Source organism: Nicotiana tabacum, chromosome 11 (assembly GCF_000715075.1).
Source record: "Nicotiana tabacum cultivar K326 chromosome 11, ASM71507v2, whole genome shotgun sequence".
In the NCBI taxonomy this organism is placed as follows: Eukaryota; Viridiplantae; Streptophyta; class Magnoliopsida; order Solanales; family Solanaceae; genus Nicotiana; species Nicotiana tabacum.
This window is the reverse complement of record NC_134090.1, coordinates 33,805,731-33,877,819: the sequence shown is the minus strand read 5'-3', so window position 1 is coordinate 33,877,819 and position 72,089 is coordinate 33,805,731. Positions and strand designations below refer to the sequence as shown.

The 72,089-nt window shown below is 38.7% G+C and overlaps 1 protein-coding gene across 4 annotated transcripts; it reads right to left on the bottom strand.

Moving 5' to 3' along the window:
• Window positions 1-31,874: 31,874 nt before the first annotated feature.
• On the bottom strand, window positions 31,875-43,180 carry LOC107801368 (F-box protein At3g54460). Of its 4 annotated transcripts, XR_012696487.1 has the most exons (10): window positions 42,535-43,180; window positions 38,066-40,660; window positions 37,762-37,975; window positions 37,377-37,655; window positions 37,230-37,289; window positions 36,991-37,121; window positions 36,467-36,581; window positions 35,428-35,672; window positions 34,218-34,366; window positions 31,875-32,384 (listed from the first exon to the last, which is right to left on the bottom strand). XR_012696487.1 is itself a non-coding variant. In XM_075224962.1 (9 exons), exons 1-8 carry the CDS (start codon window positions 43,017-43,019, stop codon window positions 34,220-34,222), a joined length of 4,026 nt encoding a protein of 1,341 aa, XP_075081063.1. In that variant the 5' UTR covers window positions 43,020-43,180; the 3' UTR covers window positions 31,875-32,384; window positions 34,218-34,219. The 4 variants fall into 4 exon arrangements, 2 of the variants coding, with proteins under 2 accessions (XP_075081063.1, XP_075081064.1); XR_012696488.1 differs by lacking the exon at window positions 35,428-35,672 and having other exon boundaries at window positions 37,230-37,285; XM_075224962.1 differs by lacking the exon at window positions 35,428-35,672.
• Window positions 43,181-72,089: the final 28,909 nt, after the last annotated feature.

The window sequence follows — 72,089 nt, the reverse complement described above, 5'->3', positions numbered from 1 at the left end:
TTCTCCGATTGGGATGAATAATCTTTATTTCTCACTATCCAAATATCAATCCTTTGCAAACTCTTTGAGCCGGCTCCCATTCTTTGACTACCTTCTTTGGAATCTGAAAGTGTTATTGAAAAAATTGAAAAAATGAAATGAAGAATGAAAAAAATGAAAAAAAAAAGAAGAAAAAGAAAGATACAAAAAAAAGGGGAAGAAAAGACAAAAAGAAAATGGAATGAAAAATGAAAAAAAAAAGAGAAGAAAAGGAAAGGAAAAAGAAAGAAAAAACAAAACAAAACAGAAAGAAAAGAAAAACAAAAGAAAATCAAAAAATAAAGTTCCCTGAACTACGTTCGACTTGATTCCGAAAGGATACGTAGGCAGCCTCTCTCTGGGTTTCAGTCACACCAAAACAAAAATCCACATTTCCCCAAAAGTGAAATTGGGGCAGAATTTATAATGGTTCGGCGATGGTTCGCCTGAAAGGTTCCAAAGTTGTAATTCAATCCAAATTCTTTTTACCCCAAGTCTCGTTCAAGCCTTTCTAATCAATCGTTAAAGATGTTCAAAATTGGAGAATATGGTTACTTGAATCTGATACAATCAAATGAGAGAAATAAAATAAGAGAGTCTTATCGGTGAAAACCCACACGGGCACCATATGGCGATAGTAAGCAGAGAAATTGAAACGGGAAAGTCTTGTTAGTGAAAACTCGCAAAGAGCACTATAAGACAACGGTGAGAAATGAAATGAGAGAGGTCAGTTGGTGAAAACCCGCAAAGGGCGCCACTGATCAAAAAAGGGATCCCTTACAACCATTGGCACTGATAGAGTACTGGCAAGGTTTCTCGGTTTTGAGGCAAAAGTTGTGATGAATTCTGAGAGTCAGATGGTTTACACAGATCAGGCATCCAGTCCAAAAGGCATATCATGTTCATTTAAGTCCGCATGTACTCCAGATAAGTCCTTCTTTCCTTTCCCCGAAAGGGACACTTCTTGTTTTAAACTCATTCTCTATTCCATTGTTTGCTTTCTTTGAATCCCTTTCGGTCCAACTCTGTTCCGAAACTAAGACAAAGAAAGGATGGTAAGACTGATTTATAGGGTTCTCATTTGATACAAGCTAATATGCAAAAAGGCACCAGCCTCGTTAGGGGCATCAAGTCGACCTTGACTGGCCATGGTGAATGATGTTTTGAAATTGAAAACTCTTGGAAGGAGAAAATTAAATTGAATTGCCTATAAAGGAAAATGAAGTTGAAAAGGTCAAGTCCCACGTGACTAACCGTCTTGGCAAAGGTTTAAAAAGCCAAGGTACCCCAAATGCTCTGAAATTGAAGATTGGAAGAAAGAAGCCAGAAATGAAAGGCCTATAAAGGCAAAATAAAGTTGGAAAAGGTTAAGTCCCACGCGACTAGACGTTGCGACAAAGTTTGAGGAGCAAAAAGTTCCCCAATGCTCCGAAGTTAAAAAAAATCAAAAGGGGAAGGCCTACGAAGGCGAAATAAAGTCGATAAGGTTGAGTTCCACCGACCAACCATCATGGAAAAGTCTGGAAAAATCAGAGGTTCTCTAGGGCCTGAAATGAAATCGGTCCTCAAGGAACAAGCAGTTGCAGTTGAGATCTTCATCAAAGAAGTCGGGCTGAGATCAAGTGATTGAAACAATCAAGGCCACAAAACCAACCACCGTTTCAAACTAACAATTGTTCTTTATTTGAAAACAGGAAATAGGTGCAATCTAAAGCAACCTTGCAAGAAGCAAGTGCAATGAAAAAAAAAAACTGCGCAAGGGCTAGAAACAGCCTTGCAACAACAACCCAAAAAGGGAAGTCTCCTCCAAATTCTTTCCTGCATTTTTATTCATTTTTTCTTAGATAAAAAAAATGCTAAAAGTAAAATGAAAAGAAAGAAGAAGAAAATTCAAGACCATGGTAGCATAGGGTCTCCAATCTCTAGCTTCGATTTTCCCAACATAGGGTTCAATTCCCTAGTCGATGCCAGCATAACCTGGTGATCTTTCCAACATAGGGTCCCACCCCCTAGTTGATCACGGCATAACCCGGGGACTTTTCTGGAATAACCCGATGACTTTCCCGGCATAACCCAAGGACCCTTCCAGCATAACCCAATGACTTTCCCCCCATAACCCTAGGCTTTTCCGGCATAATCCGATGACTTCCCCGGCATAATCCGAGGACCTTTTAGGCATAACCCGATGACTTCCCCGGCATAACCCGATGACTTCCCCGGCATAACCCGAGGACCTTTCCAGCATAACTCGATGACTTTTCCGGCATAACTCGAGGACTTTTCCGACATAACCCGGGGACTTTTCCGGCATAACCCGAGGACTTTTTCGACATAACTCGATGATTTTTTCTAGCATAACCTGGTAATCTTTTCCAACATAGGGTCTCACTCCCTAGCTGATGCCAACATAACCTGGTAATCCTTTCCAATATAGGGTCTCACTCCCTAGCTGATGCCAGCATAACCTGGTAATCTTTTCCAACATAGGGTCCCACTCCTTAGCTGATGCCAGCATAACTTGGTAATCTTTTCTAACATAGGGTCACATTCCTTAGTTGATGCTAGCATAACCTGATAATCTTTCCAACTTAGGGCCTCCAATCCCCATTTGATTTCATTTTAGATATAGGGTCTCCACTCCCTAATCTCTTTTTCTCAAGGATACACAATCCTGATTTTATTGCTTTCAATAATGAAGTAATATAGAGCTTTGGTTACAAATAACTCACGAAATTTTCCTAGTGAAAACTGGGGCAGAAAAATTTCTTTCATTTGTTTGTTTTGGTGTCTAAGCAGGTTATACCTCGAGACACAGGGTATGAGACAACCAAAAGAAGAAGTCTTAATCTAGAATAAAAGAAAAGAAGAAAAGAAAAAGAAGTGAACTCAAAATGCAGAAGCGGAGAAAAGATGTGGACTACTTAAGACATGATTGAAGTCACAAAGCTTTGCATGTCCCGCTTTGATCTGAAAAGCTGAAGAAAAATGAACTAGCGGTTGCAGCTAACGAGCATCAAGATTCAGATCAGAGTCTGCAGGAAAATCAGCCAAGACTCAAGATCAAGCTTCAGAGGTTTATAGATAGGAATCTTGTAACTCGTAGTTGATAGGCTTAGTTAGTTTAGCTTTTCATTTTTTCATTTTGTTGTAATAAGGAGCTCAACAACCAGAAATACCAGCAACAGCAATGAAATCACAGCTTTTCGGTAGTCCCAGCTACCAAAATTTTCAGAACTACACTAATCTGATTCCTTTATAGTCAAGGCTATGTAGGTAACCTCCGAAGCAAGGTTCAGTCAGGCTTTTTCAAAAAATGCTTCCCATGGAGTTTCAAACGGGCAAAAATTGCTCGTATTTGCTCACTTTATCTTTGCCCGAAAACTCTTCATATTTTAGAGCAAAGAGGGGCAGCTATGAGCACCTAATTTTTGCCCTACATGAAAATAACTCCTAAAATATACCAAAAATAATTTTTAAGGGATTTAGAAGTTTTTCTTTATTTAGTTGCATTTCATGCATTTTTAATATTTTAAAATCATAAAAAATTATCATATTCTAATTTCATGCCATCTTAGGTTCAATTTACATTTAGGAATTAATTACATTGAGTTAATTGCATTATTAAGAAAAATAATTACAAAAATGGTCATTTTTACATATTTAGCTTTTAGTCTTTAAAAATTAGTGTTTTTATTTAGTTTTAAGTTTATTAGTTGTTTTAATAGATAAATAATATTAATTTTTACAAATTAGATTGATTTAGGATTAATTTAGGATTTTATTAGATTTTAAAATCAAAGAAGAAAGAAGAAAATATGAAAGGAAAAGGGGCTTGTTTTTGAATTAAAATCGGACTGGGCTAGCTTCAATTGGCCCAATACCATAACAATACCCACATGGTCCAAACTCTATCCTCATTAAAACGTAACCCTTCTCTCATTTTCTGACCTAACCATCAGATCCCACACACATGAAAGACCCTCCCCAAAAAATAGAGAGCAACGGCGCCTCTCTCTCTCTCTCTCAAAGCAACGAGACCAGATCCCCTCCCCATTTTTCAACCCTAGCGCCACCACCTTAACCCTTCCCTCTCCATTTCTCACTTCACACACAAAAGAATCGGACAGAGTCCCCCTAAAGACGAACCCTAAAATTCGCCTTTCATTCCTCCCTAAACTCCAAGAGACCCCTCTCCTTCTTTCTCGCTCATCGCTGTATTTTCGAAGAAGAATAGGAGATATTTTCAAAAAAAGGGGGCAAAGAAAGAAACAAGTAAAAAAGAAAGCAATTCGAAAAGGGATCAGTAGGAAGTACAAATAGTTTCTATACCGTTTATGGGTTTGAAAAGCCGAATTAATCTACAAATTGCCGTTGCCGGCGACTGTTCGTAGCTTAGCTCCATTGTTACTGTTTTTCAGCCTCTATTTGGCTTTTCCTTATTGCTTGGCTTGCTTAAGAAGTAAACTCAAAAGAACCCCTTTGTATTTAGTTATATTTAGTGATGAATGAATCTCTGTTTCTTATTTGAAGTCATGTTTTGAACTTCTTTTTTGTGCAATTAGACGAAAACTGAAGTTTCTTTAACCTATATATTTTTATGATCGGTTGCTTCGAGATATAATTTAACAGTTGGTTTAGTGTCTTTCTATCTCTCCTTTTAGTCTCATGAGCATGTTTTGATTCCTGGTTGAGAATGTTCTGTATGGTCCTGTGATAGTGTGTATGTGTAGTATGCTTAATTTTGTAAATATTGTTAGTGCTTCTTGATCTTGCGGATGTTGTGACGAAGGTTTGGCACCAACTGTAAGCAACGAAGTTCGTCATGTATTTTGCTCTGTATCAAAGCTTACCTTGTGATGTTATCTTGTTTACTGTCTTGTCTTAGAAATGTTATTCATAGGCTTGTGGTATCGATAATTTCTTTGGTGTCCGGTATCATCAACTTATAGTTGGTCGTTACTGATGGTGAAACAAGAAACAAGAATCTGTCATCATTTTCTTTAAGCATGAGGAAAAAAAGAAGAACACAAATGACGTTAGAATACAGCAATTTTAACACACTTTCATGAGCTACATATGCATATGACATTCAATATTTGAAAGATCGTGTAATTCCTTTTTCATTTCGTCTTTCTTAAATTTTCTGAATAGTTTTTTTTTCAATTTATTATACACTTTATAGAACCTTTTACATGATCTTTAAGAATATAATTTTTTTTTGAAATATTTAAGTACATAAATCATGGCCTTACAATAATCAGTAGCTTGCTTTACACGCGATTGTTAATAAATTATCGTGGCTATGGGTACGGTTCCCGTGACATAGTTATGAGACATAATTCCCAAATTCGGGTGTGCATTTCATGTGACCCGATCATAACAACTTCGAATAATAATAAAATAAATATGTCGCAAATCGCGGGCGCATTTCATGTAGCGTGGTTTGCAATGTGTTCCAAAACGGCAAGTGTACAACAATCGTGACTTGTTCCAGAAATAACTCCATAAATATTAAAAGCGGTTATAACGTTAAAAATGCACAATAGGTTTAAAATATGTAATTAATCAGATAATTAGGCCAATTATTAATAGTTAAAGCGACCGTGCTAGAACCACAGAATCCGGAAATGCCTAACACCTTCTTCCGGGTTAACAGAATTCCTTACCTAGTTTTTCTGGTTTCGCAGACTTTTAAATAAAGTCAAATTTTTCCTCGATTTGGGATTTAAAATAAATCGATGACATTGGACACCAAATAAACTATTCCAAGTGGTGACTCTGAATTAAATAAAATAATCCTATTTCGATTTATGTCACTTTAATTAGAAAAACTCTCTTATACTCCCTTTCGGGTAAAAAAGAGGTGTGACATACTGTAGAATGGTTGATGGATCAATGCTCTGGTCATCTTTCATGTTTTCTTAAAATAAATCGTTAATTTTGTTTGATATTCAGAAACTATCCGTGGTCAATTTTTATCATATTATTTTAGATATTCATATCATCCACCCTATGCATATATTAATCTCCTTAACAATCCATTTTGTTTATAATGAATTTCTATTTTACGTTCTTGCGAGTGAAAGAAATAAATATTTCTTTGAAAGACATTCCGTATGAATTATAACTCCAATATTATCTGCAGTAGTTTATAGACATATATGGGGCTTTTCTCTTAATTTTATCTTACTGGATTACCTAAATTTTATTCAGTAAATAAAAAAGGATTCATTATCTAATTCAATCCTTCGTATCTACAAATGAGATTATAATTCTAATACTTATTTTTATATATATAAATATTAATTATAGGTGTATGTGAAGAAGACGAAGAATTTGTGCATGATGTGTTGGGTTTTTTAGGTAGAGTGTGAACAGAAAATGAAGAAAAATATATGTTTGAGAAATGAGTCCTTTTTACAAGAGAACTTTGTCCCTCGCTAGAAAGGAATAGAAAAATGGGTGTTCCTCAAGCAAACTTATACCAGTATCGTCATTGAGTCAATTCCCTATTTTTTCAATTTAGCCTTTTCTTTCATTAACAATAACACTCCTAATAGTTTGATCATTTATATATTAAAGTTTTGAAAGTATCTTTTAATATTTAAAAAATATATATAATGTTAACCAACAAAAAAAATTATTTTACGATTGTTAATTGCATATACTGATTACTTATTCATTTTAAATGATTATCATATTTGGTTGAAGTTTGAAAAAGTAGTATTTTGTGTTAAAATTGAAGTCGGAATTATTTGACTTGAATTTCACCTAGAGAAAAAGTTAGAACTTTTGTGAGGGAAACATTACATCCTCCTTAGAGATACTCAAACAAAACTTTTAGGTTCTTTTTTATTTATTTATAATTAGAATTAAAATAATAGACAAAATTGTAAATTAAATATTTAGTTGCAAATAATGTGTGTCCAAATGCCCATATAACTAAGAAAAAAAATCTTAAAGTATGCATATGATAAAAATTCAGTATATTGCAATACAAACTTTATAATAATGATATGAGATAAACGTATAACGCGCGTTCAGAGAGACTAGTGTGTGTATATATATGTGTGTGTGTGAGACAAAGTAAGGAATGAAGATTATTCATTTAAAGAGATAGGCCTAGCGATTAAGGTTCTGAATATTCAAACTGGTCGATATTTGAAAGCTAAACATGTTGACTATATAATTCTTTTGTTTTGCTGGCTACATCACGTTATTTTCATTGTTTTATCTACAAGTTTTTGTGTTTACTAGTACTTGTATTTCCTCAGGGAGGGGAAGATCAGAACTTAACTTCATTAATGGACTAAAAGAATATGAATTCAAATTAAAAATAGAAATTGCTACTTTGTTTGATAAATTTATCACTTGAAGGGAAAGACCCAAGAAACATCAACATTCAATAGATCTTTTTTCAGCACGATAAAATGAAGCAAAAGGTATGCTGAGAAAGTATTTAGGAAAAATGAATTTGATTATAACAAAAGTACTTGGAGGGTGAGAGAGAGATGAAATGGCAATTCTCATGCAAAAGGAAACAAGATTGAACAATGAGAAAGCGATTAGTACTTCTCAGTTACATATGGAAAAAAATATATTAAGTGTGACTAATTTTAACAGACCAAATCATACCTGAGAGCTAACACGCATAGAGCTATTGTAGTATCAAATCAAAGTAACAAGAATAAGAATAGCAGAGTAGAAGAGAATATTTGTAGAGTAGAGTTATGTCTTAGTTTTGTTGGAAGTTGTGAGGGAATGGACAAACAAAAGTAATTAAAAAATAACCATTATCGTGGAGCTTTATCTAAAAACTCTATAACAGTGACTATTTTCCAATAGGGTGAAGAATATTGCGGGTGTATCCCTGAATGAGGTTGGTTTTAGCTGAATTTTTTCGTAATTAGTGGTATTTAATAAATAGACTCTACCTCTTTGCCCCTTCAGCTCCTTTCTCCATCTCTTCTTTGTCACGCCTAAAACTTGGGAGGCGTGGCCGGCACCCGATGCAATACTCGGCCCGAGCGTATCACTCTGTAACTTAAGCTCTAGAGGGGCAACTCTCAACTTAGGCCGATGAGGCCATATTCTGAATCATTTAAAAATATCGTCTCTCTCATTTGAGGGGTAAACATACCCAAAAGCTCATATGCATATATATATATATATATGTGTGTGTGTGTGTGTGTGTGTGCACGCGCGCGCGCGCGCGCAGGCTGATGAGGCTGCGATGAATATCTATTGATATACAACCTATACAAGACTCGTCTAAAAGCCTCTAGAGATAGCTGAACTGTATCATGGTCGGGACAGGGCCTCGACCTACCCATCAAACCTATATATATAAAATGAACTCCAAGGTCTAGACCTGGTAACTCCGGGGAAGTAGAGCTTACCAACCAAGCTGATGTTTGGCTATATCTACTAGGAAGGTCTATCCAGCTGTCTATCAGGACCTACAGACATGATATGCAGCATCATCGGCAAAAGGGACGTCATTACGAAATAGTGTACTGAGTATGTAAGGCAACAGAATAACTGAAAGCTGAAACTGAACTGAAAGAATAATAACTGGGAGTCAAAGATAATCTGAAGATATGCTTACATGCTGATATTGACTCAACTCTCTCAATATAGTAAGTAAAATAGTAGTCCGGCCTTGTAAGGATTGGTATGTGTAACTGCTCTGCTATAGTAGGCTCGCTCATAGGCGCTCAGCCATACTAGGCTCTGTATCTCTGCCATTCTGGGCTCGCTCATAGGCGCTTGGCCATAATAGACTCGGTATATAACTTACCATCTGATCAGAGGTTGCCCAATAGGGGCCTGCCCACCAATTATAGCTCGATGGTGGTGAAAATACTGTAATACTATATATATATATATATATATATATATATATATATATATATATATATATATATATATAGATCCTCTGCTCTCTTGACTGGAAGAAGACAATACTTAACTGAATATAAAGTCTTTATAAGGAAGGATACTGTAACTTTTGAGACTATGATAATGTACACAAGTTCAAGAATACGAACTTCTCTTTATGTCCCGTTATCAAGCACATGTAGTTATGGGATCATGCCAAAATGCATGAAAGGTTTAGCCTTAACATACCTTAACGCCGTTGAGTTCTTAATACGTTTCAAGCAATTCTTCAAACAACTCAACTCAATCTACCACAGCATAAGGAGATTCAAAATCAGTGATGAGTAAAAACTAAATCCGCAACTTAAATTAGTAGCTCGTTTACGTAATTTGGGCAGCACCTCGCTTATAACAAGACCCTCCTCCAATACCATATACCAACAACAACAAGATCACAACAATAACAACATGTATGCATCCTTTTCCAACCTTATCTCCATCACAATATACCACTAAATATCACACACACCCTAATCACTTCATACATAAAACGACAACCAAAGTAGTACCAAACAACCTAAAAAAATGTAACGACGAACGACTAGCCCACCATTCCATCATTATGTGGTGTTTCTCCAAACCATTTCTCCTCCAAAAATTCATAAAATATCAGCACAAGAGACAACCCAACAGCAACACAAAATAACCTACAAAACAGTCCCACAAGTTCAACAACTCAAAATTGATTTTTCAGTTTACTAAAACACGTTTCGACTTGTCTTTCCTTTCAAATTGAGCAACACAACCAACAATACAAAATAAATCCTCTTATCCTATAAAACAACCATGAATTCAATTTTAAAATAAGTTTATGACCAGCCAACAGTGACGCAACAACAAACAACATACCACTCTTTCGAAACTCGCTAGGTCTAGTCTTTACGATCGAGTTACAACTCGTACAAGCATAGATAATGGAAGGAGAAGCATAAATTTACCTTGAACTGAGTAGAACCCACCAAACCTAGCCCTTCTTCATCCAAAATTACTCCCTCAACACAGCTACAAGAAGGAGAAAGAGAAACTAGCAAGTTGTCTGGGGTTTTCGGCACTAGAATCACATCGTAACACCCGAAATAACCTAGGGCTTGTATGGGATATTTAGGGAGGAGTTGTAGGGGTTCAATCTGGTTTTATTGGTCTGAAATATGAGTGAAAACAATGAGCTAATAATACCTTAAAAGTCCCCTCTTGGCCGACTTTAGGAGCTTTTAATTGAGGCCTTTCCTTTTGGCAAGTAGGTTATGCACCTACTAGTCTGTACAGTCAGCAAAAATGTGAATATTTCTCTACTCCAATATTGTATCAATGAACAGTTTAATCCATTGGAAACTAGACTCGTAAATCTTCAATTTGGTAGGAAGATCATCCTGTAATTCCAAGTACATTGGGAGAAATGCTCAGCTACATTTGACCTAATTTTCAGCATATTTATGAATGTAACTTGTGATGACCTTTGCCAACCTTTGGTCCACAACACGCTTGACTTCAAAACATAACACACGACTATTATACGACTAATATAACTCATAACATAACCTCCTTATAATGTTAAAAACCATAGTCTCACTCCAAAAGTACATGTAACATTCTCAATTTGTCGACTTTTGATGAAACTTATTTTCTTCAATTCGTTTAGCTTCTAGACCTTCCAACCCTCTTGGAACTTGTTATTCTTGATATTAACTATTTGTAACCTCCACGGTAACATGATTAATTTACTTTATGTACTTTTAAAGATGATCTCATTTCTGAGCTTACATCAATTGACTTACGACGTACTCTCATGTACGAGAAAATGGGGTGTAATATCATTCCCCCATTTAGAACATTCGTCCTCGAATGTTGATTGTTGTGCTTATCGGTCTCATTACCTATAGCTCTAACAAATACTTTATTGTTGTCCTTTCCATCTAGGCAACTATTCTGTGAATAAATCCAAAGGCCAGGGCATTTCCTCCTTTAGGCCTCTTTCTTACACCACGACTTGTGGTTGGAATTCTTCCAATCTCGTAACTGTTTCTACCTTATGTCATGCAGCCTGTACGAATCTGTCCTTATATGTGCGCCTATGTGACTCTTCTCTCCTTTTTCCTTCAGATTTTAGCCAATCTCTAGGCCTCACTTTTTGAACATATACAGAATTATGACAAGCTATCCCTCTGGGAATCTATAGGTGTACTGAAGTTTTTTGCTCGGTACTTTGTCGAACTTACGGCTATTGCTATATCTTGTTTCATAGCCTCGGTTAGCTATGCTTATGGCTTTACTATATCTAGGTAGCTTATACTATACCACAACACTTTGATTTATTATGACCAAGGTCTGATATCTAACTCCAGGTTACTCTCTCGATGCTTATCCTATATGTATAAATTTAAGTCCCTTAATGCTTCCTCATTACTATTCATCTTAAGAATGACAACCTAATCCCATCTCACACTTTGGAACATTCATCCATCTATTGTTGATTCACCTTAATGTTGATCTATAATCTACCACTGATCACTTGAAACCTCTTATATAATATATTGTCACTAGGGATCACATCTCATCGGGGAACATTTGGAGTTATTTCCTGATCCACTTAGGGACAATACTATACTTCAATAACTATATTTCATAGCATCCCAACGTGATTCACCTTATGGGGATATTTTAATCCTGTACAATTCATGAAATCCCTTTTCTTTAAATCATTAACCAATCAAAGGCCTAAATGCCATCCTCATATATATCACAATTACACCTTATTCTACCACTAGGGAAGCATTCCATCTCTTCTAAATTCACCTAGTTTTAAACTCCTCTGAGTTCATTCATGCTATATTGAGATTTTTATAACTTATGGAAACCATCAGCTCTCTTGTTGTGATGGGTTTAATCCCGAGGACTTACCTATTTTCGTCACCTTCTCACTCACCTTTTCTTATCCTTACTCCTATCTACCTAAAACCTTGTCGCTCTATTATACTTTAGCTTGCAACCTACACATATCTATTTATACTACTCGCAGCCTTCCTTTAACTTGCTAGCACCATAAATTTCCTTGTTATTCTGGAACCAAGCGAGACATCACATCATCTCTAACTCTTCTTTACTCTCTTAACTAGACCTCTCTATACTTGGAAACCATAGGCGGGAAGATATGCCACTGATGACACCACTATCATTTCTTGATACGGAATTCCGACGCTTCCAGTCTTCTATCCAATATCTAGACTATTTGTAACCTTTTATACTTGAGTATTCGTACTTTATTTGTCTTCATCTTACTTACCTTTAAATATCGCATCGCACCTCTCGTCTCTTTCATAACCTCCCATCCACATAGGTGGAATTCACATTCACACCTTGAAGCTCAATTATAAACTTGTACCTCTAGTGCATACACAATCCTGCGAGAGCTTCATACTGATTTCTTATGAGGTTGGTACTCTTCTAACTGGCTTTATCGTAGAGCTGTTATAGAATATGGCTGCTTTGCTATCTCTCTTGTACCTCTAATATTAAGAGTGATTCTTCAATGTTTTCAACCACAATTTCTATAATTATCTGGGTCTAATAATCAGACTCTTGATTTACTTAGCTGATGTAACTTTTTAGTTTCCTCTTTGCTCTCAGCCTTTATGTAGGTTTAAGCTATCTTTCTATGTGAGACTCAGGGTATTAGTTATTACTTTAGCCTTTCGTGGATGCTACGGAATAATGATGATATAATCTTATAACAATTCAAGCCTTTGTCTGTGACTTGGACTCAATTCTTTCTTTTAACTTATACCGGAGTCTTCTACGGCTGTATGGATGTCAACATATATATTGTATGGATAATACACTAAAATCTTAAGTGTGTTCATAACGTAACTAACTCTAGGTCATTGATTGAATAATTCCATTCGTGCCTTCTCAGCTTTCTTTAAAAAGTAAGCAATTACTTTTCCTGGTCGTTCTGCCACTTGTTGCATGAGTACTTGGCTTATCTTAGTGCCCACACCTATTGGAATTTCGTGCAACTCATGTGATCTCGAATATTACTTTTGATTTTACTTCTCGTTCCTTAGTCACGACAGGTTCCACTCTGTTATAGAATGCATACAATGTTGTAGTGAGATTGTTGTTACAAGATTATTTCTTCTTTAGGTCACTATGCTTATGTTGAAGCGTTCTTCCTTATTTCCTCAGCTAGTCTTTCGTTGTCGCACTTAGGGAAGACTCTCTAACACATTTAAAGTTGCGAGCTTATTACATTGTATACCCCTTATAATTTTTTGATGTTCTTACTCGCCAATAAGTATCCTTAGTTACTTACGTCTAGGCCTTTGTGCACGTAGGGTTACTTCTGAACTAAAAATTTTGATTGTCTCCCTAGTGGCACTCTCTTTTATTTCCATAACACTTATACGGTACCTTTTACTACCCCAACTCCTTCTGAATATTTCTCAAGGATTACGATGTCATATATGCGAGACAGAATTTCCTATGTTGGGTTTCAATACGTTTATCTTGCATGATCTACTGATTTATCTAATACCTCTTGTCTAGCCATAACTAAGCTCCTCCTGAATCAACTACTAACTACTCGTCAGTCCATGCCCATATTTATGTTTTGCGTAACCTATCTTGAATTATGTCTTTTGTCTTAACTTACCTTTTGCACTGGCTCCTAATGTATCAAGTGTTCATTTGCACTTATTTATCAATAACATCTGGTGGGGGAACCTTACTGCCTCTTTCCGATGTCGTGCTTGCATAATATTCTAGAGTCATATCATATCTTTAGGATATGAATAAATGCAATATCATCCCTTTCGCCATTTTACCGCATTCTTCCTTTACTATTTTATAGTTACCTAAACCACTTAACTCCAGCTTAATACCATATCAAACTATCTTTCCCCCTTTAGAGGAGTATTAGCTATGAATATTTACTTATAAATATTTTACCTCTTCATCTTCGACGTCTTTTCACGTCTTCACTGACTCTTGCTCGCCTTGCAGTAACTTTTCTGTTCCCCGGATAACTGAATTTCTTACGCGCGAGGGTAACACCTAGTGTAACTGGCACACTTAGTTCCTTAAGCTTAACTCTGCTCACATTGCTTGCTTTAGGGAAGCGTCTTCCTGAATGATCTTTAAAGGTTATTCTTCCATTGTTCATTCTATCATTGCCGAAATGTGATCTCTGAAATTCCTCTGATGCCACCTATTATCAAATCCTTTGGTCCCTAAATCATGTTTGAATTTTTTTTTCTTGTTTACTAGCACATACTAATTTCTATTACTTTCGAGGTCTAACTTAGCCTTCTAGTAATCATGTTGGAGTCACCAACTCATTTCTCAAAATAAGAATATGACTTTATGGCTTATACTCTCTTATTGTCTCAAGGTTTGTCACTTCTTGTCTTTTCCTTCACTTGACTATAGACTCTGTCATCTTGTCATTTTTTGACTTACCGTTATTACCCATTTATCATACCTTACTCATAATGCTTTATTTACTCTCTTCTTATTCTCCTGCTAATACTTTTGTCTATCACATTATTCTGAAAACTTCAACAAAATATTGTTTCACTTTTAGCTCCCATGGCTCAATGCACCATTTCGGGTTACTCTAACCCAAGCAGGATCCTAATATCACATCCTTCTCTTAAACTATATATGTTAGCTCCCGTAGGGCATAACTGAGATGGGTGTGGCCAATTGTACATACCTCTATTTTTGTTGAAGGTAACTTAGAATGCTTATATTTCTCTGTTTGAATTGTAAATACTGATAATCTCCACTAACTGAGCACCTCGTACCCTCCTTCACACGTTGCTTCTGTTACTTGTTGAAACTTATACTTTTACCTTCTGATACTCCCACGGCCCCCTATTCACGGGGTATATTTGGTATTCCCATCATAAGGTCTTAAGCTGGAAATTTAACAAATTTGGTATGCACAATCTGATATGGCCTCAAATAGGGCCACGTGGTTAAGAACTCTCTCTCTATTAGTGCCTTTACCTGTTGTTGTATTAGCCCTCTAGCTAGCTGTAATTTTTCTAATTGCAAACATCTCTATAATTAGCAAACATAAGTCTTGGCTCGATGTAAGGTCCCGTGAAAACTTGTACTCAAAATCGGGTAGCTCGTGGTGCCAAGTCCCGAATATATGTTAGGAATGTGTAAACAAGCGAGCCGCGGTTCGGACCCTTTTGGTACTGATCTATGTTATAAAAAGTCAAGAAATACTGTTTTCCAGGAAATGCAATTCTACGGTCTAGAATGCGGTCGCATAACAGATATGCGGACCGCATAATCGCCGCAAAGTGAGTCAATGTGTTGGTCAAATTGGAAGTTAAATATGCGGTCCAATACGTGATAGCATAACGGATATGCAGACCGCATAGTCGTAGCATATTTCCCTTGGGATTTTGTGAGGGGCAGTTCTGCGGTGCACTATGCGACCGCATAATGGGTATGCAAACCACATTTCTGCCACATACCCAGGCAGTGTGTTCAGATTTTGGGAGCACTTTTGCGGTCCATTCTGCGGACCGCATTTCCACTCTGCGATCGCAAAGTGCAATCGCATACCTAACTCGGGATCCTATTTTTCTAAATTTTAAATCCGACCCCTTCTTCAATAAAACACCCCAACCCCTTATTTTAACATATTTTCTGAACAAAACTAGAGAGAGGGAAGAGAGAATTCTTGAGAGATAAAGTCCTACCTTCATCAATTTGATTCTTCAAAGTCACTCGGGCCGGGGAATTTCAAGTAATTGTCTTCATCTCCGTTCTTGCAGGTAAAATCCCCAACCCTTTTTCATTGTTTTCAGATTTAAACAAAAAGGGGGATTCTCATGCGTTAATTCTTGAAAATGGAAGTTGAGATACACATGCATGTCCTTTAAAACCTAGAATCTAGTAAGAGGAATTGGGTAGAACTAAAGATTTGCAAAAGAGGGGTTGATAGCCTAAGTAAGTTCGGGTTGAGTTTGTGAACTTCAATTCTAAGTTATATGTGTTAACTTGTGAACTAGATTGACGGTACTAGGTTGTTGGTGAATTGGAAATAGAAGAAAAAAAAGGGGGAATTCGACTCCAGGTATGTATTGCTAACTTTAACCTTTGTAAAGTCACCTTGTTTGGTGTACGAGTAATTGGTATGTATTACTTATATGGACTATTTGTGAATTCTTGTGATTAATATGCCTTGAATGTTGTTGGTTAAGTCTCTCGATATAAGGGTGTAAGTAAATGGCAACAAACCAAGTGTGTGTGTGTGAATGTATTTATGTGGTAAGAGCTGTGTAACAAATGATGGAAAGAAATCGTAATTGATGTAATTGAAACAACTGTGGTAATATCATACGTGACTTGTCGTGGGCAATTATCGTTGTGACTTAAGTTGTATACGGGTTGTTGCATATGATGGAAATGGTATTGACGTTTATGAAAATTCTTTGTGAATTGTTGTTGTTGTCGTGTGAAATGTGATTGTTCGGTGGGATCGGGTTGCGCGCCACAACACAAAGTTATAAGGTGTGGGTTGTGGTGATAAGGGTGGCCGAGGTAATAAGGGTGGAAAAGTGATCGAAATCACTATTGAAATAAAAATATGTGAAAGTTGTGAAATCATTGATGTGATGAAATAATGTTGAAAGGGGAAAAGGAGAGATTGTGGAGTTTGTTTGGCTTTGGTTGTTCCTTTCATGTGCATTTGATTGTTGATTCTATTACTGTTTGTTATCTGTGTATTTCTTGATTTTACTTGGGGTAAAGTTTGTTCATACATATCAGTACAATTCAAATGTACTGACGTCCCTTTTGCCGGGGGTGCTACATTCTGTCACACCTCCTTTTTCCATACCCGCGAGGGTACAAGGGAGTTTTTTCCAATTAAAGGACAATCGAAACGGGATTTGTTTATTTATTTCAGAGTCGCCACTTGGGAGATTTAGGGTGTCCTAAGTCACCAATTTTAATCCCGAATCGAGGAAAAGAATGACTCCATATTACAGTCTGCGTACCAGAAATCTGGATAAGGAATTCTGTTAACCCGGGAGAAGGTGTTAGGCATTCCCGAGTTCCGTGGTTCTAGCACGGTCGCTCAACTGTTATATTTGGCTTGAATATCTGATTTTATACGAATATGAACTTATGTGCAAATTTTAACTTTTAACCGCTTTTATCATTTACTGTTATTTTTGTCAAGAATTGCAACGTTGTGAAAATGTATCTCGAACCACGTTTCAATCAATGTACCCGTGATCGTCGACACACTTTGACTCCGTTGAGATTTGGATTTGGGTCACATCAATGTGCACCCGAGTTTAAGGAAATTAAATTATTAAAGGCGCGCCTAAAGCGACTAGCGTATTTATTTTGGGTAGGACCGTGGAATTTTGCTAAACGGTCCATCCCGAAATCTAAGCAATTTGAAAACAAATATTTACTGAGGGCCCCGCAATTTTGTATTTTTATTTGGCGAGGCTCATCTCATTCTTATTTTTTAAAAGGAATTTGCAACGTCATGGACACGCATCTCGAACCACGTCACAATCAATGTACCCGTGATTAGAAACACATTTCGACTCCGTTGAGATTTGGATTTGGGTCACATAAATGCGCACCCGAGTTTAAGAAGGTAAGATTTATTAAGGCGCGTCCTAAAGAGTCTAACGTATTGTTATTTTAGGAAGATGTCGTGAAGGTTCATTAAACGGCCAAATCCAAAGTCTAGTCAATGGTTATGTATTTTATTGAGGGCCCCGGCGATTTGTGATTTATTTGGCGAGGCTCGTCTCATTTTTATTTTAAAGGATAAACCTTTAGTGACTACATTTTTCTATTAAGTTTGTCTCTAAAAATAAAAGAAAATTTCTTAATTAATTACATGCTGAAAAACGTAACTTATTAGTTATTAGTTTACGGCTAATGCGAATGGAAAATTGCGATCGAGTTTGTACAAAGAAAAACTGCTTTCATTTTTATATTCTGTTATTCGATAATACTAGAACATGAGATTGACCATAATATCAAAACAGATTAATTATTCTCCGATTAATTTAAACTAACATTATTAGATGAAGAAAGTATACATATGCAACCTCATTATTCATTAATCATTCGACTACATCTTTATAAGAAGAAAGACAAATTATATTCAACCACAAATCTAAACAGGAGGAATTCAACAGGAACAAAGCCTGATTAGTATTTCATTTTTTGCTTCAAGCCGAGATTGTACAAATGTGTACCTGGAAACAGCAGTACAAGAACAAAAGAAGGAGAAGTCAGCAGCAATAATACCACAGCAACAGCAGATTCAGCAACACCGCAAACCAGTAACAACTAGTAGAATAACCCAGTAACAGATTGAAAACTCAGCAATACCAAAGTGCAATCACAGTCAAAGCAGAAGAGAGAACAGATACAAGAGGCAGTAGTTTCGGATTTTTGAATAACACTTGAGAAAAGCAAACGGAAATTATTCGAGTGAAAGTTCAAATTTCATTTTCTCTTTTACTCTCAAAATGTTTCAAGTCTGTCCGCTCTCAAGTGTAGAAATCTGTTTTATGTTCAAACTCAAGTATTAAAACTCTCTCCCCAAAAATCCTCTCAATAATATTCAAGTCCTCCCAATAATGTTCAAGTCCTTTCTAATGTGTCAAATGACCCTATATATATAGCAAGACAAGTCTTCAATTCCCAACCCCAAATTATTCCCCCAATGGCATGCTTTGTCCCACTTATTAATGTTTTCTTTATTTTAAACTTTGTCCCCCATGCCTACATTAAATAAGTACAATATTCTCTCCCATTATAATTTGTCTTGTCCCCCATTATGTTAAACAAGTACATCAAAACTCCACCCCATTATATTTTGTCCCCCATGCTTAACATAAAGAATCAAAATAATGTTCAATTACCAAACTACCCCTCCGACCTTATTACAATTACCATTTTATCCCCGAATGTACTGCAATTTACCAAATTACCCCCATCAGCTCTAAACACTCAATTAATCATAACTCAACCAAAATATAGCCAAGATGACCAATTTCTCAACAATCTTCAACAACAAATCACATGAACACGATGAACAACACAACTCAAAAATTAATGGAATGAATTAACCATATCGGGAACCAATCCTGGTTAATTTAGACCATGAATGTATGAGCAAGGATACAACAATACAAACAACAAAATACACGATTCAAATTAAATCAAAAACCAAAACATGAACTCACATTAAATCACTGGATTTAACATGAACTTCGAACCAAGATGAACATGAACTTAATATATTTTTTAAACAACAAACATGACGGATTCAAACGATTCAAGCAACATTAATATTTTCTGGAAAATACATAACACATGAAACAAATTGAAGAAATAATTAATTAAATTTCAATTTGAATCTAACAAACATTAAACTAACAAATTTTTACCTAAACAATAATACAAACATGAAATAAACATGAAAAACAACTAATTAACTTCCATTTGAAATCTGAAAATTAATTCAACAAAACATATGAACATGAACAAAACCAAAAATCAAATATCTAACCATAGACATGAACAAAACAAACATTTGCCGATTTTAGATTCGAAAATATCAAAACAAAATGCGGACAAAATAAAACTCAAAAACTACTAACCGGATCGACACGAATATGTATGGACTATTTCGACGAACCTCGACCAAAGCTCGACCAAACGACGACGAACACGAACCTAAGAAACAACTGAAGCCACGCCGAAGCTATATCGGCAATTGACGCGGCAGAAGTGAAGCAACAAAGGCAGTTGGGGGTTCGTTTGGTTACGTGAAGGAGATGGGGTGCGGGCAGCAGTCATGAGGGCAAGTGGTCGACGCCGCATCCATGGAGGGAAGGCAGCAGCAACAGTAACGACGGTGCAGCTGCAGAAGCAGCGATGGACAGCGGCGAACGCAACAGCAGCTCGTCGTTGGCGAGGCGGCTCGGGGCTTGAGGTTGAACGCCTAAGCAGCAACTATGGCGAAGAAGGAGGCTGACGCAGTAGCAGTTGCGTGACCGGCAGTAGTGACTGGCCATGGCAATGTTGTGCGACGAGGAAGACGAAGTGTTTGGATGGTGAAGCGGAAGGAACAGCAGTGGCGTGAAGGAGAAGATGAAGCAGTTGTTGGCTGCGTCAATGGTGGATGTTTACGATGGTGAGGTCGAGGAAGAAGAAGGAGCAGCCGCGATGGGGTTTCGAGTTTTTGATCGAGGGTTTTCCGGCGAAGCAGCAGCGGAGGAGCTGGTCGTGAGGCGGAGAAGATGAAGACGCGAGGGGTATGTTTGGAGGGTGGTTGTTGGGCAGCCATGCCAGCTGGTCTGCAGAGCTGAAGGAGAAGGAGAAAGTAAGGTTGGGGGGCGGGTGAGTTTTGGTCCTTTTTAGGGTTTTCTTTGTCTTCTTTCTTTTGTTTTGTTTTGTGTTGGACAAAAATGAAGAAGGGGTGTTGGGTTAATGGGTTAATGGGGCGGACCGGGTCGACCCGGTCTGAAGTGGACTGGGTCATGGAGAAGATTGGGCAATTATTTGGGCCTGGGGTTAAACTTTGAAGAAGTGGCCCGATCCGATTTTTCTTTGTATTTTTATTATCTTTTCTTCTTTTATTTTCTAAAACTAAATTATAAAAATACATAAATTATTATTAAGAACTAAATTAAGTTATAAAAGCGCAAATTAACTCCCAATAACAATTAACGCACAATTGAGTAATAATTAAGCATAAAATTGTTCATTTGGACATTAAATGCTAAAAATGCAAAAGATGCCTATTTTTGTAATTTTTAATTTTTGTAAAACTCATTTAATTACTAACAATTGTAGAATTAAATCCTACATGCAAAATGCGACATATTTTTATATTTTTTTATTAATTTAACAAATAAGCAAACACAGGCAACTACAAATAAATATCCAAAAATATCACAAAAATACTCAAAATTACACACCAAGGAAAATCATTTTATTTTGCATTTTTTGGGAGTATTTCTCATATAGGGCAAAAATCACGTGCTTACACATTCGTGTTATGATTGTAGGTGGTTCCATAACAGGTACTCCAGCCCACCGACAGTAGCACTCCTTCACCTCCCGTCAGCTGAATTGGTGAGCCCCTTTTCTCTCGGGCCCTGCGTGGCTCATGCCGCTTATCCTCCCGAAAATTTTATTTTGGTATTTGCGTAAGGTATAGCCGGAGCCTTGTTACCGGCAAGTATTGTAACACTCTTCTGTATTTCTAGAGGCTCCGTAGACAGGAAATGTGGGTTATGTACTTATGTATTTTGGGCAGTATAACTTGTAAACTACGCTAAGTAACTATGTATGTTTATGTAAATCTCGTAAGAATGTGTTTAAATTTATAAATGGCTATTTCACTTGGTAAATGGGTAATGGAAACGCAGGGTATCACGTGGAATAGGAAAGGCACCCAGGTCCACTTGGTTGGGGGCTACCCGGTCGAGCGCCGGTCGCGCCCCTCGGTTTTTGGGGCGTGACACTCGAACTCTTATGACTCAGCTCTATAGCACGATTTGGATTTGAAAGAAGGGTAACAGACTCCAAAATGCCTTGTAGCTTCCTGTTTATATAATGTGATGCACAAAATATCTATAAATAAGGCTCTACTAGACACGCCTTGTAGACTCCCTAGGATAGAACTGCTCTGATACCAAGTTTGTCACGCCCCAAACCTGGGGAGGCGTGGCCGGCACCCGGTACAATACTCGGCCCGATTATACCACTCTGTAACTGTAAACTCTAGAGGGATAACCCTCAACTTAGGCTGATGAGGCCATATTCTGAATCATCTGAAAATAACGTCTCTCTCATCTAAGGGGTAAATATACCCAAAAGCTCATATATATATATATATATATATATATATATATATATATATATATATATATATATATATATATATATATATATATATATATATAACCAGTAGGGACGAGGCCGCCATGAACATCTACTGATATATACAAACTATACAGGACTCGTCTACAAGCCTCTAGAGATAGCTGAACTGTATCATGGTCGGGACAGGGCCTCGACCTACCCATCAAACCTATATATATATATATAATGGACTCCAAGGTCTAGACCTGGCAACTCCGAGGAAGTGGAGCTTACCAACCAAGCTGATGTTTGATGTCTACTGGGAAGGTCTATCCAGCTGTTTATCAGGACCTACAGGCATGAAATGCAGCGTTCCCGGCAAAAGGGACGTTAGTACGAAATAATGTACCGAGTATGTAAGGGAACAGAATAACTGAAAGCTAAAACTGAACTGATAATATAATAACTGAAAGTAACTGGGAGTCAAAGATAATCTGAAGATATGCTTACCTGCCGATACTGACTCAACTCTCTCAATAAAGTATGTAAAATAGTTGTCCGGCCTTATAAGGCTCGGTACGTGTAATAGCTTTGCCATAGTAGGCTCGCTCATAGGCGCTCAGCCATAGTAGGTTCGCTATATAACTTACCATCTGATCAGAGGTTGCCCATTAGGGGCCTGCCCACCGATTATAACTCGATGGTGTTGAAAATATTGTAATATATATATATATATATATATCAGAGGTTGCCTAATAGGGGCCTGCCCACCGATTATAGCTCGATGGTGTTGAAAATATTGTAATATATATATATGTGTGTGTGTGTCTATATATATATATATATATAAATACACACACCATCTGCTCTCTTAACTGGAAGAAGACAATACTTAATTGAAGATAAAGTCTTGATAAGGAAGGATACTGTAACTTATGAGACTATGATAATGTACACAAGTTCAAGAATACGAACTTCTCTTTATGTCTCGTTATCAAACACATGTAGTTATGGGATCATGTCAAAATGAAGGAAAGGTTTAGCCTTAACATACCTTAATTATGTTAAGTCCTTAATAACTTCCAAGCAATTCTTCAAACAACTTAACTCAATCTACCACAGCATAAGGAGATTCAAAATCAGTGCTGAGTAAAGGTTAAGTCCGCAACTTAAATTAGTAGCTCGTTTACGTAAATTTGGGCAGCATCTCCCCTGTAACAAGGCCCTCCTCCAATACCATATACCAACAACAACAAGATCACAACAATAACAACATGTATGTATCGTTTTCCAACCTTATCTCATCACAATATACCACTAAACAACTCATACACCCTAATCACTTCATACATAAAACGACAATCAAAGTAGTGCCAAACAACCTAAAAATGTAACGACGAACGGCCAGCCCACCATTCCATCATTATGTGGTATTTCTCCACACCTTTTCTCCTCCAAAACTTCATAAAACATCAGCACAAGAGATAGACCAACAACAACACGAAAAAGCCCACGAAACAGTCCCACAAGTTCAACAACTCAAAATTGATTTTTCAATTTACTAAAACACATTTCGACCTGTCTTTCCTTTCAAATTGAGCAACACAACCAACAGTACATAATAAAGCCTCTTATTCTATAAACCAGCCATGAATTCAACTTAAAAATAAGTTTACGACCAGCCAACAGTGACGTAACAATAAACAACATACCATTCTTTTGAAACTTGGTAGGTCTAGTCTTTACGATCGAGTTACAACTCGTACAAGCATAGATAATGGAAGGAGAACCATTTCCTTGGACTGAGTAGAACCCACAAAACCTCAGTTACAAGAAGGAGAAAGAGAAACTAGCAAGTTGTCCGAGATTTTCGGCACTAGAATCATATCGTAACACCCGAAATAACCTAGGGTTTGTGTGGGATTTTTGGGAAGGAGTTGCAGGGATTCAATCTGGTTTTCTTGGTCTGAAATATGAGTGAAAGAAATGAGATATTAATCCATTAAAAGCCCCCTCTTTGCCGACTTTAGGAGCTTTTAATTGAGGCATTTCCTTTTGGCAAGTAGGTGATGCGCCTACTTGTCACCTATCAGTTTGCGCGGTCTCGCGAAAATACGAATATCTCTCTACTCCAATGTTGTATTAATGAACGGTTAATCCATTAAAAATTAGACTCGTAGATCTTCAATTTGGTAGGAAGATCATCCCGTAATTCCAAGTACATTGGGAGAAATGCTCAGCTACATTTGACCTAATTTTTAGCATATTTATGAATGTAACTTGTGATGACCTTTGTCAATTTTTGGTCCTCAACTCGCTTGACTTCCAAACATAACACACGACTATCATACGACTAATATAACTCATAACATAACCTCCTTATAATGTTAAAAACCGTAGTCTCATCCCAAAAGTACATGTTATAACATTCCCAACTTGTCGACTTTCGACGAAACTTATTTTCTTCAATTCGTTTAGCTTCTAAACCTGCCAACCCTCTTGGAACTTGTTATTCTTGATATTAACTATTTGTAACCTCCACGGTAATATGATTAACTTACTTTATGTACTTTCAAAGATTATCTCATTTCTAAGCTTACATCAATTGACTTACGACGTACTCTCATGTACGAAAAAAATGGGGTGTAACATTCTTCTTCTTCTTCACCAAGAACCTCATAATTTTTCAATCTTAGAAGCTTAAACTTTTTGTTTGGGTTAAAAATTCGAAATTGATGGTTAATTATGTTAAAATCGCTTAATTGTTGATTATCTATGCTTAAACTTTTAGTTTAAATATCACTTTAGTGATTTGCTTTAAAAATCTGAAAACTCCATTCTTGGTCCTTAGAAAGTGTTCAAGAAGACAAAATGGGTCATTGTGATTTGATGTTATTTGACTAAATTGGTAATTGGAGATCGTTTATGTTGGTATTTTTAGGATTGTTTAAAACTTGAGATTATTTGGAGCAAACTGGAGTAGTTTGATCGAAATTAGAATCGCAAATTTGTATAACAATTTGTTGAACAATTCAGAAAATTATGTCAATCGGGTAAACTTTAATGAAGAATTTAACAGATAGACCGATTGCAAATAATACAAAGTTATGCCAATTTGATAAAAATTGATGAACAAGCACAAAATCATACCAACTGGATAGAGTTTATACCAGTTAACAATAGAGGTAAAGTAGATGTAGCATAAACTTTGCCGATCCGATAGAGAAAACCCTGAAGGACTGCATGGGTCCAGAGATCATTTTTTTAATTACATTTAAAAACGTGGACAATATTTAAAGACCCTCTCTTTATAGGACCATTCCTATCAATCACCCATAAGGTGTCGCTTATACACTTTAACCCGACTTACGTATTGTTATTTTTCTATACCATTTAAAACTCGGGTAAAACCTATTTATTGTAGTTTCATTTCATTTCTACAAAGAGTAAATATTCCATTTAAGCAGAAAAATTTAAAGATTTGGGACGATTCTAATTTAGGCGCACCACCAAATTAAGTACATTTAAAATGCGCCTATACTAATATTAAACTTGCAAACGCAATGGCCTTATCTGTTTTAAAGTAGTTTATTATTAATGGATCGTTCCATAAATGTAAACTCGAGAAGCTGTGAATAAAATCTGATTTTCTACTTAAGTTATAATTGTTAGGAGAAAGGGAGGATAGGAAAGGAGAAGAAAGAGCCTGTAAATAATTAATCTTTCACCTCTAAGATACAAGGGAGGAACTCTACCAGAGAGTTTCTGTTAGTTATTTAGAGCCCATTTGGATTGGCTTAAAATAGTAAGCCAAAAAGCAATAAGTTAGGGTTGCCCAACATATTGCTTTTGGCTTGTTTTAAGCAATTTTTAATTTATTTTAAGCACTTTATAGCTTTGCCAAATATTGAAAAAAAAGCTAAAAAGAGCTTAAAAGCTGATTTGACCAATTTAAAAGCCAGTCCAAAACACCCTCTTAGTTCACCACGTTCTGCGGACTTTTTGATAACATACTCTTTGATGTAAATGAAAAAAGGAGAGTCAAAACATTTCTCTTTTTGATAGAAGTAATTGGTTTCATTGATGGCATCAAGAAGATGCAAAATAGTTACAAAAGCAATGAAAATTGCTAGCTCCAATATAAAAAGGCAAAAAAAATCATCTTAGTACTAGGGAGCTAACAAAGTCCAGATAGCTATCAGGAGAATCTACAGGGGCTAGATAAGCCCAACTAAATAAATACACTAGGCAAAAAGCTTTGAGAGACTGGACAGCAGTTGATATCCCATCAAAACACCTTTTATTCCTTTCATTCCAGATAGTCCAAGAAATGGTTGCAGGTATCATCTTCCATATTTTCCTGATGGAGCTATCTTTCCAAAGGCTCCAGCTCTCAAAAGCTTCCCTTAAGTTTTGAGGCATGACCCATCTGAGTCCAAAAAGAGATAAAAACATATTCCATAGACTTGCTGCGACTGTGCAATGTAGAAAGAGGTGACTGTGTGACTCTGCATTCCTCTGGCACATAAAGCATCTATTAGCCATAGAGAAGTTCCTTCGGGCCAAGTTATCCTGCGTCAGGCAAGCTCCATGAAGTGCAGTCCAGTTGAAGCAGATAATGTTTGACTTTCCAAATTAGCTTCCATGGCCACTAGTCAGTGATTGCATTATGAGTTCCGGCTAACTTGTAGGCTGCTTTCACTGAGTATCCTCCGGCCTGTGTAGTTCCCCATATGAGTTGGTCTGGTGCTAATTGGTTGTTTGAGAAGCCAATTAGAGCGGCCAGTAGTCTGAGCAATTCCTTAATTCCCAATCTTGTAGGTTCCTTCTGTAAATTATGTTCCAAGTGTTATCTTCCATGTATTGGCATATTGTTGAGTCATGCTCTCTGGCTATCTAATACAGTGCAGGATAGGCATACATTAAAGTTGGGCTGCCCAGCCACTTAGCCTTCCAGAACTTGATATGATGTCCATTCCCAACTACAAAGTGCATATTCTGTGAGAACTCCTCCCAATGTTTACAAATATGTTTCCAAACTCCAACTCCATGTGGTGCTCTTGATTGTTTAGTGCACCAGTGGTTCTGTACACCGTGTTTGGCATTGACAACTTCCTTCCACAAGCAGTTATTCTCCTGAGTGTACCTCCATAGCCACTTCATTAATAAGCATTTATTCTGCAAAGCTAAATCCTTGATACCCAGTCCACTTTGGTGCTTTGGTAATAAAACTTTAGACCACTTAACCTGGTGAAATTTGTGATCACCGTTATTCCCTTCCCATAGAAAATTTCTTCTTATTTTATCAAGTTGTTTCAAAATCTTACTGCTCATTGGAAATAATGACATACAGTAGGTGGGAATGTTGTCTAGGACACTATTGATCAAAGTCAGTCTGCCACCCATAGATAAATACTGCAACTTCCAGGAAGCAAGCTTCTTCTCAAACTTTTCAATGACCCCACTCCATACAGCATCTGGTTTGAATTTAGCTCCTAAAGGGAGTCCCAGGTAGGTAGTTGGGAAGGTCCCAATGCTGCAGCCCAGTATCTCTGCCAATTCTTCTAGGTTTTGTACCTCATTTACAGGGTAAATCACACTTTTGAGCATGTTAATGTGTAAACCTGAAACAGCTTCAAAAAGAAGAAGAGTTTGATTTAAATAGAGCACCTGATTTCTGTCTACCCCACAGAAAATCAAGGTGTCATCAGCGTATAGCAGGTGTGAGATGTTGACTGTGCAGGTCCTCCCCACATTAAAGCCATTCAGCCACTGCATCTGCTTTGCTTTGTCCAACATTCTTCTCAGTCCTTCTATTGGAAATATGAATAGAAATGGTGAGAGAGGGTCACCATGCCTGAAGCCTCTTTGAGGGGAAAAGAAACCTGCTAGACTCCTATTAATCAGAATTGAATACTTGACAATGGACATGTTAAATTTAATCCATTTGATCCATCTTTCCCCAAATCCCATCTGCCTGAGAATAGAAATGAGATATGACCAATTCACTTGATCAAAAGCTTTTTCAATGTCCAACTTGCACAGTTTGCTATCAGTGAGGCATCTGTAATCTGTCTCCCCTTAATGAATGCATTCTGCTGGTTTGACACCAGATTCTCCAGCACTCTTTTCAATCTTTCTGCTAGAACCTTGGCTATGATCTTATACACACTACTGATGAGACTAATTGGCTTGTAGTCCCTTAACTCCATAGCCCATTTTTCTTTAGGATTAATGCAATGAAAGAAACATTATATGACCTGACCATCCAACAATGTTGATGGTAGTGACTCATGGCTACGAGGATGTCATGTTTGATGAATTCCCAAGAGTGCTGGTAAAAGGCCATAATAAACCCATCTGGTCCTGGTGCCTTGTCTGGTGCACTTGATTGTATAGCTGCTAGTACCTCCTCTTCATCAAAAGGTGCTTCCAGACCATTCTTCTCTTCTGTTGTAATGGTTGCGATGCTTTCAAAGTTTATAGAGGGTCTCCAATTCTCCTGTTCTGTGTATAGTTTTCCATAAAAATCCAGTATCTCCGCTTTTATAAGCTCCTTATCCTCTATAATTTCATTGCCAACTAAGAGTCTGTCTATGCATTTTTTTCCTTCTTTGTGAGTTTGCAATCTTTTGGAAATATTTAGTGTTTCTGTCACCTTCCTTAAGCCATTGACACCTTGATTTCTGCCTCCATGATATCTCTTCTGCTTTGGCTAGTTGTTGAAGCTCCACCCTCAGGCTCATCATTTGATTGGACTCGGTTAAAGTCTGTTGTCTACCTTCTGTCGTTTGTTCGAGTGCCATTAGCTCATCTATAGCTCTGGTTTTCCTAGTTTCTACCTTCCCAAATTCTTCTTTGTTCCATCGGGCGATATCCTTCTTCAAGCTTTTTAACTTTTGCAAAAGTATGAAGTCTGCTCTACCAGAGAAATTGTAACTCTACCACCAATTCTTCAGTTTGTCAATGAAACCTTCAGATTGCAGCCACATGTTCTCAAACTTGAAATAAGAAGGGGTTGCATCCAAGTCCCCACTCTCCAATAAAATTGGCATGTGATCTGAGATCACCTTGGGTAGAGCAATTTGTCTCACATCTTTAAATGAATCATTCCATTCAGGGCAGATAAGAAACCAATTAATTCTAGAAGCTTGTAAGGAATTGTCACCTTTCGACCAGGTGTAATGAGCTCCTTGGAGGGGTAAATCCATGACATCAAGGTCTTGTATCATTTCGGAGAATGATCTCATAGCTCTGGATCTTCTGGTACAATTCAATCTCTCGTGTACAAACCTACAAACATTAAAGTCCCCACCTATGACCCAGAGGCCTTCCCATAATCCCCTCACACCTGCAATTTCATACATCACCTCCCTCTCTGGATTAGAGTGAGGTCCATAAACACCTGTGAAGCACCACCTAAATTCCTCTTGGGTGCTTTCAAGCATACATGAGATGGAGTAGTAACCCAGATGAGGGTCTATTCTATTCCATTTGCCTTTTGTCCCAAATCATTACAATCCCTCTCCTAATTCCACTTGCCTTTAATTCAACCCAATCAGCCCACATGCTACCCCATTATTGTTGAGTCACTCTGTTGGACCAGTCTTCAATCTTTGTTTCCTGCAGACATAAGATATCCACCCTCCATTTTTGAATGAGAGATTTAATAGTGCTCTTTTTCTCCTCCTCATTCAACCCCCTCACATTCCAACTCAGGATTTTAAGCTTCATCCAGAGAAGGATTTGTAGTGCCTACCCTTTTACCCACTGTCATGTTGCCCTTTTCTGTCATAGTTGATCCCAAAGAGTAACCTTTTTCTTTCCCCTTCTCCTTTAGTTTTCTTCCATTTCCCTGATTTTTGTTGTGACTCCTGCTGTTGAATTTGAGCTTGTCTCCTTTGCTCCATTCGCAATATTAAACCTAAGAGATCATGCTCGCACCCGGCCACATTAATTCTGAAAGCCTTGCATGCCTTAACTATGGTTATTTTAGTCCACTTCGAGGTCTCAATAATGGATGGTTTATCAATTTGCTGACTGGGCCCCCCTTCTCCATGTCAATGGCAGAGCTTCATAGACTGCTTGGGAGGAGAAGTCTATGTCAGAACTGCTTACCGGAACCAAATCCATATTCTGGGAATTGATGCACAATGGTTTATGGATTCTTGGATGTGGAGTGGCTTCGTCATCTGCACCTGAGAGACTGGTATCTGAGTTTTGCTCTTGCAGGGGAGCTATGGAGGGCTCCTATGTCTTAATTTCTTCAGAGTCGAGAGAATGTCTTAATTTCTTCAGAGTCGAGAGAAGGAGCCACCAAGGCTTTAAACTTATTCACATAAGGGTTGGGCTTGTGGCCAATAACCCTCCAGATGGTCTTTTCTTTTAATAGCTTTGATTCCTTCACTTGGGCTTTTCTTTTTGGGCCTTTTTTATAATAACTTTGGTCAGCTTCCAAGCCCAGTTTTTTAATAGTAATATTGGACCCACTCCCTTCATTATCCACTGGTACAATTAAACCTTTACCCTTTGGATTAACAGGTATGTTAATCCTTTTTCAAATTAAAGCTGCTAGGGTTTCCTCCTACGTAAGTGACTGCTGCCTTGGTGCAAGGGTCGAGGTACCAGCTTCTGCATGTGACCCTTTTGCTCCGACAAATGAAGAAGCTCCGGCCGGCCTGATTTTAGCAAAGTGGTTTTCTAATAATGAAATTTCGAAGCCCCAGTCTTCCTTGATCAACTCCAGGTTTTTTGGAAGTTCATCCTTGTCATTCTTCACACAAATACGAGCCCAGAACGGATGCACTTTATGCTTGGTATCCTCATCAATTCCGACGAAACCGCCACACTTGTCGCCGATGAATTTGAATGTACTTGAAGTCCATGCGTGGAGTGGGATTCCGAAAGCTCTCACCCATCTATGCTCTGATTTTTCCCTTGTCATCACTGTTCCGGCCACCGGAGACCACCATTCCAGGGACAATCTCCTTCCATTCCAAAACCAGTCACCAGCTATGACTCTGTTTGCTTCTAGCCTGGATAGAAACTCGAACAGAAACTGATTGTGGCTGATCGGCGTGACTCTGAGCCCAGCTGTGACCTGCCATCTGCCAGCGAACCATTTTTGAATCACCACAGAGTTTGGGCTAAAGTTGAAGGGGTCATTGAATTGGCCTATGAGACACGTCGACAAGAAAGTTTCATTGCCAATTTCCTCCACCATTGGATCCTGCTTTTCCCCTACTGCAGCACTTATTTCTGATGGCCATCGAGTAATCTTAGCAGCTTCCATATAGGACCTGAACTCGTCGGCAAGATAAAATCTTGGGTCCACATATGCCCCTAAATAGCCTTGTATCTTCCTTGCTATGCCTCCCTATCCTTTATTGTAACTGCTTTCTGGAATAATGATTGCAGCCTTGTATTCCCCTAAGATAGATTCGACTCTGATAAACCTCCCATAGCTGTTGAAATTCTGTATTACTCTAAAAGTATAAGCTTGTATCTTCCTTCCCCATCTCCTACACTTGTTACCAGTCTGTAGCGAAGCTTGAATCAGAGCTTCACATACCCATCGAAGGTTACTCTCGTTAATCTTAATCTTGCTTGTGAATCTCCTGCTACGCTCTGTAATAACAAACCATCTAGCAACTTCCTCATTAATACTAACTGAAAAGTTTTCTCGCTTGAAACAAAAGTGAGCCCCCGATCCATAGCTAGGCAAATATAGGTGCTTCATCGGAAAAGGCTATGCCGGAGCTTTGGAGGGGAAAGAGGAGAGAGAGGAGAAACTTGGCACATTTCCCAATAGAGAGCACTTTTATTCCTCCTTTTGGTCCTGGTAGCGGAGAGTCAAAAACATTTCTCTTTTCCCCCTAATCAAAGAAAGAAAGTAAGCAACACTTCCCATATTCCCTATTTGTTCATTCACGATTCACCTCTTTACTTTCTCCCTCTACTCCTAACTGATACAACAATCGAGGTGCAGGAAAAATTTATAAGCTTAGACAGGAAAACAAGATGTGCACATGGATGCCCAGAGATTCAGCAAAAATGATCAATTTCAATTTCATGGATGCACTGAATTTTTTTCCAAAAATGAAAGATTCAATAGAAAAAAAATTCAGCATATACAACACTAGTGGAATTCCTCTGAACAGATGAATACATGTACAAATATCAACTACCTATTCTAAGTGGGATGCCATTGAAGAACTTCAGGTTACCACATAGAATGCCTGAATTCTCCGGCGCCAGTAGAATAAAAGTAGCGACAAATTATCTGGAAGGGCTACAATAGCATAAAGAGAGTTATTAGTCTTGGCACAACCTCTGTACGGCAGATCAGATAGCCAGTCTTTGATAGCCAAGATCCTCCAGTGCCAGTTCATCAAAACAATGGAATCAGCCACCGATTACCATAAATCAAATCAGCTACCAACTACCTGGAAATTATGGGTACTCGCCCAAAATAAAGTATAATCCGTGGGGCTATAATTAAGTTTTCACCGCTGCTAATTGGAGGTTGCAGGTTCACAAGGTTCTACATGAACCTGTTAAATGACAATTAAAGGAGGTTAATGTCCCTAGGGCTTTTTTCTTTTCCCTTTTTCCCCCTATCCTATCTAAAGTCAAAAGCACAGCAAAATCATGCAAAACCCACGTAAGCAAACAGCAGGTATCAATGCAGGAAATCATCCTCTGGTCATGGAAACAAAGGCGCTTAAAGGCAATGGTGACAGACAGAATAATTTAGATGCAGGAACCACGACTTCTTTTGGCTACAATTAAATTCACACGAGAAACCTAGCAGTGCTTTTGTAACTCTCAGACCTTCATACCAGGACTTTCATCTTGGACACACTACTAGTTTCTAAATACGGAAATACACAATATAGTGATGTACAGAATGGAACTGTTTTTGGTTTAAGGTCAGAATGCAACTGTTTTCTTGCGGGACATGAATTTTAAGAGGAAGAGATAAAAGTACCTAAAGATATAGTATATACTATATAGTATTAAAAAGGACTCAATGTGAGTAACCAAAAGCTGAATCATCCGGAAATCGAAAGGATTCTCAGAACATCAGGCGGCACAGCAGCAAAACAACTTACTCACCAATATTTTGTAGGAGCAAGCTCGATAAGGTTTTCAAGTTCAGATTGTCAAACTTATATTCAAGAAATACATAATTCTAACTGGATGCTACAACCAATGTTCTAATTTATGTTACTACAGTTTGATCTGACAAAGAGCTTAAGAAAGAAACGAAGATTTCTGAAACTTGTGGTCTTAAGCATGTCAGTTTTTTTTCTTCAGGAAGTGGCCATTCTAATCTTCTCTATATTGTTCCAATTTTGTGATCATGTAGTCTTAAACATATCATAACATTTGTGTGACTCTAAAGATTTTCATTAAGGATAAAATGAGAAGGTTAAAGTTAAATTGTTTCCAAATATAGAAATGTATTTTACTCTTTGAAATGGACTAATAAGAAAGAGTGTCACATAAAACGAAATAGAGGGAGCACTAATTAGTCCCATAAATAGGTGAACCCTCATTTACTTCAATCACTAAATTCATCAACCATCCCTCCAACTAGTAGGCTTGCTATGCAAATATATGTTAAGCAAGCCGATCTCATCTCAATAGTTCATAATTTGTCTGCTAAGACAACTAAAATATAAATTGGAGTTCTCTATAACTAGAGATTCTTCAACCAGTATATGACAAAAAAAAATCTTCAACCAAACTTGAAATTCTCTCAACAAGTATGTGGCCGAGTAGAAGTATAATGAAAATAAACCTGTACCACAACTAATTAGTGCTGACTAAATGGATTCTCTGCTTCCATTGTGTTTGTTCTTCGGGAAATCATGCATGGTTTATGAGAAAATTATAAGTTTTTTGAGACAACTTTTTTCCATGTGAGTTAGGTCTATCTTGTCTCGGTTTAACTTTTCAATCGTCACAGTATTGTGCTAAAGGACCAATGTATTTGGAGGTTTACGGAAGACAACAATCTCAAGCGACATTCTCTTAGTGTATACTCTATGTGATATTTGCGTCCTCTGTAAAACAACGAAGCAATAACACAAAAAATGCTAATAGGGGTCATAATGTCAATCTCTTCGGTCCAAAATGCACAAACCATGAGTACGAGCTCCAAAAAGCCACATAATTTTCTAAAAGTAGAAGATTTTCAGAGCACGAAAGTTAATTACATTGGTCTTGGAACTGGTCCGAACAAAGTGGGTTGTTGTTGTTGTTGTTGTTGAAAGTTAATTACATAATAGCAGCAGCAAAAAAAACATATCTATGCATGCACAGACAGAATAAGTACTGTTACTTGAACTTGGAATTAGTCGTATGGTTATATTTTGTACCTTCACGCCTTGGAACTGGTCCGAACAAAGTTAAGGTGAGCGAGATAATTACTTTCAGCAAAATCATGTAATGTACGTGGTGCTCGTGCCCCATCATGACCTAGCTTACCACATTCTTCCTTCAACAAACTCCTACCTTCATCAGCCTCCTACAAAAGATATTCCAAAACTGTAAATATGCAATCGCATAAACAAGTTCCCAGTTGGATGATCTCAATTTCTTCTTCTTCTTCCAGTTTAGCTTTTCTCTATTCTCCTCTTTATTCACTTCAATGATTGTGCTGCTCTCTTTTCCATTTTCTGGCTTTCTTGTTCTTCTTTATTAGACTACTGCTTTGATTTTCCTTTCTTCTATTTTGTTTTTTATTTTTACTGATATGAGTACTGTAATGGATTCTATTCCTACTGTAATCCTTAATAATATTAGTAAGACATGCTGAAATTAAAACTGCAGACTGAAATTAACGATAAATTAACCTCGGGACTGGTATTTCATGCTTAGTTTGATGTTTTATGGGACATATATAACATGCTGAACATAAATTGTAATTGATCTTACTTGCTTAAAGTTTTATTTTCCATGAGACTAATTGATGAAGCACTTGTAAGAAAGGTGTAATTATTAGGTTTATATTATAGACATCTTAAAGTTTTAAGTCCTAAACTGTAGTATAGGCCAATCTTTTGTATTCTCAGTGGATTGCATCTTTCACTTCAATGAAATCTGTGTGTATGCTTGAAATGTTAGCTGCGTTGTCACATTTAAGCTCTTCACTTAGAAAAACACTGGACTCTAACCATTTTCTAAGAGAATACATAAGTACACCAACTTATCACAATACACACAACTAGGCTCTATACACAAAGTAGGTTTTGGACCATATATTAGGTGAAGGTGAAACAAAATATTTGAAGTAGAAGTTGAGAAAACAACAACAACAAAAAATCCAGTAGACTCTACTTAGTGAAGGTAGAGAGGCGGTTTCCAATAGACCATTGGCTTAGAAAGAGTGAGAAGAAGAAGAAGAAACCGGGGGGGGGGGGGGGGGGGGGAATTAGTAGTACTAAACACTAACAACAGGAAATACGATAACGATAACAGCTAACTAAATCACATGACGAAGTAACGATCTACTAAAGCATATGCAGGAACCTGAGTGCTACTAAAGTAACTGGTAAGAAAAGGAGAAACTTACAACTACCTACTAACCTCCTACCATAATCCTCGACCTCCATATCTTCCTATCAAGGTTCATGTCCTCAGTAAGCTGAATCCGCGCCATATCATGTCTATCTCTCCCCAATATTTCTTTGGCCTACCTCGACCTCTTCTCAAACCCACCATGGCCAGCCTCTCACATCTCCTGACAAGAGCATCAATGCTTCTCCTCTTTACGTGCCCGAACCATCTCAGTCTCGACTCCCGCATCTTGTCCTCCATGGGGGCCACGCCCACTTTAGAAGTTGAGAAAAATGTTTTTTTTTTAGACAAAAATTATGGAAAATTGTGTTTGAACATGAACTTCACTTGGAAAAAAGTTTGTGAAAGCTGAAAATTTGTGAGTGGAATCAGTATCTCAAGTGAAATACACCTTAAAACCACTCAACCAGTATTTAGCTTTTGGGGTTGAGTTAGGCCCAACATCCATTTCTTCTACACGGTATCAGAGCTAGACCCATCCCAATTCATTGTTTACCCGATGTTGGGCCCCCATATTACGTTGTCCACGCTGGGGTGGGGGTGGGGGGTTGTTGGCTACATCGGTGGGGATGAGGTTCTTTGGTCTCCTTACATGATCTCGGGCAACCCTCACGATTTTGGGATTGAGTTAGGCCCAAGGTTCATTTCTTTATCACATAATCATTTACTGAAATTTAGTAGCAAATACCCATGGTTAAAAACTAGTTTTTGCAAATACTGTAGTTCAGATTCATGCTCAAATGGGTTATTTGAGTTTTCCTGTTATGGAAGGAGTATTAATTGGAACAGACATCCAGATTAAAAAAAATTCAAAATTTGCTAGGGCAGAAAATCTAGCAAGGAAATCACCCACAATATCGTTTAGTCTTCTGCATACCAATAAGGCAATAACCACCCTATACGTTGATCATAATAATAAAATGGGACTTCTGATGTATGAACTAAGAAATCAGAATGATATCAGTTTGGCAAATGAAATTAATGCAGATCACTGATCAAAGGATTAATCCAAATCACTGTAACGTTCATTAGAGACAGAAAATAATACCTGTAAGAACTTCAACATTTGCTCCTCAATTGTGCCACTCATCGCCAGTGTTTCCACGTGAATAGGGCGTATAGCACCCATCCGATGAGCACGACTGATCACCTGTTCCTCCATACTGATAAGTATCACGAAAAGTCAAATAATATTATGTGTTAGAAAGCTGTCCAGACACATGGCAGGCTAGCTTCTTTATTCTCAGAGAACAATAGCAAAATAAAGTATAAGAGCAACGGGTTGAACTGTTTATTCAAAAAAAAGAGGTTGGTTGAACGCAAGCAGATTCATTAACATACTCAGAGTTTTTTGCCTCCCCCCCCCAGGGAGTGGGGGTGGGTAGGAGGTTCACTGTATGGAACTTTTTCCCCCCAAGAAAGGTGTGGATTTCCAGTTCAGTTACTAGCAGATTTTTCTTTAAAACAAAAAATTCTGCATCTGTATCACCATGGGCTTCTTCCAAAGGCATTACAAGGAAACAAACATGAAGTCTAGTCATAAGGTCAGAACAGGCTTAATGTATCTATTACCTTTTGTCCCATATTGGTTCCATTAAATAGACATGTGTTACAAAGCTCAGATCAAGACCTAAAGCTGCACTTCCATCCATTAATAGAGCCATGCAGTCAACATCATGCTGAAATGTCGCCAGTGCTTTCACCTGAATCATGCGAAAATAACTAAATGGCCGCGGAAATACCATAGTGATCATCCTAAGAAATTTGTCAAAAGACAATCATGAAAATCATGAGTGGTTAAACTGCAATACCTTGTTGACAGAAGGCATTGGACTATACAAACTGGCAAAACGGATACCAGCAACGGCTAACTACCAGGAGAAGAAAATGGAATAATCAGACCATCACATAATAATAAACATACTAATCAGAAAATCTCACAATTAAGTAAGAGTTACCTGCTGTTCAATTACATGTATGTGCTCCAGAAACTGAGAAAATATGATAACTCTCTCTGGAATTAAATTGCAGAAATCATTTGATGACCCAACCAAATACCCTTGGGATGAAAACTTGCTGAAATTGCTTTTCCCATGAGATCCACTAACAGCCTCGACACTTCCGTCCTCGTTGGAGTTAATAATCATCCTATTAGCTTCCTGTATTTCTTTTAACCTTTCAACAAGGTAAGCAACTTTACTGCTCGATGTTGATTGCCAATCAGGATTCCAGTCATCCTTCAGAAGAATAATGATAACATTAGAAGTAGTTCGCTATGGGATAAATAAAAAAATTAACTACAAACTAGGCCACCAATCAGTATGTCCTAAAAACTAGACCTACCTGCTTATAAGATGGCTGTAACTCAATCAGATCCTTTGGAACAGGCCACTTTGGATTAGGATTTTCAGGACGCGTCAGTATTTCAGGACTTTGCATCTCATACAAGTTACCACAGCCAGGAATTGTACACTTCTCACTATTTAAAGAAACACAATCAAGGCATAATAGATGCTTACAAGGTGTAACCACAGGTAGACGACACCATGCTTGACACCTACATATATTATTTTAGAAAACGTCAAAATCATGATGCATTTAATCTAACGAAATCATGCCACAAATGATCTCAGAGGTTGTGACTTACCTCATGCAATTCCCACCATATAAAAGGTGATATCTTATCAGCGCATACTCCTGTGAAGTCGGATCCAGACCATCCTCAACTAAAATATCCATAGTTTCTTGAATATCATCACCTGCCTCTGTCACTCTGATATGTCCTGCTACACAGCATGAGAGTCTTACATTTCTGATGGTAGTACTTCGGAATTTCCACTGTTTAGGGTTCAGCAAACTCTCAACATGAGAAGGATCATTCCAGTCTGCCATTAGTATATTCCTCCGCACGGTTTCTACCAACTCATTGTAACTTCTCGCATGTTCTTCAGTAAAATGTAAGAATATCATTTTCTTGATGCATGGGGGAATATTCTGCAAATCTTTTTTTCTGGCACTGATCATGCACCTGTGAAGTAATTGTAGCAAACGTGACCGGCCCTCTTCCATCTCTGCTTCAAATGGCCTAAGAATACCAGCTTCCCAGGCTTTCTGATTCTGTCCATAAGTTTCATCATGGAGGAACTTAAGCAAGGGTTGCAGATGAGAAAGCTGGCTACTAGGGGTGTTAGGAGTTGGTGTTCCAGTTAACAACCAGCGATTTGTAGCCCGCAGGGAAACAGCCATTTGCAATTTGTTGGTCAAACTTAGACTTGAACCAAGGGTGTGACCTTCATCTAATATAATTCTCAGCCAATGAACTTGCATCAATACACTTCTCTTTTTGGGGCTCCACTCAGCACTTAGACGACTGAATGTAGTTATAACTATATCATAATCCCAAGCAAGATTATGTGCAGAAGGCCTTTTATAATCAGTCCAGACAAAAACTCTCAACGTCCCTTGTCTTACATGCCTCTCAATTTGACCTCTCCAATGATCAACTAGATTTGAAGGAACAACAACTAAAGTAGCTCGAGACAAATACATCCTAAATGAATCCAGAGGCTTACATAGAGCTACCCTTAACGCATCTAAATCAAATACCAGGTTCACAAGACCTCTAGGATAGTACCACTTAGTTGTACCCTTTTCATCCTTCTTGACAAGACCAAAGGCTTGAAATATTTTATGATAGGCATAAGGAACTCCTACTGAGGTCTGTATGACGGGTTGCCCCACCCCAATTGTTTCCATTTCTAACAGCTTCTGCGGTGACAGCTTAGCTAACCAAATTAGAGCCTTCTTTGCTTTTGAATCCATAACTGAGCAATTATCCTTCAGCACACTGGTAAAAAATGATATATTTTCTTCCAGTCCCCCAGGTGTTCCTTTGGTATGGAATCCTGGAAGGCAAGTGATATGCTGCTTATGATCCCAAGAGTCTTCTGCAACACGACAACTCTGATATAATGGATCAGTATTCATACTGCAGAACCATGCAGTAGTAGCATCTACAACACCAGCTTCTGTAAGCCTCCGCCATTTCTGACAAGCATCACATTGGATCCAGGTTTCGTTGATCACATAGTTCTCAGCAGAAGGCTCACAAAACCTCTTACTACCACGAGAATTTTTTTTTGAATAACCAGGTTTCGCATATGTCAAGCTTCTTTGTTGGTTGTTGGAAGCACGCTTTCTTTTTTTCGAGTCTTTCCTAGAATTCCTCTCAGGAAAGAGAGATGTCCCTTCATTTTCATATGCATACATAAGATTTTTTTTTATCTGGCTAAAGTTACTGGTGCACCTCACAGCATACCTAGCTGGAGTGGAGCGCATGACTGTACATGAACTAATTTCTGCAGCTGCTATGTGATCAGCTGAATTAACAACCGTGGATCCAATTGAAGTGGGGAAGTCTAAGCTTTTTGTTGGGGTTAGTTTATCTAAAGATAAATGTCCCCTACGGCCATTGAGTCCAGTAGCTCTACTTGCTGATGAAAACCCCGAACTGATTGTATTTTCACTACTAAGCTCATAATAACCACACCTCTGGTCAGTATTATGCATACACCAGATAATTTGTGCACCATCTGGTGGCTCTGGCAGTGTTCCCTGAGTCTTCAGAATGAGAGAAAGAGCAGTAATAGTTTTACCGAGGCCAGGCTCATCACAGAACATTCCCCCATGGAAATCCTTGATTTTAGGAGCCTGACCTGTGGCTATTTGACCAGAAACAGCATTTATATAAAAAGCAAACCCATCTTCAGTGACAAAATCCATGTACAGTGGGTGCTGTAATAATTCAACATTGTGCTCACGCTGTAACATCCAGTCAACTGCAGCCTGCTGATGAGCAAACAATTTAAGTTTCATACATGGCATGATTGATGCAGCAAGAAATCTTAAATGCCGACATGTTGCAGAGACCCTTAGAAGATCAACAGGACAAAGTGAAGAAAGAATATTGATCAAAATATCATCTGTTACCACCCATATACCCGATCTACTACTATCAAGGGGATTCACTCTTAAAGAATCGGGATTTCCCCTCTTTGCTACACTTGGTAAGCTCTTAAAAATTTCATGGAGCTCAAAGAGCTTTTTCTTGGAAGGGTCAGGTGCACTGCAGTGCTGTTTGCATCCTATAACATGACAGTCAGACAGATTCCAAATACTAAAATCCTTTTCAACACCAAGCTTAGCAGACTGAAGCATAGAACTCCTAGCTTCCCAGTCACAACTGTAAAGAAATATTTGAACATTCATTAGCATAGTCAGCACAGTTACAACAAATATTTAAGACGTAAATTAGCATTAGCTGCACAGACAATTAAATGCTACTCAATTTTGAAAAACTCCAAACTCACCAAGAAATTCTACGTACCACTGGTGAAAGCTTATCAGTTCACTGGGCGTAATGGTGTTAAAATAATTAATCATTTACTTTACTGCAAATTCGGACAGCCTAATACTTAATAGAAGAGAATATCTTAGTCCATCTCTGTAATTACACTTTTTAAAATTATTTTTTAATAAGATCTTGGCTGCAATTGCACAGTGAAGTCACAATTACTCCAACTATAATAAAGCAAAAATAAAACGGAAAGTTTTTTCCTCTTGATTTTGTCAGATTAAAGCCTTCATCACCTAAAAAGGAAGGAACGAAAAAGAAGAGAAGTCATTAGCACCTATTCTACACTACTAATGTACTGCTGATATTCTGAATTTCTGAAAAAATGATTGACTATCGTGTCAATGGTATATTTAAACGTTAATCATCCATTATTGTTCCCTAATTACCCACATGAGCAATCAGTAGCTTGACTAGCGATAGAGCTGAATAGGTCCTTCCACTAAACTTACAGTTTTCTATCAATTAAAAGGACCAATAACGGTATAACCAGGTGAAAATGAGAACCTCAACCATATATTCTTTTTGGATGATCCTGGCTTGGCACAAAAATTAATAGTTCACTAAGTTTATAAGTATTTTTTTAAAAACATAGTATAGTTCCCACTTAATAAATAAATTAATTGTATCCTTGCACATCAAAAGTATAGAGTACACAATTAGAATGCCTTTGTAAAATATGAACCCGATCTTGCTTACTCATAAAATTGACGCCTCACAGGAATTCATCTATAAAACTTGACGTCTCTTGGATCTCTATCTCTAGTTTTTCTTTGGGGCATCCAAAAGGGTGTAGCCCTCTCATAGAAAATAGTACAATGTGGTTAAATTTTCTGACACACATGTTGCAATTGCTTTTATGTGCAAGTTGGATTTTCCATTTTGTGCTCACAAAGTTTTACACATTTCATCCTTTAGTCAGAGGCTCATTTAAGGTGCGATGAAGCTAAGAAAAGCTCAGGGAGGGCGCTTTGCCTTGCTTAAGTTGTGCTTCAATGTAAGGCTAGGTATTAAGACATGTGCCTCATTGCCCATGAGTTTTATTGAATTAAGCGGCACTAAACAACAAATATAATCGGCAAATAAGTGTATTAGTTGTTAAGGAAAACACTATGAATAGATTTGTTACTTTTTTCTTGATTACATATATATTTTTGTTTTTTGATAAGTACAAATATATTTTTTTAGGGTATAGGGTCTAGTGGGATGTAGCAAGTACCCGTAGATTTAGTCAGGTGCGTGCCAGCTGCCAACACAACTAATTCTTGGATATTTAAACTTTACAACACCTAGAGATTCCTTCTTTCCTAAGAACATCTTCTATTTCTTTCCAGCTAAATTGTACATTTGAACTTTATCTTTTTTTCTTTTCTTTTTGTTTTATGACAGTGCTACACATGCCAGCTTGCACGCACTTCGACTAATATACCGAGCTGGTCCCACGATAATTATATAGAGGATTAATTGCATTGTCATTGATTTGAACGTTTCTCCGATATCCTAATCAAAATCATATTTTTTCCATTAATATTCTTTAAAGTTTTGATGATTTAGTATTTAATATGTAGAAAAATATGCAAAATGGTTGATGGTGTCAAATAACACTGTTATGCGGCTGCAAAAACATGCTATGTAGGTGCAATGTAGGGTGTTGGGCTGTACTTTTGTGCAAATCTCTCAAATAACGGCAGGAACATGCGCACCTGACATGGCGGAAAAGCGCGGCAGCAGCAGGACCAGACTTAGGGAACTGCCAACCGGACCACAAAGCAATAGGCAAGTATACGTCCACTAAAACAACAACCCTAACTTCATCATCATCATTATCATCACCACCGCCGCGATCCACAACCTCAACAACCCTAGCAACAATTCTCAAGCATTTTTGCATTACAAGCTTGTGTAACTGGTGCACCACGCTTAAACTACCATGAACCATTCTAATTCTCCTCCACTTCTTCGTCGTCGGAACGGTGCCGTTTTGCTCCTCCCGAGAACCGATTGGGGACAATACGACGTCGTTTTCAGACACAAAGTGGACATTGGAACCGTCGCCGGCTATATGGCACTTGGAATTTACAGGGGGAGTGCGACGGAGCTCGGAGGAGTGCGGTTGTGGTGAAATTTTAACTGCAGTACGGAAGAAACCGCAGAGCTTGTGGTCGGCAATTGAATTTTCGACCTCCATTGTTGGAACTGGAAGCTTATGGACTAAGAATTCATGCAGAAGTTAGGGTTTTGGAGGTGTAAGCGAGAAGGGGATCCATGGAGGATTGGAAATAAACGAGGGAAAACAGGAGCAGCCGTTGTTTCACGTGCCCCCCCAGTTTTTTCGTAAATAATGTATAAACCAAAGCCAAATTAAAACTGGATTTAAATTACGGGAAAATGACATTATAGCCGCTCTTAAAATATAGCCGAAAAAATATATATTTTGTATATGTATATATTCTGTATGTTATATATATAAAAATTATATAAATTTTATATATTCTTTCAGTTAGTGAATGTAAATAATATCGGACGCAGACTAAAAGTGAAAAAAAAACCTTTAATTACACTAGGTCGCGATGGTCTGCGCCAAGCACGAGCCCAATACTATAAAAGTTAAAAGTATTACTCCCTCCGTCTCATATTAACGGTCGTAGTTACTAAAAATAGTTGTCTCCAAATTATTTATCATTTTAGAACTTCAAGACAAAATTAATTATTTTTTCCTTTTTTACCCTTATTACATTGTTTTTGAAGATGGAGATAACACATAAATAAAATAAATATTCAATGAAGAAAGTATATCTTAAGATATAAATAAGGGTAGAATAGTCCAATCTATTTTCTAATTAATATTTCTTAAGAGGCGTGTAAAAGAGAAACACGACACATAATATGAGACAGATGGCGTATTTTTTATTAACCTTCTCTTATATGAAATTTCAAAGTTGTTAATAGGCTAAATATAATTTAGGCAAATATATAGGACTCGTTTGTCCGTAAAAAATCGAATTTATTTTTTTTTTAAATGTGTTTGTCTATGAAATTTTGTAAGTTTTTGAAAAAATTCCGAAAATAAGTTTTCAAAATTTTCAAAAATAAAATTTTCCTCACTCACAAAATTGTAACATTTTTCAAGTGAAATACATGTTCATACATAATTGCAAATTTCAAACACTATTTTTCAACTTAACTACAAATACTATTTTTTTCAAAAAAAAAAAATCAACTATGTCCAAACGCCTACATAGTTTACCCCTGAACTATGGACCAAATACCTGCGATATACTTTTTGGGGACAAATTTATTTTACACACTCAACATTTTCAATGTGTGTCTAAGACACACTACTTTTGCCAAATGACCCGCGCGTAGTTCACAAAAAAGACTAAGTGCATAAAACCTCTATATATTCTGTCCAAATCCTTATATAAGCCCACGTGTCAAGATTTTATTCGATTTTCTTTATTTTTCTTATTTTAATAGATAAAAAGAAAAGAGAAAAAAGGTATCAGGCCCTTCATCCCCCAATTCGTTGTCCCCCACCTGAACACCGTCGTCCCCTGTTAGCCTCTGCCACACCCTCTCCCTCACGTCTTCCTCTTTCTTAAATCCTTTTCCCTTTTTCTATACCTCCCTTAGTCTTCTACCCAAATTTTCTTCCTTTTCGTTTCTTCCCAATAGCTATTCCATAGCTACATTTCTACGCTAGTGACTCCATTGTTACCACATACTCCTTACTAAATTCTTCTTAAATCAGAAGCTAAACAGTGGCTTTATTAATTAAATGGAATCGTAATCAGGGCGGGCAGAAATTGAACAATAATTTTATTGATTTTGTTTCTGGTTTTTGGTAATTAGCTTAAATTCTTAGATATTGAATTGTGATTTTAATATCATTGTGGTAAAGATTTTGTTTTTACGGAAATTAGGGTTGTGTGTTTGTGTAGCACCCCGGAAAAATTTCGAAGTGCTTAAGCTCTATTAAGAAAGTTGATGTGTGCTTATTATATTATTTTGTATGTAGGTGAGGACTATTAATATGATGGATATTAATTGGATATAATAATAAGTGTACGAGACATATCATAAGTGATATAGAGTCTAAGGATAGCCCTAAGTCCAAGTCAAGTTGGAAATTACTTAATAGACTAAAGTTCCAATTAAGTACGCACATGACCTAACTTTAGATGAGAATATCTAGATATATATAAGGAGTAATGTGTATTACAACCTATCAAATAAAAGTTCTTCGAGTCTAGTTTCTAATGCTTCAAATCGTTCGTCATTTGGACATTCCTACAAGAAGTTATGATCAAATTACCGAAGGCTGGCAGTGAAGTACTACAATAGCGTCCGAGTCCACATCCGAGCTTCGAAGAGGAGTGAACTGCGAATGCGAAGCATCTGGGGCCGCATCCGAAACCCAGAAATCTGGGCCTATAAGTACAAAATCGAGGGAAGAGAGTATTTTGAGTATTAGGGGTTAGGGTTCATGAGGTGAAGGGGCGATTTTAAGCTCAAATCAAGTCCAATCAACTAAGGTAAGTTGTTAATGATATTTTGGTTTGATTCTTACTCAATATACATGAGTTCTAAAGTCATTCTTACATCCAAATACTATATTTCATCATTAAATCCTCAAGAACACAAAAATCACCAAAGTTGTGATTTTTCAATATTGATCTACTAGAGGTAATTTCAATGCTTCAAACTCGTTTATTATGAGTAGTTAGAAGTATTTGAAGCATTTGTTACAAGTTTTAATGGTTAAAAGATTGGATTATAAAATTCTAGTTCATTGCATGAATAGTACTTTTGAGAAAATAAGAGAGAAGATGAATGGTGAATCTTGGGGATAAAATTGATTGAATACAATGAACCTATGGAATTATTTGTTAGCAAAAGATGGAAGTGATCAACTAAGTAATCACCCCAATTGTATATTATGCAAGTTTTGAGTATGGAAGTTGATAAATAGTAACTTGGTGGCATTGGACAACTGATGTAGTATCATTAATGACTTTGAATGGGTATTAAAATATGAGGATGAAGTTGAATGGTCTAGCTTGTAAATCTATTTGGCGATTTGAGTTGTTGGAGGCTTGTAGCCAATTTATGAGTCATATATGGATATTGATCAATATTTTGATGTAAGTAGGATATCGACTTGTTGGTGATGTTTGAGTATTTTAATTAATATTGGAATGATGGAAGAGGATTGAAAGCTTGTGAATGTTAATAAAGCGAAAGCGAGGTAAGTTGATTAAAACATACTCTTCTTGAGGGACTTTCCCTAAAAGCATGTTTCGAGTTAATACTTAAGTTGTTTGCAAATGTGTTTGCGTGCTTGTGGGGACAAACAAGCACGGATGTCTCCATGCCCTAAAATATTATGTTGCATATGTAGCGTCATGCTATTTTGTAAAATTTTATTTTAAATCTTGTTGGCAAAATGACACTCAAGGTAAATGTTATAAGTTTTTATCAAAACTTATGTATTGACAAGAGTATACATATTTGAATGCCAAAGATAAGTTTTCATGGAAAGTATCTCTTTTGGAAATTGATGAGCAGAATAGCACTTGTGGTATCTTTTAAGATTGATGTTAAATTGCTAAAGGCTTTAGCATGTAAAAGATGGTTTATTTAATTTTTGTTCAAATGATTTAGATTTTCTACAAATGTTATGATTTGATAAAAATAGATCTTTTGAAGTCACTATGCTATGAATCTATTTTTGAAGTATCAAATGTTTTGGGAGTTACTTGTGTTCACCGAGATTGAATTCAGATATATTGTGTTCGTTGTCATGAAACTACACATGCCGGCATAAGCGTAGATGGCCACTTTGTGGTATAGAGTACGGCAGAGTGCTCTCCCTAGAGAGAGTACTATTTTGTGCTATTATTAGCATGACTGAGTCAATTCGTACAGCACTACGATGAGATGACCTGAGCAAGTAGGGTATATGATACTTGCCACTATGTACATAACTTAGTTGACCTTCTTATGTCGGTGATGGTATAGTACTCCCAGTGAAAGGTAAGGATGCTTTTTTTTAATGTTTAGGCTTAAGGAGCCGAAAGTGATTTCAATAACTTAAAGAAAATGGAATGATTTTGTATGATTTTATCCAAAATCTTGGATTGATGTAAATATTTTAAAAGTTTATATTGTGGGTTATATTTTACTTGGCTTTTATTTAAAATGACAAGGGTCATGAATTGATAAAATTTCTTATCGTTTTATATCAAATATTGGTGCATTATTTTATAAAGTTTGTCCCAAGATCTTAAGTTAGAGAGAGTCTATGACACTTACTGAGTGATGTTGTGGTGTACTGTGCCCTTATAGGGCCCTCCTCCAGGACCTTGCTTACTTTACATGTTTCAAGATAAGGTATGATACGTGGCATGCGGTCAGGACTAGGATGACTCTCTTCTTGAGATATATGGTAAGGCACCACCTCTATTTTGTGGTAGCTATCATGTTATTTTTCTTAATTTATGCTATCCGGGTATTAGCCCAAGTGTTTAATTCTATTCTTTGGTATAAAGGCTCCATAGATAGTTGTAAAAGATTGCAGTAATGGGGTTGTATACGACATACATAAAAATATTTTATTTTACTTAGTCTCATTATTATTATCATGAAAGGTGTCATGTGTGATTTCGAATTGAAAAATATTTTATCATTTAACTTGAAAATGTATATGATTTTCAAGGAGCTTCCGCAGTTAAATTGGTTTTCATGCATATGATTTGGGTGCATCATATGGTTGGTTCACTTGGTTCGGGTAGTGTGCCGTGGTGTCGGTCACCTAGATTTAGATCGTGACAGTTTGTTTATTGCTATATCATATAGTCTTGTTGTTTCGCTATGAGCTGTACGAATTTCTAGGTTATTTTCTCCATATTTTTTTGAGATTTTGTTCTTAGCCTTTGTTGGTGGTTTAATGGGTCTTGATTGTAGTTCTGACAACTGGAGATGAACTTTGTATTTGGGATAGAGGTGGATTTCTGAAATAATTAGTGCTTTCGGAGGTCTTGATGGTGGTGGTGCCATCACCATGGTTTAGTGGTAGCCGGAGAAGATGAAGAAGATGGAGTAATTGAAAATATTTTGATAGTTAGGGGTAGAATTGTACTTTTAAGTATTTTTTATATAATAATGTGTGTTACAATCTTATTGGTGCGTACTATGCACCTCCCTAAAAAAAGTGATCAAAATAAAAAAGGCGTGTCTTAGCTACATTAGAAAGGTTGAGAGTGTAAAATAATCTTTGTTCGCAAAAAGAGTGTCACAGGGATTTGGTCCATAGTTTAGGGGGTAACTTATGTATTTTGCCTAAATTTACATACATGTTGGAATAAAATATGTGCTAATACCTGTTGTATGGTTTCCCAAAGGCAAAATACATAAGTTACCCCCTAAGCTATTGACCAATTTTCTATTACACACTTTTTGCGGAAGAAAATCATGTTACGCACTCAATCTTTTCAGAATATGCTTAATACACGTCTCTTTTGTGTTTGACCAATTCTTTCTAACAAGTGTATACCACGCACCGGTAATGATATGACACGTGTTATTAACTTAAAAAGGAAAAATTAAAATCCTCATTTTTCAAAAGAAAAAGAAACCCCGTGACTCGTCGGAACCCTCATCGGCACCATCTCCATCTTCTTCTCAGTCACCTCACTCAATAAAACTCATAAATTCCTCCTAATTATATCTTATAACAATCATCGAACGGTTACGCTATCTCTTTCCTATTTTTCCATAAGAATCAACTATATCAAGACTCACACCTAGACAACAATTCATATTGTGGTTGGCAGTTCAAAAGAGGTTAGCAACAGTTTATCGACTAATAAAATAAGGAATTCAGGTACCAAATGCTTGTGTGTTATGCTTTAATGGTACTGAAGAAACACATAACCATATATTTTTTGAGTGCTCATATTCTAAGGATGTATGGGATAAACTACTAAACTGGATGTGCATTAATAGATAGATCAATTATTGGGACAATGAAGTAGCTTGGCTCTCTCATAAGGTGAATAACAGAAGCTCCACTGGTGCAATACCGAGATTCTTATTTGTAGCAACAGTATATCACATATGGGTGGAGAGAAACAACAAGGGATTCCAGAAAATCAGGCGAGAGAGCTGTGATAGACTTAGGGAAATAACACTACACTAACATATTGTAGGGCAACGACAATATAAATGGAAGCAAACATTCGAGAGGCTATTCCTGCAAGTCTACTTTAATTGATTTTTTTTACCTTTTTTGTAGTTCACAGTATTTGATTTTTTCATATATCAAGAAGGAATTAACTTCTTTTTTTCTAAGTTGCCCTTGGAGTAATGAACAAATTAATAAGGTTAGTATGTTCAATTTTATGTTAATTAATGTTAAAAAGTGGATCCTTTAATATGTGTGAAAACAATTAAAAAATTAATTAAAGTAGACGGAAAATAGTTATCCATGCTAATGCTCTAGCTTTGGAGGCAGCTAATATGCTTAGACCCTTCTTAGAAGGTGAAAAGTATAGCTAGCCAATAGTAATACATAATCGTTTTATTTGGTTATTTTTAAATGAACCTAACTCTAGAGTCTAATGAGCATGTAGTAGTGTATATTGATACTTTGGTTAATAAAATTTTATATTTTTGACTAAAATAATTGAAGCTTGGACGACAAAGAAGCGTCTGGTGCAAAATCTACACAATTAAGTGCTACAAATAATAGAAGCTTTGACATTGAAATTGGAAGTAGTGGTAATGGTTTGCTCTCTTCTTTATTGTATGTCTGAAGCGCAAGTATGACATTTGCCCTATTCGGTTACAATTTAAATACTTTTGGGAAAAGGGATAGATTTTTCGGAACCGAAATATTATCTTTTTGGACTCAAAATACTTAAATAGGTGGAAAAAAACTTAGTGACCAAAATATGTAAAACGCAGTTATGAACCACGTTTTACATAAAACGCCTTTTAATACCGCGTTTTACCTGGAAGCTGATAAGACGACTATGTAAAGCACGATTTATTAACGCTTTTTATATAAAACGCAGTATCAAACCGCGCTTTACATATATAAGTACTCGTCCCTTTCCCTTTCCCCCCACGTTCTGGCAGAAAACCTCCCCCCCCTCCCCTTCCATTTTTAAAAACCTTCAGTGGTCCCCCTCCCAATTAACTTGATAAAAAACTCGAGTGGATCTCACCCATCTCACAAAAACTAATCAAAGTTGGTCCCACATTCTAGCTAAGCCTTCTATTGTTGTGGGTTGCTTGTTTCGGAGTCAAATTTTTAATTCTTTAACTTTCCGAAAAACATAAATCGAGGTATTCCGATTTAATTTATGTCGAAACTCGTATAAATAATGCATATTAGTTGTTTTGAATGTGTTCCATGTTGTTTTGTGTTTTTTTCCCGATTAAATTGGTATGTTATTTTTATCCGGACTAAGATATTAATGTTCTAAAAAATATGTAAAAATTACGAAATTGTTATTATTTGTTAATAAAAATGTTAATAAATTACTATTACTTTTTATATGTATTTTGTGAATGTTTTGTGATTAAAATATATTTGTTGTGTTTTATTTGGTTTATATTATTTATTTGCGTAAAAAATAGTAATATAGTGCCCTTTTAGGGTAGTAAAATGTAATGCCTTTTAGCGTAGTAAAATGTAGTGCCTTTTAGCATATTATAATATAGTGTCTTTTAGCGTAGTTTCCCTGTAGTTTAAGTATCCCTTATACTAAAAAATACGTCAAAATAACTGATAGATCAAACAAAAACTCTGTTCAATTATAGTCAACATATAATTGGTGCTACTGGGCCGCAAATATCGAGCCTGAAACCCATATATGAATATTTAATAATTAAATACTGTATAATTATAAAATTAATTATTTAATTTACAAATAAACATATAAAATTATAAAACTAATATGTAAAATAATAAAACTAACATATAGAAGAATTCTGGATAAATTGGTGCTACTGGGCTCCAAATATCGAGCGTGGGACCCATATGTGAATATTTAGTTATAAAAAATAATTATTTAATTTACAAACTAACATATAAAATTATAATAAAACTAACACATACAAGAATTTAGGATATCTTGGTGCTACTGGACCGCAAATATCGAGCCTGGAATCCATATGTGAATATTTAATTATAAAAATTAATTATTTAATTTACAAACTAACATATAAAATTATAATAAAACTAGCACATACAAGAATTCATGATATCTTGGTGCTAGTGGGCCGCAAATATCGAACCTAGAACGCATATGTGAATATTTAATTATAAAAATTAATTATTTAATTTATAAACAAACATATAAAATTATAAAACTAACATGTAATTAATATTGTTTAATTTACAGTAGATGACATGGAGGTGCCGCCTATTCATCCCGGACCTTCCAACGATGAGCTACTGTTGTTACAAGGCGATCATAGGTCCACCCACATATGGGAGGAAGAGTTACTGACTTTGACTCTCCGCGTCAGGAGAGTGGATGACATCTGGGACTTTCTGTATGATAGAGTTCTCCATTCCCGTGTAATCACACGCCTGTGGGAGGCGGGTTTCTACAGGATTTTGGAGATCGGACGGCTGCAGCTCGATTGATCTTTGATCACAGCCCTGATAGAGCGGTGGCGACCGGAGACGCACACATTCCACATGCCCATTGGTGAGGCCACCATCACACTGCAGGATGTGAAGGTTTTATATGGGCTGCCCGTTGATGGCCACCCCGTTGCTTTGCCACATGGCATGAGAGAGATGACATGTGTGCAGTACCTAGACATGATGCAGCGGCTCACTGCTTTCCGGCCAGAGGATGAGAATGTACTGGCCGGGACCAGTCATTTTCCATTGACGACTATTTGATAGTGGTTGGAGGCATTGCATCCTGATATCGATGGAGATACATTGGATTATCATGTTGACAAGTATACGAGGTTGTTGCTACTCCTTAAGTTTGGAGGGGTCTTGTTCCCGAATACTTCGGGGAACCTAGTCAGCTTGAGATTTCTTCATCATCTTGAGCTGCTAGATGATTTACCCTAGTACAGCTGGGGTGCTACTGTTCTTGGCTACTTGTACATGCAGATGTGTCGGGCGAGCATGGGCACCCAGCGTGACATTGCTGGATTTTTGCTGCTACTACATGTGATAATATATTCGAACACTCTATTCATTTTAACATACATAATAAAAATATATCTTAAATTTTACGTCAACTTTTTATGTTAGGTTTGGGCCTGGGAGTGGTTCCTGTAGTTGCAACCACATGTACCACCATTAGATCCAGATGTACCACCTTCATTGCTCCCTCCAGCTAGGAGGTGGGTTCTTCGGCGGGGACATACGCGCGAGTACGAGGCTCGGCATAATCTCTCCTTGTGCAGGGATATCTTGGATTTGCTGGATGGCACACATGTAAATGTATATCTAAGTTTACTTGTCATAGCTTCAAACACAAGTTGTATATACTGATGTTTTCTGTTCTTACTTAATAGTTCATCTGGACGCCATACAATGATGCGGCCGACTTATGTGGGGCTCTTTCGTCCCGTTGATTTGCCTTGATATTGTGGAGCATTATGCCACCGAGCAGGTACTTCGCCAGTTTGGTCGTCCGCAGCTCGTACCGACATCGCCCACACATTACCAGCAGGATGATCGTACCAGGGTAGACGATGCATATTTGGCATGGCTAGAGGGGCAGATATTTACTTGGGACCGGCGATTTGACCTGATTCCACCCCCTTCACCGAGTCGGCCGGATACTGAGAATGATTATATGGGATTGTACCGCGGGGTTACCCGACTTTTCGCTAGGAATCCCATTCATCGAGCTAGCGGTTGGTACGTTCCATACGCTGGGAGGCACGAGGCACTAGTATGTTATTTGGTATTCTTACTTATAACTGTGATCTAGCGTTTCGTAATTATATTTTAGATGGTGTGCATGCTATTGGCCTACATTTATTCCACCAGTTAGGACTGCAGATGCAGCAACATGCCGGCAAGGGAGCGGTCACTTTGCACGAGTATGGCCAGTAGGTTACAAAGCTGGCTGCTCGGACACTACATCGAGCCAGAGAGGACGAGTGCTTAGAGCACGTCCCTGCTTATATGGTGCCAAAGCACTACCATCGAGGTAGGACTATCCCACGAGCGAGTGAAGCATGAGGCAGGGCTATCCCACGAGGCAGGGGTGCCCCACAAGGCAGGGATATCCTACGGGGTCGTGGGGGCTGGCGAGGAGGTGGTCCCCAACAATAGGGCGTTGAGGCACCTGTTCAGGCACATGTTGAGGATGTTGGAGTTGATCTGTGGTCGCAACAAACTTGACCTCACACAACGGTAGGAAGAGCGGGCGCTAAGACTTTTACTCGAATAGTGGTATCGGGGTCAATTTTCACAGGGAGCTTGGAATGGAGTTGCGTATTTGTTCAGACTATGAATGCATGTTTGCTCCTAATTGTACTTCTAACATTTTTTGGGGTTTTTGTTTAATAACTACTATTATCAACTACAAGTTTAAGCTAATTTATGCTTAAGGGATATGTTCTAAGTTGTGATTAATATAGAGAAAGGCACTAGGGTCTGTCACACCTCCTTTTTGCGCTCCCGTCCCCGAAGGGTTAAATGCGCGGGTGGAGTTTTTCCAATTTAAGTGACAATATTCGAAATGGGATTATTTATTTAATTCAGAGTCGCCACTTGGGAAAGGTTTGGCTTTTGGTGTCCCAAGTCACCGGTTTATCTCGAATCCCAAATCGAGGAAATTTTAGACTTTTCCAAATGAAGTCTGCGAACCAGAAATTCTAAGTAAGGAATTCTGTTGACCCGAGGGAAGGTGTTAGGCACCCCCGAATCCCGTGGTTCTAGCACGATCGCTTAAATTGTTATAATGGCTAAATATCTGATTTAAATACATGTTGTGACTTATGTGCTTTTATTAAGCTTAAACCGCTTCTATTATTATCATTTATTTTTATGGAATTGCAACGTCATGAAAATGCATCTCGGACCACGTCACAATCAATGCACCCGTAGTTGTTAACACATTTTGACTCCGTTGAGACTTGGATTTGGGTCACATCAATGTGCACCCGATTTTAAGAATATAATTTACTTAAAGTCGCGCTTAAAGAATCTAAACGCGTTATTATCTTTGGGGAAGGCAGTGGAATTCACTAAAACCGTCCCTCCCAAACTCTAAATATTTATCATTGTCAATTATTGAGGGCCCCGCAATTTGTATTTTTATTTGGCGAGGCTCGTCTCATTATTTTAGAAGGGCATCCTACAGTGACTACATTTCTATTATTTTTGTTTCCAGAGATAAAAGAACGAAAAATATATGCTAATTGAAGTATATGTTTTGGCCTAAATCGGACTCCTATCAATTTCTGATTAATTACTTATAAAGTAAAAAAAACATCATGCCTTACGAAAATACTTTGGTCGAACAAAAGATTACATATGAGATTGATGAAATGCAATACTTAATCCGAACATTACATACGAAAAGATTTCTTGTTGAACTTAACTGAACTTATTTGGGCTAGATTAAAGGATAACTGGCAAAGTAAAATGTTTTAATTTGACAAAGAATCATGTACGAGTTAACGAAATACAACACTTAATCCGAACACTTCTCGAGTTGAACTTAACTAAACTTACGTGGACTAATCTTGACTAAAAAAAAACTAAATGAAACAGGAACAGTATTGTATAAGGTCGAAATATACATGCCCATATTAACAAACAAACTACCGAGCTAAAACACAACAGGATAAACTTAGTCGAATATCAGCACATGCTTTCGAACTGTTGAATTATAAACTAATCAATTTTCACAGGCCTGTTAATGTACTATGAATATTACAGCAAATGCTTGAACTTCTTCAACCTTTTTCATTTCATGCTTTCAAACTGTTTCAATTACATCAATATGGGACTTGAAATGTGTACCTGAAAATGCTGAAAGTGCAAAGGAGAAGAAGAAGAAGATGGGGGAATCAGCAGCAGCAAAAAGCAGAATTAACAGTAGCAGCAGGACAAAAATGCAGCAGCAATAGTGAGCAAGATAGCAGCAGCAATCAGAACAGCACAACAGAAAGGATTCTGTTGCGAGATGGAACTAGAGTTGAAGAAGAAACAGCCAGATGAAACAGCACACAGTGTGATGCTCCAGGCAATCCAATTCCGGAATATACCAATTGCAACAAAACACTAACAATAATCTCGATTGAAATTTATAAGAAAGAACACTGCCTAACGTATTGACAATAGATGAACTTCAGACAAACAAGACCAAGTTTCTGATTTCTTAATCTGTTTTTATCTCTTTCTTGCCCTCTTTCTATTCCTGCCAACTCTTTCTTTTTCTTTTCTATCCTCACAATGTATGTATTTCAAGCTTTCTCTTTCAAAACTCCTCACAGTGTATTTTCCTTCTCCCTGTATTTTTAGATCTCCTCCCCTTCTGTATCTCCATCTCCTTATATCTCTCAATATGCTTCCCCTTTTATAAGCCCCCACACCACCCCTTTTAACAGCCTGTTTTAGAATGTCACAGTACCTTCCCATGTGCCTTCCATTTTCAGTTCCACTTTAGCTAATTAGGTATTAAAAACCCCATCATTCCCTGGCAGATTTAACTTTTCCATTCTATTAACTAAAAACAAGTATGGGCAGTAGAATATGTCTGACAGCATATGCTGCCCCTTTATCTTTGCACAAGTGCACATGCCCTCTGATTCAGAATTTAAGCACTACTGATCCAATTCAACAGCTATAAGTAAACAAAACTGATTCTTAATTGATCCAGGCAAATGTTCATCAGAAGCAAATCGATTTACTTTGTTCAGACAGTTGAAACTAATTGACGACACATGTCGACTCGACTATATTAGTATTAACATACACAATCGTAGCCAAAAATCAGACATTTAAACAGTATCGATACATGGTTCGAATTATACTGACTAAGCAGAAATGCACTCGAGGAGTCAACTAGTCAGTCCAAACTTGAAAATCAGCTACTTGCACAACATTTACATACACATTATCAGAACAAATGGAAAGACTCATTCAAACAAACAGAAGTTCAGGCAAAGTGGACAAACAGAAGTTGGTAAAATTAAAACAAATATGAACAGACTTTTAAAAACAAATCATACGGAATAAAACAAAAATAAAGAAAAGAAAACAAGACTCACCTCAAATCTTTGAAAAATCAAAACCTTGACTCGGATTTGGACAAACCTTTCTTAAGGCTGAATGGACTTTAGTCGAAGTGTTTCTAAGATGAGAAACACTTTGATTAAAGTCCATTAGACCTTAATCTCTTCGGTTGAACCGGTATGAACCAGTGACGAAGAACTACAAAATTTCCCAAAACTCAGATCCGGGATTCATGCTTCCCTGGTCAGATTCGGACCAAACCAAGTATGGTTTGGTCACGAGGAGGGTCTGGGGAGTGTCTGGTGTGAAGCTGGGGTTGGCTGGTGTAGATCGAGTTTTGACTCGAATCTTCAAATGAAGATTCGAGGACCTGGAGGGTGATTCGAACCAAACGGTTAACAGGTCTATGTTCAGGGTGGTGAGGGGGTTCTATGGTGTTCAGGGGAAGGTCACCGGCGTTCATGCCGCCGGTTTTCATGGTGGGGGATACAGGGGCGGCTCTAGGGTTTGATGAGGATGAGGTTGAAGACGGAGGCTGGGGTGTCGGATGGGGGGGCAGGGTAAGGATCTAGGCTTATATAGTTAGTGGGTGGGTTGATCTCAACCGTTAGATCAATCTAGATCTACGGTTTGGATCTGATGGTCTTAAGTGAAACGGTGTCGTTTCAAGTGTTGAGGGTTTGGGTTCGGTCCGGGTGTAAACGGGTCGGGGCCATTGGTGGGCTATGGAAATGTGATCTTGGCCGTTGATCAATCTGAGATCAACGGCCCAGACCACACTGGGTTAAAACGGTGTCGTTTAGACACCCTCGGTATCAACCTGGACTGGACTGGGCAGGCCTGGGTTTTGGGCTGTTTGTTTGGGCCAATTTTATTAAATTGGCCCAATCCGGAAGAAGAAGGGGTCTTTTCTTTTTTTTTTTATTTTTTATTTTTTATTTCTTTTCCTTATTTATTTTAAAAACAAAACTAAACAAAAAAAATCAAAATTAAATACACACTCAATACAATTATTCGCACACACACTAAAATATTTCAAAACAAGTAAAATCAAACAAAACAAAATCACGGACAAAGATGCCTGTTTATGCCTTTCTATTTAAACCATGTTACGATTCAGATTATGCATGACACGTACACATTTTTTTTTTAATTTTGTTTTAATAAAGTAAATAAATAAAAATGGGCCAAAGTCACAAATAAATCAACAAAGTGCCACACAAAAAATCCAAAAATTGTACAGCAGGACCAATTTTTATTCTTTCGGAGCGACTGTCGCGCAAAAACAAAAATCACGTGCTCACAGCTGCCCCTCTTTGTTCGGAAACATGAAGAATTTTCGTGCAAAGATAAAGTGAGCGCATATGAGCGATTTTTGCCTATGGGCCACTCCGTATGAAGCATGTTTTTTGAAAGATCTGACCGAATCTTGCTTCAAAGATTTCCTACATATCCTGGGCTAAACAGGAATCAGGTCAATGTAGTTCGAGAAGTTTTGGTAGCTGGGACTACCATGGGACTGCAATGCTTGCTGTTACTGCTGCTGCTATTGTCACTGCTACGTCACTGACCGCCTTATTACAACCAAACGAGAATTGGAAACTGAACTAACTACTTATATGCATGCCAAATGTTAGTTACAAGATTCCTATCTATGATTCTTTTACGACTTGATCTTGGGTCTTAGCTGATTCTGCTTGTAGACTCCGATCTGAATCTTGATGCTTGCGAGTTGCGGCGACTTGTTTAATCTCTGGGATACTGAGTGAGACGCGATTGGCAGGGTTTAGGACTTTAGTCAAATGTTGGAGTCGATCTGCTCTCCATTCACTCTGATATCTCGGGATGTGTCCTTTTGTCTTTTTCTTCTTTGATTCTGAGTTGAGACTCATCTAGTGGGTCATTTCGATCCGTGTGGCTCGAGGTTAGACCTGCGGGAGAAAACAAACGAACGAAATTTTCTGCCCCAGTTTCACTAGGAAACATTTCGTTAATTATTCAACAGGAAGTTCATAAAATTGATGAAAGAGGATATGCATGCTCAGTTCAGGGTTGGAGCCCTAATACCGACTAGATGGGGAAAGGTTCAGTTTAGGGTTTAAAACCCTAATGCTCACTAAAAGGAAAAAGTTCAGTTTAGGGTTTAAAACCCTAATGCTGACTAAAAGGAAAATTCAGTTTAGGGTTTAAAACCCTAATGCTGATTGCATGAAAAAGCTCAGTTTAGAGTTTAAAACTCTAATGCTGGCTGAAAGGAAAAAGTTCAGTTTAGGGTTTAAAACCCTAATGCTGACTAAAAGGAAAAGTCAGTTTTAGGGTTTAAAACCCTAATGCTGATTGCATGAAAAAGCTCAGTTTAGAGTTTAAAACTCTAATGCTGGCTGAAAGGGAAAAGTTCAGTTTAGGGTTTAAAACCCTAATGCTGACTAAAAGGAAAATTCAGTTTAGGGTTTAAAACCCTAATGCTGATTGCATGAAAAAGCTCAGTTTAGAGTTTAAAACTCTAATGCTGGCTGAAAGGAAAAAGTTCAGTTTAGAGTTTAAAACTCTAATGCTGGCTGAAAGGAAAAAGTTCAGTTTAGGGTTTAAAACCCTAATGCTGACTAAAAGGAAAATTCAGTTTAGGGTTTAAAACCCTAATGTTGATTGCATGAAAAAGCTCAGTTTAGAGTTTAAAACTCTAATGCTGGCGGGAAGGAAAAAGTTCAGTTTAGGGTTTAAAACCCTAATGCTGACTGCATGAAAAAGCTCAGTTTAGGGTTTAAAACCCTAATGCTGGCTGAAAGGAAAAAGTTCAGTTTAGGGTTTAAAACCCTAATGCTGGCTGAAAGGAAAAAGTTCAGTTTAGGGTTTAAAACCCTAATGCTGACTAAAAGGAAAATTCAGTTTAGGGTTTAAAACCCTAATGCTGATTGCATGAAAAAGCTCAGTTTAGAGTTTAAAACTCTAATGCTGGCTGAAAGGAAAATTCAGTTTAGGGTTTAAAACCCTAATGCTGATTGCATGAAAAAGCTCAGTTTAGAGTTTAAAACTCTAATGCTGGCTGAAAGGAAAAAGTTCAGTTTAGGGTTTAAAACCCTAATGCTGACTAAAAGGAAAATTCAGTTTAGGGTTTAAAACCCTAATGCTGATTGCATGAAAAAGCTCAGTTTAGAGTTTAAAACTCTAATGCTGGCGGGAAGGAAAAAGTTCAGTTTAGCGTTTAAAACCCTAATGCTGATTAAAAGGAAAATTCAGTTTAGGGTTTAAAACCCTAATGCTGATTGCATGAAAAAGCTCAGTTTAGAGTTTAAAACTCTAATGCTGGCTGAAAGGAAAAAGTTCAGTTTAGGGTTTAAAACCCTAATGCTGATCGGCTGGGGATAAAGTTCGAGAATACTACACGATCTATTTTTTTGAGTTTTCTTGTTTTAATAGAAGATAAAAGGGAGTTTTGTGGGAACTTACCTTTTGAGTGAATTCTTTATTGCCAAAATGTTTCTTGTACCCGTGTACCTTCTTCTTTGGGCGACAGCTGCTTCTTGCAAGGTTGTCTTGGATTAGACCTGTTTCAACCTTTCAAACAAAGAATCGTTTGTTAGTTCGGAAATGACGGTCGGTTTGGTGACATTGATCGTTCCCAGTCGCTTTCTTGCGTCTTTATTTCTGTTGTGAAGTTCCGCCATTGATTTGATTCGAATGGCGAAACCCTTCTAGGCTGTTCAGGCTTGTATTTCCAGATTCTGCGATGATTTGCCTCGTAAGGCCTTTTTTCTTTTTGTCCCGTTTTGATTGAAGGTTCTCAACGGGGATTTTATTGGAGGTGTTCTGTGGGGATTTGTACAAAAGGAAGCTCTGTGGGGGGAATATTTACAAAGGGACTCGCTGGGGACGTGCTGGGGATTTGTTTCAAAGCGGGCTTTCTAGGGTTCGTTGGAGTAAGCTTGTTGGGGAATATTTACACAAGGACTCGCTGGGGATGTGCTGGGGATTTTTTTTTTTTTTTTTTTTGGGAGACCCTGCGGGGGATTGTTCAAAAGGGGAGACTCTGTGGGGATTTGTACAGAAGGAGACTCTGTGGGGGTTTGTCCGAAGGCGGACTTGCTGGGGAAGATTTCAAGATTTCTCTCTTTCCTCTTTACTCTGAAACACCATCAAACGTCATGATTCATCATGCTTGGGTAATCATACCAACGAGATGAGGCACTTTCCTTCATGAGACGGGATTCCGTGCAAACAAACCTGCCACCTGCCCTTTCCGGTGTGTCCTGGACTTGGGATTAAAACACAAAAGGGATTGAAGGAAACAAAGAAAGGAGAAAACAAATCAGAAAACAGAGTGTCCTTTTCAGGACGAGAAAGACTTATCTGAGGAAGATAATGCTGGCTTTAAATGACATGACATGCTCTTTGGACTGGACGTCTGACCTTCTAAGAGCTTGCATTTTCCTGAACCAGAACGGATCTTTGTGATTCCAAACCGGTGGCACTCTGCCGAAACTTTCTTGGGGTGGCGTCATTCTTTTCGACCAACAGCGCCCTTTGCGGGTTTTCGCTGGCTGACCTCTCTCATTTCTCTTCCTGTCATCGCTTGATAGCACTCTTTGCGAGTTTTTACTAAACAAGCTCTCTCATTTTGGTTTCTCTACTCCCGTCGCCTCGTGGTGCCCGAAGGTTTTCACCGCCGGGACTCTCTCATTTTATCTCTCTCAATTCAGAGTGTGATGGTCTTCGTTTGTGACGCTTATTGATTCCCCACCATATTTGGTAATTGATTTGAAGGCTTGTGCTTGGTAAAGAGAGGTAGTGATACTAACTTCTCAACTGCTCGACGTGCCCCGGTTTTCAATTTCAGGGTGGATGGGATTTTATTGTTGGTGTGACTGAACCTCAGGGAGAGGCTGCCTACATATCCTTTCGGAATCAAGTCAAACGTAGTTCAGGCCTCAATCATTTTTGTTTTGTTTTCTCTCTTTTTTTTCTTTTTTTTTTCTTTTTTTTTTTGTTTTGTAAGCGGCTCAAAAGTTGGTAGAGATAATTGGGTAGTGTTTGGGGAGTAGTGGGGAATAAAACCTTCGCCATTTTCAAACGTGTCAGGACCACTGGAGTATGATTTAGACGTAGTACCTCTTGACTGCATCTGCATTTACTGCTGTGTCGGGGTCATTTCCTTCGATATCACCTAGATACAATGCTCCTCTTGGCAATATTTTCCTTACGATGTATGGGCCTTTCCAATTTGGAGCAAACTTCCCTTTTGCTTCCTCATGATGCGGCAGAATACGCCTCAGTACCAATTGTCCTACTTCGAAATTCCGAGGTCGGACTTTCTTGTTGTAAGCACGGGCCATCCTTCGTTGGTATAACTGTCCGTGACAAACTGCAGCCATCCGCTTTTCATCAATCAACGTCAATTGCTCTAACCGAGTCTTAACCCACTCGCTGTCCTCGATTTCTGCTTCGACAATGATTCGAAGTGAAGGAATCTCTACCTCTGCCGGTATTACAGCCTCGGTCCCATAAACCAAAAGATAAGGAGTCGCTCCCACCGATGTGCGTACCGTAGTGCGGTACCCTAATAGTGCAAATGGTAACTGCTCATGCCACTGTCGGGAACTTTGGATAGTCTTCCTCAAAATCTTCTTGATGTTTTTGTTTGCTGCTTCCACGGCACCATTGGCCTTTGGCCGATAAGGAGTAGAATTCCTATGCGTTATCTTGAACTGCTCGCATACATCTCCCATCAAGTGACTGTTCAAGTTTGCTGCATTATCTGTAATGATAGTCGCAGGAATACCGAAACGACAGATAAGATTTGAGTGCACAAAATCTACTACAGCTTTCTTAGTGACCGACTTGAGAGTGACAGCTTCTACCCATTTTATGAAGTAATCGATGGCAACCAGTATAAACCTGTGTCCATTCGAGGCCTTTGGTTCAATTGGTCCAATGACGTCCATGCCCCAGGCGACAAATGGCCAAGGCGCAGACATGGGATGCAGTTCCGTGGGAGGTGCATGAATCAAATCACCGTGCACCTGACACTGATGACATTTCCGAACGAAGCTGAAGCAATCCTTTTCCACGGTCATCCAGTAATAACCTGCTCTAAGGATTTTCTTCGCTAAGACATACCCGTTCATGTGAGGTCCGCACACACCTGCGTGTACTTCGTGCATGATCTTTCTCGCTTCCTCGATATCGACACATCTTAGGAGATTGAGGTCCGGGGTCCTCTTATACAACAATTCGCCGCTCAGAAAGAAACCACTTGCATGTCGCCTAATGGTCCTTTTTTGATCTCCTGTAGCGTGCTCGGGGTATTCTTGTGTCTTCAGGAATTTCTTGATGTCATGGTACCAAGGCTGCGTATTTGATCCCGCCTCGATTACACTGCAGTAACCGTGTCTTTCCTTGATTTGGATTTCCAAAGGATCGACGTGGGCGTTGCCCGGGTAGGGTAACATTGAAGCCAAAGTAGCAAGTGCATCTGCCAGTTCATTGTGACACCTCGGAATATACCTGAACTCTATTGAGGTAAAGCGCTTGCTGAGGTCCTCCACATGTTGTCGGTACGGGATAAGTTTGACATCCCGAGTTTCCCATTCGCCTTGAGCCTGCCGGATGATCAGGTCAGAATCTCCCATAATCAGCAAGTCTTCGACATCCTGATCGATTGCCATATGCATGCCCATAATGCAGGCTTCATACTCGGCTGTATTGTTTGTGCAAAAGAAACGCAGTCTAGCTGTGGCGGGATAATGCTGACCGGAAGGCGAGATCAAAATTGCCCCAATCCCTACACCCTTGGCGTTCACGGCTCCGTCAAAGAACATCTTCCAAACATGAGCTTCTTCCGAGATCACTTCTACGGTGTTTACCTCTTCATTTGGAAAGTAGGTATCCAATGGCTGGTATTCCTCATCGACCGGATTTTCGGCCAAATGATCAGCTAATGCCTGGGCTTTCATGGCCGTGCGAGTGACATAAACTATGTCGAATTCCGTAAGCAAGATTTGCCATTTAGCCAGTCTCCCAGTAGGCATTGGTTTCTGAAATATATACTTCAAAGGATCCAACCTGCTTATGAGGAATGTAGTGTGGGCTTGGAGATAATGTCTCAACTTTTGAGCAACCCATGTGAGAGCGCAGCATGTCCTTTCCAGCAGAGTGTATTTGGCCTCGTAGCCGGTGAATTTCTTGCTCAAGTAGTAAATTGCTTGCTCCTTCTTTCCGGTTACGTCATGTTGCCCGAGGACGCAACCGAAAGAGTTCTCCAAGACTGTCAGATACAAGAAAAGTGGCCTTCCTGGTTCCGGAGGGACCAAGACCGGGGGATTCGAAAGGTATTCTTTGACTTTATCAAAGGCTTCTTGACACTCAGTTGTCCACTTAATCGCCGCATCTTTCCTTAACAGCTTGAATATGGGCTCACACGTGCTCGTCAGCTGGGCAATAAACCGACTGATGTAGTTTAACCTGCCCAAAAGACTCATCACGTCTTTCTTTGTTCTTAGGGGAGGCAGATCTCTGATGGATTTTATCTTAGTTGGATCTAGCTCGATACCTCTCCTACTTACGATGAAACCCAAAAGTTTGCCCGACGGAACTCCGAAAGCACATTTGGCTGGGTTTAGCTTCAAGTCATACTTCCTTAGCCTCTCGAAGAACTTCCTCAAATCTTGGATGTGATTATCCTGCGTCCTAGACTTGACTATCACGTCATCCACGTACACCTCTATTTCCTGGTGCATCATGTCATGGAAAATGGCAGTCATGGCCCTCATGTAAGTAGCCCCAGCATTCTTCAGACCAAATGGCATGACCCGGTAACAGTAGGTGCCCCAAGGTGTGGTGAAGGCAGTTTTCTCGGCGTCCTCTTCATCCATCAGTACCTGATGATACCCAGCATAACAATCTACAAAAGACTGTATCTCGTGTTTGGCACAATTATCAACGAGGATGTGGATGTTGGGCAGCGGGAAATTATCTTTAGGACTTGCTCTGTTCAGATCTCGGTAATCTACACATACCCGAGTTTTCTCGTCCTTTTTCGGTACTGGAACCACATTCGCCAACCATGTTGTATATTGGACTACCCGGATCACTCCCGTTTTCAGCTGCTTGGTGATCTCCTCTTTAATCTTGTCACTGACCTCCGTTTTGAACTTTCGTTGCTTCTGTTGAACTGGAGGACAATCAGGATGAATCGGCAATTTATGAACCACTAGATCAACACCTAGTCCCGGCATGTCATCATATGACCAAGCAAACACGTCTTTGAATTCAAAAAGAAGTTGAATTATCGCCTCTCGCGTTTTCTTGTCCGTGTGAATGCTTATCTTGGTCTCCCGGGTTTCTTCCGGGGTTCCTAAATTTACCGGTTCAGTGTCATTCAGATTTGGCTTAGGTTTATTCTCGAAATATTCCAACTATCGATTTATCTCCCTAAAAGCCTCTTCCGCATCATATTCTGGTTCTAGGTTCATTAATTCGTAGTTAAATAACTCATTGTGATTTGGGCGTGAAGTCCGCAAGCATGTCATATTTAGAGCCGCGTTATTAGGACTGAAAAGAAAGATAAAAGGCAAAATAATAAAAATCAGAACAAAAGAAAGAATGGGAAAGCAATGATGATTTTTTTTATATTTTCTTTGGAAAATTGGAAGACAACAGTGTTTACAACTAGGAATTCAAAGCAATAATTGAAAAGAAGAAAACATTCAAGTTATGTCCTGGAGACAACTTGTGACACAGGAAAGGTGGCAGGACAGGTCTACCCGGACTTCCGTCTAGTCGGGAATGGCGTAGCCTCCCAGTTTTGGAGTTGGGCGCTCGGCCCCATGTACAACATCTCAGCAGTGCTCGTTCCTTCACCTGGCTGAACCATGTGGATCTCGTAGAGCATTTCCCTCATTGCCCCACATATCTCCTCGATTTCCTCAGCTATGAAGACCTCATCATCTCCTTCTCCGATGTACCTTGGCCAGATGAAAGTCGCATATAAATTCGGCAGCGGTCGAGGTAACTTCCAACCCTCATTTCTTCTCTTCTTTGCCCATTCTTCGTCTGCTGGAGTAGGTTTAAAACCTAGTCCAAAAGGTTTCTTGATGACTGGCAAAGTAACGGGTTCTGTTATTCCCTGAAGGGTTCGTCCGAGTCCCTTCCCTGGCCTAAATCCGTGCCGGATCATCTCTTTGGCTACCATAAACGAAGCGTTAGACAAGAAAGGTTGGGGGCAGGGTATTCCCTCTTCGCGCTGCTCTGCCAGTACAACCTCAAAAGCTTGATAGACCGTATGTTCGCTTCCTTCTCTTGGTTCAAGGTACGGGATGGATGGATCCCGATAAATGGCATGCTCATCTTCCCCGTGGACCACGATCTCTCGGTCTTCGTACTCGAACTTCACCATCTGGTGAAGAGTGGAAGGCACGGCTCCTGCCGCATGGATCCAAGGTCTGCCAAGGAGAAAATTGTAGGATGTGTCCATGTCGATCACCTGGAAGGTTACTCGAAATTCGACTGGTCCTATGACCAACAACAGGTCTATTTCTCCCATGGTATCTCTCTTGATGCCGTTGAAAGCTCTTACGCAGACATTGTTGGGTCGGATTCTTCCGGTCCCAATTTCCATTCTCTGTAGCGTGGAGAGCGGGCAAATGTCAACGCCTGAGCCTCCATCCAACATTACCCGCTTGACATAGTAGTCCTCGCATTTAACTGTTAAATGCAAGGCCTTGTTGTGTGCTACTCCTTCTGGGGGTAAATCATTCTTGCTGAAAGAGATTTGATTGACGACGAAGAATCTTTCTGTCATCCGCTCTAGTTGCTCCACCGAGGTTTCAACCGGTACATATGCTTCATTCAGGGTTTTCAGCAGGATCTTTTGATGCTCGGTTGACCTCATTAATAATGACAGCATGGATACTTGCTCAGGGTGCTTACGCAGCTGATCTATCACTTCGTAATCCGGCATCTTCATTTGTTGGAAGAACACTTCCGCTTCTTCAACACTCACAGGCTTCTTTGAGGGAAGCGCCTTTGTGTGGCGTTGTTCAGTTCTTGGGTATTTGAGTACCCTCCAACGAAAGTATTTTCTGGAAGTTCTCCCATGACCTCTTTACCTTTGTACATCACCAAAGTCTTTTGATAATTCCACGGCACTATGGATGGGTTGGTCATTGGCTTTTGTGGCACGCGTCCGATAACCACTGGCTCATTCAGCCGAGGTGGTTGAATCGTCCCCCGGACCACATAGGCCCCTTTCGGCACGTACATAGGTTTTGTCTTTTTGATCCCGAAGTTCTGCGTCTTCTTGGCTTGACCTCGTGGTATGTAAAGAACTCCACCCTTTGCTGGTACCACTTTCTTCTCCACCTTCTTTTCAGGCTTGCTCTTTTTAGCCTTGGCCTCTTCCCCCTTTTCTGGTTTCTGGTCCATTTCGGGCCTCTTCCCTGTGTCGACAATGGCAATTATGGCTTTCAGAGCAGGGTCGAATTCTTTGTCTTCACAAATCATTCCGATCAGCGGCCCGTTATTGTGAGCAGGTAGTGGATTGTTAGTTACATTCGGGATCTCCTCGTCCCTTAGCACTATCTTCCCTTGCTCTATCAGATTTTCGACCACTCTTTTCAATGACCAGCAGTCGTTCGTATCATGTCCCTCGGCCCCTGAATGATAGGCGCATCTGACTCCGGCTTTGTAAGAAGGCGATGTTGGGTTTTGCCTCGTTTGGGGAATTGGTTGCAAGAAACCCAACTGGACTAGCTTAGGGAACAAAGTAGAGTATTGTTCACCGATGGGCGTGAAAGTCCGCCGTCGAGGTGGCTCCTGGGGGCGGTAGTTATTCTGCGGGGGTTGTGGGTTATAGTGGTTGCGGTAAGGAGGCTGATTTCTGGGAGGTGGAGCTGGGCCTCGGTTGGCTTGTTGTGGTGGATGGTTATAAGGTTGGGCATTCATGACCATATAAGGCTGATGAGCATATGCCAAATTTGAGTGGGGGTAATAGTGTTGTGGGGCTCTTTCCGGAAAATGGGGCCTGGGATGACGATACTCCCTTGCTTCAGAGGCCGCCATAGTCGTTTCTTCCTTCTTCTTCCCCCTTGTCGTTCCTCCAGACCCGCTTTGGATGGCCTGAGAGGTTGCCCTTATGGCTGCTTGACTCAAAATCCTTCCCGTTTTCAACCCATTTTCCACCATCTCTCCAATCTTGATCGCTTCCGCGAATGGCTTACCCATGGCCGACATCATGTTTTGGAAATAGTCAGACTCTTGAGCCTGGAGAAAGGTAGTGACCATTTCCACTTCATCCATGGGAGGCTTCACTCTCGACGCCTGTTCACGCCACTTAATAGCATACTCTCTAAAGCTTTCTGAAGGCTTCTTCTTCAAATTCGACAGAGAGTTTCGGTCTGGCGCAATGTCGATGTTATACAGGAATTGTTTTACAAAATCTCTGGCGAGATCATCCCATATATGCCATCGGGACATTTCCTGATCCATATACCATTCCAAAGCTATCCCTACTAGACTTTCCCCAAAGTATGCCATTAGCAGTTCTTCTTTTCCGCCGGCTCCCCGCAATTGGTTGCAGTATTTCTTAAGATGTGCAATGGGGTCACCGTGCCCATCGTATTTCTCAAACTTGGGGGTCTTGAAACCCGTTGGCAGGTGCACGTGAGGAAACATGCACAGGTCGGCGTAAGAGACGCTCTTTTGTCCGCTCAATCCTTGCATATTCTTCAGACTTTGTTCAAGGCTTCTCATTCTCTTGGCAATCTCATTTTGTTCTGCAATTCTGGGGTTCTGATCCTGCCCAGGTGCAAGCTCGCACTGAGGCGGTAGAGGATTGGTACTGGTAGCGAACCTAGTTGGTTCCATTGAGAACGATGGTGCTTGGAATGTAAAAGAGGATGAGTCAAAGCTTGGCTTGTACGTGGTGGGCTGTGCCGTAACCGGGCAAGGCGATGCAGCAAAGATGTTCATGCTTGCATCAGTGGCTGACATTCGGGGATGAGGCTCAGAAGGTGATCCAGCAGAGAAGGCGGAGGTGGCTGGGTAACCAAATGGGGTAGCAGGATAATTTATGGGGACATTAGACGTTCCACTTGACCTGGAGAATAATTCAGGGAATCCGGGGACGACACTTGGTGGCTCTTTCCCATTATTCCAATCGTCCAGCATTTCCAGCATACGGAGCCGTAGGATTCTATTTTCCTCCGCAGTTGCGGATTCAGGTGTGAGGACGGCTGAGATTGAGCTCTCCTCAGAAACAGGGATCGTTTGCAATGGAATTTCTGAAGACATTTCCACACTTCCTTTTGACCTGGTGAAGTAAGTGTGAGTGCTGCTTCTGGCCCTAACAACAGGTAGTCGAACACTTCTCCTTGACCTCGTGAAATATGAGTGCGAGGCCAGACTTTCACCAAACCAACCGTCTTTTCAAAAACCCTGAAAAAAATGCTCAATGACAAACGCACGGTTAATTTGTAGCAAATAACAGATAGTTAATCTCACGTTGGGCATGATGCACCTATACAGCTAAGTGGATTACTATATGTTTGCTACGAGAGCATGCGTCATTCCGGCATTCTTATTAGTTTCTTCCCTTTTTTTTTTCTTTCTTTTCTTTTCTTTTTCTCTTTTGTTTTTCCTTTATTTATTTTATTTATTTTGCAGTAAAAGAAATGCGACCGGATCCGATGAGGATTGCCTACGTATCACGATGCCTACGTGAATCAGATCGTTACGTAGTTCGAAAAACACAAATGAGCGTGAAAGAAGCAAACTCTTTATTATTGAAGCAGTCTATTACAAACTACATTCTGCAAAAATCAAACTTTGAAAAATAAACCTAGACTCAAAAATAGACTAAAAATCACCCTGATGGAAAAACAAACAGAAGACGCTAAGATACAGGCTTGACTTATGAGTGCATTATGGTTTTGAAAATTGGTGTCCGCGGGGCATCGTTCGGCCTTGCCGCGGTCCTAGGCGTGAGATCCCTCTCAAGTTGCTCCAGCTCGTGCATAGTCTGCTTGACATAAACCATTACTACCGAGGGGAAGGTAACACTGGACATTTTCTCACATCGCAGACATCGTCTGGTGATGGCATGGGCAATGGCCTTGATCCTATCTCTGGTTTGCTTCTTTTCTATGAGTAGGCGTTTTATCTGATCGCTGCATATCTCGAATACTTGAATATCCTGTATATGCTGATGCTCCAATCGCCGTACTTCCAACTTCATCTGGGCTATTGAGTCATACCAGTATCTGCTCTCAATTTGGAAATCCTTGGCCTGACTAGCTGCTTTGATCTCAAGTGCTGCCATCTCTCTCTTTATCTTAGCAACAGTCTTCTCGTGGTCGCCTTCCAATTGATTCAGGTATCTGCGATGCTTATTTGCTCTTGTATCCTACTGTGCCCTGAGCTCTGCTATGATGTTTTCAGATTTCTCCAAACCATCTCGCCATTCCCTGATTTCACCTTTTAGCCCTTTTATCAGCTGCTCGTCCGATTGACGCCTTGGTTGTCTATCTGCATCCAACCTTATCTGTTTGATCTGGGCTCTGAGCATTTCATTTTCTTGAATTAACCTGTTCCGCTCTCCCAGATCGGTAGCAATTTGCACGCTGTGCTCGTATTTCATGCCTTCTACTTGTTGCTTTAATCTGCTGATTTCGGCACAATAACCTCTTTCCTTTGCTAACCAATCCCAATGCCTTTGCGATGACTCGGTGAAATCCCGGATGTGGGGTCTCTTAGCTGGCCTTTCATGCTCGAGTTCCCTTATATACCATGCAAGGTAACCTGGCGCCGTTTCTCCTTTGGCTCGATCCCGCACGCAAGTATCTGATTTCAAAAGTTGACCCTCATTCCAGATTTGGCGAATCTTTTCTTCTGGGAACTGTCCGTTAGGACTTATCTCAACTGTTTGAGCGCTAAGATCTTCCTCATGAGGTACTGTCTGGCATCTTCCGAATTGTCTCAAAACTCGGCCGGGTGCGTAAGGTTGAATGCTCTTAAGCCCCATCAGCAAGAAATGAGTTTTAGCCGCCGACATATATAAGATCTCATCAACAGGCAACCATCCCAACGTCCATTGTATTTGGCTGGCAGTAAGAGCTTGCAAGAACGAGGTCCATGCCAGGACTCCTTTGGGCCAAATGATCTCTTTGGTTCTCGTGTAAGATTCTTCTATGCGGGTCTTTTCCGGGGAACCATGGCTCAAAATCTCGGAATGATGGCAGAGGTGCTCGGTCATCCATATCTGTAGGAGCAAATTACAACCTTCGAAGAAATTTCCCCCAGCTTTACAAGCTGTGAGAGCTCGAAAGATGTCAGATACCACCATTGGCGCGAGAGTACTGTCACTTTGCGTGAGTAAAGTGCTGACGACCCCAGATATCTTCAAATCGATGTTTCCATCTTTCCTCGGAAATACCAGAAGACCCAGGAACATTATCATGAACGCTACCCGTCTGTGCTCGTCCCACTTCTGACGAACTCCTTTGCTGCACAGTTTGTTGATTGGATTATTGAATCCCCCCTTGTGACCGTATCTATCATATATGAAGCATGGAGTACAAAATCCGGCTGCCAGATCCGGGTTGTGGACTGTTCTAGGTATCTTCAATGAATCTAGGAATCGATGTACCGTGACGACTCTTGGGGCGACCAAGTATTTTTCCCTCAAGGGAAACTCAGTATTCCCGATGTATCCGGCCATTTCTTCCAAAGTCGGGGTGAGTTCAAAATCAGAGAAATGAAAAACATTGTGCGCCGGGTCCCAATAGGTAACCAAAGCTCTTATGATATCTCCCCGAGGCTGGATTTCCAACAGACCCACAAGACCTTTCAGATATTTCTTAACCTCATTTTGTCCTTCAACACCTAGATCATTCCACCATAGCCGTAACTTGACAGGGATTTTGGTCATTATTGAAAAATGTTCATTTTGCATCGTGCTCATCCTGCACATTTATTAAGGTGATTTTAACAAAATGACTGACTCAAAATATTTTAAACAGAGAGGATCAAGTTTTGAACACGGCCTTTAAACACTTCGGGGATGAAGAGTTTAAGGCTGTGTGGGTCAACTGGACAAAAATGCTAAACAAGACCCAAAAGGTGGTTGTTTATGCAAAGTCAGCCTTCCGGCGTCCCTTTCGGGAACGTTTGGCTATTTATGACAAAACAGTGTCACCTGATTTATTTATGACTCTTTTAAAATTTGACACACATTTTTTTTATTTATTTATTGATTTTGGCTGTTTTAGCAAAAATGGGGGTTGAACCCGACGAGGGTTGCCTACGTATCTCACATCCGGTGAGAATCAAACCGGCGTAGTTCGGGCTATCGTAAGATAGGAAAAAATCGAATAAACCTAGAAATCAGGAATGCGTATTTTTTTTTACATTTTTTTTTTGAAAAGAGATAAAGATTAAAGAAACTATTTATTTTTATATTATTTTTTTTTTAGGAAAAATTTGGACTATTAGTCTGAATTCATAAAAGGGGTACTACGAAAGAAACAACACATTTTTTTGAATTATGAATTTTCGATTTTTTTTTACTTTTAAAATAAATACCTTTTTTTTTGTTTTTTGATTTTGAAAGTGATAAAAGAAAATTTTTATATTTTTTTAATAACTCTCAATAAACAAGACAGTTTTTTTTTTAGAAAAATTCCGGCGAGGTTTTGACACTACTTGGACATTGGTTTTATTTTCCAAAAATAAGTAATTATCTCCCCTACGCTGCTATTTTCCCTCTTTTTTTTAGGAACTGGTCGACATGCGGAACCGAAGCAAATAAATGCACAACACAGATAGGAATGCAGCATGATGGTCTTTTCCATTTCAGGTTGCCTGTCCTAGACGGACCCAACCCCTGTGTTGAGTCCCCTAAGTCAAATGCAATATGATGCAAATAAGCGTTCCTACTAGGGATCCGACATGAAGTTTCGTTATACTAGGTTTAAACCTTGGTATTTGTTCTAGACTGTGTACCCGAGCGGACAACTCGAGTCGAGGAGG

Excerpts from the sequence above, each read along its gene's own strand:
- LOC107801368 (XM_075224962.1), bottom strand. The coding sequence starts at position 43,019 with ATGGAGGTCGAAAATTCAATTGCCGACCACAAGCTCTGCGGTTTCTTC. Across the intron at positions 37,976-38,065 it reads TATGGTGGGAATTGCATGAG|GTGTCAAGCATGGTGTCGTC; the intron begins GTAAGTCACAAC and ends TAATATATGTAG. Across the intron at positions 36,582-36,990 it reads GAACCAATATGGGACAAAAG|TATGGAGGAACAGGTGATCA; the intron begins GTAATAGATACA and ends GATACTTATCAG.